Below are 72,089 nucleotides of genomic sequence, written 5' to 3'. Positions count from 1 at the left end.
TCCTAAATGGTCTAGAAACAACATAACTATTGGCTTTCTTCTTCTCTATAATAATTAAGCCATATTGGGAAATAAGCATTATTAAACACATATTGTGGAGTGGAATCTGGGTCGAGGCAGACTACAATTTCTTACAACGCTTAGTTAGGCCCTTCTAGGATCGCCAAAAATGTCTCTAGGCATCTCAGCTCATGAAACCAAGGAATGCTTGGAAACGCTCTAAAACGTCTTTTCTCAGTCAGAAAACACTAGTTCATGCAGTTTCATGAATAAAAAGCTGACCCATACTAAAATGTTTCACATGAATGAAAGGAATGTTATTTATAATGCAGAAAAGCACTTCTTGATGTGTTAGAAGTTGTATACATTTTATATTAAGGTACAGTATCAGTGCATATAATGCTTAGTTAGAGCCTTCTAGGAACGCCAATAGTGATTTTAGGCATCCTAGCTCATGAAACCAAGGCATGCTTGGAAACGCTCTAAAACGTCTTTTCTCAGTGAGAAAACGAATGTTCATGAAGTTTCATGAATAAAACTGACCCACATTAAAAATGTTTCACATGCATGAAAGAAATGTTATTTTCAATGCAGAAAGACACTTTTTGATGTGTCAGAAGTTTTATGCATATCATATCTATTTAGAGCCTCGGTTCATAAAACGCTTAGTTAGGACCTTCTAGGATCGCCAAAAATGATTTTAGGCATCTCAGCTCATGAAACCAAGGAATGCTTGGAAACGCTCTGAAACATTTTTTCTCAGTCAGAAAGCGCTAGTTCATGCAGTTTCATTAAAATAGCTGACCCACATTAAAAATGTTTCACATGTATGAAAGAAATGTTATTTATAATGCAGAAAAACACTTCTTGATGTGTTAGAAGTTTTATACATTTCATATTAAGGTAGAGTATCAGTGCATAGAACGCTTAGTTAGGGCCTTCTAGGATCACCAACATTTTTTTTAGGCAACTCAGCTCATGAAACCAAGGCATGCTTGGAAACGCTCTAAAACGTGTTTCCTCAGTCAGAAAACGCTAGTTTATACAATTTCATGAATAAAGCTGAGCCACATTAAAAATGTTTCATATGCATGAAAGGAATGTTATTTACAATGCACAAAGACACTTCTTGATGTGTTAGAAGTTTTATACATTTCATATTAAGTTAGAGTATCAGTGCATAGAACGCTTAGTTAGAGCCTTCTAGGAACGCCAATAGTGTTTTTAGGCATCTCAGCTCATGAAACCAAAGCATGTTTGGAATCGCTCTAAAACGTCTTTTCTCAGTCAGAAAACGCTAGTTCATGCAGTTTCATGAATAAAGCTGACCCACATTAAAATTGTTTTACATGCATGAAAGGAATGTTATTTACAATGCAGAAAGACACTTCTTGATGTTTTAGAAATTTTATGCAAATGAAATTTGTTTAGAGCCTCAGTGCATAAAACGCTTAGTTAGAGCCTTCTAGGAACTCCAATAGTGTTTTTAGGCATCTCAGCTCATGAAACCAAGGCATGTTTGGAAACGCTCTAAAACATATTTTCTCACTCAGAAAACACTAGTTTTGCAGTTTCATTAATAAAGTTGAGCCACATTAAAATTTTTTCACATGCATGAAAGGAATGTTATTTACAATGCAGAAAGACACTTCTTGATGTGTGAGTAGTTTTATGCATATCAAATTTAGTTAGAGCCTCAGTGCCTAAAACGCTTAGTTAGAGCCTTCTAGAAACGCCAGTAGTTTTTTTAGGCATCTCGGCTCATGAATCCAATGCATTCTCTAAAACGTCTTTTCTCAGTTAGAAAACGAGAGTTTATGCAGTTTAATGAATCAAGCAGACCCACATTAAAAATGCTTCACATGCGTGAAAGGAATGTCATTTGCAGTGCAGAAAGACACTTCTTGATGTGTTAGAATTTTTTTTGCATATCAAATTTAGTTAGAGTCTCAGTGCATGAAACAATTAGTTAGTGTGTCTATGCTTCTCGGCTCATGAAACGAAGTCTTGCTCAGAAATGCTCTCAAACGTCTTTTCTCAGTCAGAAAACGTTAGTTTATGCAGTTTCATGAATAAAGCTGACCCACATTAAAAATGTTTCACATGCATGAAAGGAATGTTATTTGCAATGCAGAAAGACACTTCTTGATGTGTTAGACGTTTTATGCATATCAAATTTAGTTATGACCTCAATGCATGAATCTAGGTTGCTGCTGGAAGAGGTGTTAGTGAGGCCAGCAGGAGGTGCTCACTCTGTGGTCTGTGTGGGCCCTAATGCCCCACTGTAGTGACTGAGACACTATACTGTCAAAAGAGTACCGTCATTCAGATGAGATGTTAAACCGAGGTCCTAACTCTCTCTGGTCATTAAAAATCCCAGGATGTCCTGTGAAAAGAGTAGGGGTGTAAGCCCGGCGTCCTGGCCAAATTCTGATTGACTTTATCATTTCTCTCCACCAATAAGCTGGTGTGTGGTGGGCATTCTGGCACAATATGGCTGCCGTTGCATCATCCAGGTGGATGCTGTGCACTGTTGGTGGTTGAGGAGATCCCCCCTTCTATGTAAAGCGCTTTAAGTGCTCAGAAAAGTGCTGTATAATTTTAAGGAATTATTATTACTGAAACACTACAGCAAAAGATAGAAATAACTGACTTAAAACCAATTTTTTTAGCTTGTGAAAATAATAGTCTTCTAATTATTTTGGACACCACTATATATGGACCCCACAGGAGTCAATAGAATATTGTGGATTGATATAAAACTTATGTGGAAAATACAAGTTACAAAGCTATCAGCAAACAGCACAAATTGTTCCTTTCTCCACCCATCTCAAATGTAAAATTATGACTGAGTAACTGATAAGATGGAAACACAATTTTTAGTCGTTCAGTTCCTCCTGGGGGCTCTGAAGAACTGTATATGAACAATTCATTGATAATGTAAATTTACAACAAAATTAAAAAATTGTTTTAGAATCAATCTTGTAGATATATTGGTTTTGTATTTCTTCAGTTTTAAAGGACTAGTTCAATTCCAGAATAAAAAAAACTCTAATAATTTACCCTCCCCCATATCACCCAAAATGTTCATGTCTTTGTTTTTTCTGTTGAAAAGAAATTAAGGTTTTTGAGGAAAACATTCCAGGCCTTTTCTTCATACAGTGGACTTCAGTGGGAGCTAACGGGTTGAAGGTCCAAATTTCAGTTTCAGTGCAGCTTCAAAAGGCTCTACACGATAGTTTTCATCCCCTCAATTATTGTTTCAAATCATAAGATTATTGTAATATATATTAAGAACATTTGATTTAATCACCGAAACACAACATTGTGTTAAACGTTTAATTTAGTACTTTTAACAAATAGTTCATTCAAGAGCAAACAATGCAAGATACATGTTTCAAATCACCTTTGTTGCTGAAATAATTACAGTAATACAGGCAACAACTGTCATGTTAGAAAATGTACTTGCATTACCTAGCTTGCATGACTCACATAAAATCCATAATTTTTGTAAAAGCATTTGTCCAGTGTGTTATGGTATCAGAAGATACAAAGAAGAAGGCATGACATGGCCATAAGATTTTGTGCTAGAAGAGTGTTTACTGTCAATGCAATATGAAATGACTGAATTAGGACTGGGCTCGATTAAAGATTTTTCTGGTCGACTAGTAGTCATTCATTTTAAGCATTAGTAGACTAATTGCACGTTTATTATAAACCATGTTAATCATAATAATGAGTTTTTAATTGCCTACATAGCCTAATGCAGTGGTTTTTTTTTTGCTTGGTACTAATGTGTTTTTCACAAGCAACTGTTACATTTTCTAAACTATTATTACTAATATTACAACAGATCATCAAAAGTTCACTTTTTCAAACATTTCAGCGTATTTTCAATTGTCTTAGTACAATACACACAATCACAAAGTATCCTTTCCACTAACAAAAATAATTGTTTCATCTATATAAATGTTTCATTTACAGTAACTGTCTAAAGCTCTTACTATGAAACATTTCATATGCATGTTTTCTCATTCAGTTTAATACATTTGTCTATTATTTAATCTAACTCATCTTTATGGTTAATAAGTGAATCATTTGGTGCATCTACATTTTAGCCAACGAGATTGCAACCCTATTAGAGAAAGAGGTGATTGTTCAGGTAAGCACCAGCGATCAGCCCACTGGATTCTATATGAAATATTTTGATTCAATTTAATTCAATTCAATTCAAGTTTATTTGTACAGCGCTTTTCACGATACAAATTGTTGCAAAGCAGCTTTGCAGAAAATTAAAGTGTTTACAATATAGTTAGTAGCAGCTTACTAGTGGTGACTATGTTAAGATGACATACATATGGCAGAGATGTATGGCAAAAATCAGTTAATGATGTAATCAAACACACAATGAACACTATGAATTATATGTTGAAATCAAAAGCTAAATTTGGTAGTGCTGTATATTGTTTCCAGGCTGGCATCATCTGAGGTCCTCTGAGGGGTTGGCATCATCTCTTTTTAGGTGTTCTGGATACAGCCTGAAGCTTTTGTAATTCCTAGTTATCACGAGATGACAAATTGGGACATAATTAGCATAGCTGCTGTTCAAGCTAAAGAATAATAAGGTGCATTTGATCATATATAACTGCATTACAACATAATGAGATGCACTATTTGAATGCTTGGCTAAAGAGATGTGTCTTTAATCTAGATTTAAACAGAGAGAGTGCGTCCGAACTCCGAATGTTATCAGCAAGGCTATTCCAGAGTTTGATAGCCAAATGCGAAAAAGCTCTACCTCCTTTAGAGGACTTTGCTTTCCTAGGTACTACTATGGACTATAGCTTGGTAGAAGACTAGTTAGGTACGCAGGAGCTAAACCATTAAGGGCCTTATAGGTAAGAAATAATATTTTGTAACTGATGCAGAACCTAACAGGCAGCCAGTGCAGAGACTGTAAAATTGGGGTAATATGTGACCCTGGACCACAAAACCAGTCTTAAGTTGCTGGGGTATATTTGTAGCAATACCCAAAAATACATTGCATGGGTCAAAATTATTGATTTTTCTTTTATGGCAAAAATCATTAGGATATTAAGTAAATATCATGTTCCATGAAGATATTTTGTAAAATTCTTACTGTAAATATATGAGAACTTAATTTTTGATTAGTAATATACATTGTTAAGAACTTTATTTGGACAACTTTAAAGGCAATTTTCTCAATATTTTGATTTGTTTACACCCTCAGATTCAAGGTTTTCAAATAGTTGTATCTCGACCAAATATTGTCCTATCCTAACAAACCATACATCAATGGAAAGTGTATGTATTCAGCTTTCAGATGATATTTTCAATTTTGAAAAATTGACCCTTATCTAAATTAATTAGGAGAAAATTATTGGTCATCCAATCTTTAACATTTTTAACACACTCTGTTAACTTCAATAATTTAGAAGTTTCATCTGGTCATGCTGAGATATATAGTTGAGTATCATCAGCATAACAATGGAAACTAATCCCGTATTTTCTAATAATATTACCAAAGGGCAGCATGTATACTGAAAATAGCAAAAGACCTAGGACAGATCCTTGTGGCACTCCATACTTTTCTGATGATAATTGAGACGACTCCCCATTTAAATAAACAAAGTGGTAGCGATCGGACAGGTAGGATCTAAACCATCTTAAAGCCTGCCCCTGAATGCCCGCATAGTTTTGTAGTCGATCTATGAGTATGTCATGATTTATAGTGTCGAACGCAGCACTAAGATCAAGTAAAACTAGCAATGAAATGCAACCTTGGTCTGATGCAAGAAGCAAGTCATTAGTGATTTTAACAAGTGTAGTTTCTGTGCTATGATGAAACCTGAAACCTGACTGAAATTATTCATAGAGATCTTTTTTTTTTTTTGCAAAAAGGAGCACAACTGAGCAGACACAACTTTTTCTAAAATTTTAGACATAAATGGAAAATTAGAAATGGGTCTGTAATTTGCCAGTTGACTAGGGTCTAGTTGTGGTTTCTTAAGAAGAGGCTTAATAACTGCCAGCTTGAATGGTTTTGGGACATGACCTAAAGATAACGATAATAATATTAAGAAGCCATTCTTCTGCTACAGGTAACAACTCTTTCAGTAATTTTGTGGGTACAGGATCTAATAGTCATGTTGTTGGTTTAGATGTAGTGATAAATTTATTTAGCTCTTCCTGTTTTATAGTTGTAAAGCACTGCAGTTTTTCTTTGGGTGTGGCGAAAGAAGCTGATGTATTAGACGCTGTAGAATCTACATTTGTTATTGTATTTCTGATGTTGTCTATTTTATCAGTGAAGAAATTCATAAAGTCAAAGAAGCTGTAAGGAGATTTTTCTGTTTTGAAGATTAAACTGTAAGGGAATATTTAGATCGGGTGATGTCTGATTATTTGTTAATCTAGCCACTGTGCTGAATAAGAACTTTGGATTTTTTTGGTTATTTTCTATGAGTGTGGATATGCTCCGCCCTGGCAGCTTTTTAGAGCCTGTCTATATCTAGACATACTGTTTTTCCACGCAATTCTAAAAACTTCCATGTTAGTGTTTCTCCATTTGCGCTCAAGATTACGGGTTTCTTTCTTAAGAGAATGGGTATTACTGCTGTACCATGGTGCAGTACGTTTTTCTTTATCCTTTTTCAACTGATGGGGGCAAAAGCTTCTAATGTATTAGAGAAGATAGTGCCCATGTTGCTATTCATTTTGTCTAGTTCATGTGTATTTATGGGTACACAGAGCAGTTGAGATAAATCAGGCAGATTATTGTGAATATATCTTTGGTGGCTGGAACAATAGTTCTGCCCAGACGATAACATCAGTAATACACAGCATGCACAATACAAGGAAATGGTCAGTAACGTTATCGTTTTGAGATATGATATCTATATCAGTAAGGTCAATTCCATGATATAATTAAATCGAAACTATAATTAAAACGATGAGTGGGCCTGGTGACATTTTGCTTGACGTCAAAAGTGTTTATTAGGTCAGTAAACGCCTAATGCATCATTTGTATTATCAACGTGAATGTTAAAATCTCTGACAACTAGCACTTTATCAAAATTAACCAACAGGTCTAAAGGAAATCTGCAAATTCTTTTAAGAAATCTGTATACAACCCTGGTGGTCTATACACAATAGCTAGAGCGAGAGATAGGAGAGAGTATTTCACATGTATTAAACCTGTATCCTGTTTTCTGAGTAACACTGAGAATATCACTATACATTGTTGCAACACCACCGCCATGACCAATCTGACAGGGCTCATGTTTATAACAGTAACTTGGTGGAGTAGACTCCTTTAGAACAAAATAATAATTTGGTTTTAGCCAGGTTTCAGTCAAGCAGAGTACATCAAAACTATTATCTGTGATCATTTCATTTACAATAAGTGCTTTGGGTGCGAATGATCTAATGTTTAGGAGTCCAAGCTTTAAAAATTGTTTTTGTTATTTTATTTTTTTCCGGTTTAATTACGATCAGATTTTTTCTAGATCCTGCATTAAATTTATGTTTTGACCTCACTATTTGAGGAACAGACACAGTCTTTATAGATTGGACAGTGCAAGTACTATCATTCAAGCGTTCAGAACAAAAGATCATAACGTAGCATCCTGGAGATCCTGTCTGACAGGAGTTCTGCTCCGACTCTGCTGGGGCGCAGGCCATCAGCACGGAAATGCCTAGGACATTGCCAGAAAAGATTCCAATTATTAACAAAGAGCAGTTTCTGTTCTTTACACCATGACAATAACCAATCATTCAGAGCAAAAGTCTACTGAACCTTTCATGCCCACGTCGATATATGTGGAAGGTGGTCCTGACACGATGATCCTCATCACGGACAATGTGCACAGACACTCTCGTCTTCCTTCAGTGGCTGGGTATGATTGCAGCAGGAGCAATTGTGATTCCCCTTGGACTCCTCAGAGACCGTCCACTACAACTGTGGGTAAACAGCTTCAAACTATATCCCAAATTAGACAGACACGTGAGGATGAGGGTTACACAGAGGTGTATCCAGATGTTACACCTTTGGAAAAACAAGAAGTTACTATCACAAGGGGTTCCTTTAGGGAACATCTCAGCGAGTTGGTTTGTGATAACAACGGATGCCTCTCTGACGGGATGGGGGGCAGTTTGGGAAGGCAGATCTATCAGAGGTCTCTGGGAGCCTCCCTTGGACCGTAGAACATATCAATGTGCTGGAGCTCAGGGCAGTTTACCTCTCCTTGAAAACTTTCCTCCTGTCATTGCAAAACAAACATGTTTTGATAAGGACGGACAATATGTCTGCAGTGTATCACATCAACCATCAGGGTGGCAACAGATCAGCACGTTGTCTCCAGGTGACAAGGAGGCTACCTTTTTGGTTATCTCAAAAACTCCTGTCTCTCAAAGCATTTACATTACACTTACATTTATTCATTTAGCAGATGCTTTTATCCAAAGCGACTTACAAGTGGGGAATACATCAAGCGATTTGTCCTAAAGAGACAAAACAACTTAGGAAGTGCTCATACCGGGGGTAACGAACAAAGCAGCAGAACTGCTGTCTCGAACTGGACCTCTTCCGGGCAAGTGACATCTCCATCCTGAAGTGGAAAAACTTATATGGGGACAGTTTGGTATGGTGAAAATCGATCTGTTTACAACGGCAAAGACAACTCATTGCAATCAGTGGTATTCCCTGAGCAACCAGGGAGATCCCCTGGGGATAGAAGAATGGGATCTCAAGAATGGCCGGGAGAGTTGTTATATGCTTTTCCTCCTCTACCTCTGATTCCCTTGGTGCTCAGGAGGGTAGCACAGGGTCGTCACAAAGTTTTGCTTGTGGCCCCAAGATGGCCAAAGAAACACTGATTCCTGACACTTGTACGTTTTGTCCAGGGTCAACTTTGGCAGCGACCTCCTGTTTCAAGCAGAAGGGCAAATTTGGCACCCGAGGCCAGAAATTCTACAATTGTGGGTGTGGCCTCTGCTTAGTCACTCCCTGAAGACTTAGATGAAGCTGTGCTGAAGACAATAAATAGTTTTAAGGCACCGTCTACTTGGAGTAACTATTCAAGCAAGTGGCGAATATTCTCTGCATGGTGTCAGGACCATCAGCTAGACGCTACCAATTGTGACATTAGTTTTGTTCTCCGGTTCCTTCAGTCACGGTTGGATTCAGGGAAATTGATTAATACTATAAAGCTCTATACTGCAGCCATCTCACATTTTCATTTGTTAGTGGATGGTGTTAGTGTTGGCAAACACTCTTTGGTGTCTCAGTTCCTTAAAGGGGTCATCGGATGCCCATTTTCCACAAGTTGATATGATTCTTTAGGGTCTTAATGAAAAGTCTCTTATATACTTTGATTAAAAATTCTCAATGGTTTTGTAAAACAACACCCTTTTTACCTTGTCAAAATGAGCTCTTCAAAAATCATCTCATTCTAAGGGGTTGTTCCTCTAAATGCAAATGAGCTCTGCTCACCCCGCCCCTCTCTTCTCTCTGTGGAATGACGATCTTGTTTACTTTAGCCATATTTAGCCGTGTTTAGCCGCTAAACTTCCTAACTACCATGTTATAAGTGATCGCAAAGATTCATAAAAAAACGATTATACACACTTCTGCTGTAAGTGAAGCTGGATCATGAATGATTCACGCAAACATAGACGGATATATGTAGATCGGGAGGCGCATTCCATTCACAAACAAACGTAATCTACTGCATCTTCAGCGGCTCAGATGTCGGGAGTAAATGAGGACCACTATGTTCATTATTACATCCAGCAACACAACACATCAATCGCTCAATCTGAGATATTCAGCTAGTGACAGCTAGTCTGAGGTAAGAGCTCATGTCAATCCACTATCATTGGAGCAGCTCGATTTGAAAAAGGAGATATTATTTTTACAGATTAATTAAAAACCACTGCATGGATTTTTATCATTATAGGGTAGATTTGTACATACACTGCCAACACACATTAATGTTCAAACAACATGTAAAAGTGAACTTAGCATCCGATGACCCCTTTAAGGGGGGAAACTGTTTATGCCCAGGAAAGGTTATGAGGTCACCCACTTGGGATCTTACTATTGTTTTGCAATCTTTGGTCAAAGCACCTTTTGAACCTTTGGATCAAGTCAAGTTCCTGACATGGAAGACCGTCTTCCTCCTGGCAATATGTTCAGCCAAGAGAGTTATTGAATTGCACTCCCTATCAGTCAGTGAAGACTGTTTGAGATGGAAGGCGGAAAATGCAGGGGTCTATCTTTGGCCAAATCTGTCATTCCTACCTAAGGTCCTTAGGCCTGGTACAATAAATCAGGTGATTGAGCTTGATGCTTTTCACCCAGAAGCCCCCTCGATTAGGTACTGGGTTGGATAGCTCTTCTCTATGTCCTGTTAGAGCACTGCATACTGTACACTGAGTGTACCTGTCCATTGCGACAGTCACATTCACAACTGTTTGTACGTTTTGACAAGAAGTGTGCAGGTAAACCTGTGTCTAAGCAATGTTTATCTCACTGGATAGTGGATACAATTTCACATGCATATTCCAGTCAAAATCGTCCTATTCCTGGTGAGCTAGTCGCCCACTCTACCAGGAATATGGGCACCTATGTCCATAACTATGGATCTATGAGAACGAATGATGACCGTCACCATCTCTTGTCATTCGGGATGAGCTGAGGCACTCCAGGCAGGAGGAAGTGGTTGGTCCATCCGGATGTTATATAACAGCCAACCCCTAAGGCCACCTGACATTGTTGTTATTAGGTCTCGAGGATAGGTGAAAGAATGGTATAATTCAAGATAAGTCCGTGGTGACGGTCATCGTTAGGTCTCATAGATCCATAGTTATGAACATAACTTGCGTTATGTATATATATATATAGAGAGAGAGATAGATATAGTTTCTAAAGAACTTGTTTGCAATTTTCATAAAGGAGTAGTGTAGGGGGATAGAAAATACAGTACAGTATATGAAAAGTTCAGATGCAAAAGTCTGAAATTTTCTTACAAAATTAGCATTTTTCTCAGGCTCCTACATTTATGTTCAGTTATTTCACTTAAGCCTACTCGTTGCCATTAGTTTTTTTTTTTTTTTTTTTTAATTTGTTACAGGCAGACAAAGAGCTGACCGGAACATCTGACGTGCTGAGAACGTTCCAGGTAAATGCATGGGACACGGACCGAGCATAATAAGGTCAGGTTGGGGTCATCTTCCTGGGAAGGAATTGCTTGCAGGGTCACCACCTGATCTCTGAAGGGAGTGGTGGTTACTGTGGGCATGTATTCAGGCCGGGTTCTCAGAACAACGTGAGAATTTACCGGCCCGAATTCCAGGGACGAATGTTGACAGAGAGGACTTGAAGATTTCCCACTCTTAACAAAGGTGAGTGCAATCGGGCTCAATGGATCTTGCTGTAGGCCAGAAAGACAACAGACAGATCAAGAGGGGATGTGGTGCAACCAGGGAGGGTTCAACTTCTGGGCACCTCTAAGGAATCTGATAATAAATCGTGCCCCACCGATCTGCCTTCTACCAAGTCACGGTAGCTGTACATGGACCTTGGTGTAGAAGCAGAAAGGTGCCTATCCAGGCCTCCTTGGAGGGGGGATAGCACGGATTTGATGCCGCAACTCCGTGGGTTCTACCCTTAGGAAGAACACCTGTGCCATTTCCAGGACATGCCACCGCCTGGTGGAGGGGGCTCAGTCCTGTATAAGGTGCTTACCACTGCGGGTGGAAGGTTTCTGGAGGCTTCCTGGTCGCATCCAGGGACCATAGAAGGAAGTTACAGAAATCTGGGCGTGGGTGCCAGATTGTGCCCTTCCCCTGAGGAATGAGGTTCCTTCTCAGGGGAATGTGTCAGGAAGGAAACAATGGTAGGAGCACAAGCTCCGAGAACCAAGTTCCGTTGGGCCGAACAGGGCTACCAAGAGAATCTGTTCTGAGACCTTCCGACATTGCACCGTGTCTGTGCAATAAGGCTCACTGGGGAATAAGCTGTACGGTCAGCTGAGTGCCAATGGATCTGAACCGAGGAGTCCTCGGTCAGGCCGTAACACCACTGGCAATGAGTGGATTCTGGTGAGGCAACAGATCTACCTGTGCCTGGCCGAATCGACTCCAAAACAGACAGACCATCTGAGGGTGGAGCCTCCACTCACCTCGGGGCGAAACTGTCGCCCGGAAAGTGAGTGGCGCACAGAAGCCTGAGTCTGTGCTGCCTCTAGGGCAGGAAATGGCGGGTGAGTTGTGACATGCGAAAGTAGTGTACACCGTTCTGGTGGTCAGTGTACGCCACAGTCGCTGTGTTGTCAGCGCAGACCAACACATGCTTACCCTAACAGAGGCCAAAACCCCTTCAGGGCCCAAAGCATTGTCAACAACTCCAGGCAATTGAATGCCCAAGCAGCCGAGGGCCCAACCGAATCCTGAGGCTGCATACCCGTTGCACATGGCGCCCCAGCTTGACTTGGACGCAACTGTTGAGACACAATGAGTCTAGACACTTGTCCCAGGGACATGCTTGCCCGCAAAACCAATGTGTCCCCAAGGGCTGAAGGTTTGCAACACAAAGTGTGATGTACACACGATGTGAGCCTGGGTGCCACGCCCATCTCGGGACTCTGTATGAAGTCAGTGCTACAGCGATTCCATATGCATCGGGTCCAGCAGCGTGATCACGGCTGAAGATGCCATATGTCCCAGAAGCCCTGGTACATGAAGGGGGCCGCTGTACTGAACCAGAGTGCACTCACACACTACAGCACTGACTATGCACAGTCTTAGGCAAGACGTGAAGAACAGTGACTGAGTCCATACAGAGAAAAGAGAAACCCCGTACTGAGGACAGTTTACTCTTTTCCCAAATGACCTGAAGTCCCAATCAAGCCAGGTGGTTGAGAACCACATCCCTGAGAGTCAAACCAAACCTTGTGAGTGTGCTAAGACAGCCAGTCACAGAGATAACTGAGAATGCATATGCTCACTACCCCTAGGGGGCAAGGGCAGCCTCCGTGACCTTCGTGAAGGTGCAGGGCGGTAGGGATAGGCCGCAGGGGGAACCTTGTACTGATCAGCCTGACCTCGAAGACAGAGTCTTGGAAGGATCAAGACATGACAGTACGCGTCCTTCAGGTCCAACGCCACAAACCAATCTTAAATCCTGACACACGAAGGATGTGTGTTCAAGGGTTAACATTTGAACAGGAGCTTGAAAAAGGATTTAAGATTGGTATGAGTCGACCACCCTTCCTGGTACAATGAAATAGGGGCTGACAAACCCCTTTCTTCATTTTGGCTGAGGGGATAGACTCTATCGCACACTTTCCCAGGAGGGCTGCGATTTCCGCTTAAAGAACCACGGCATTCTCGCCCTGAGCCGATTTGTAAGAGAATGCCATAGATTTTGGCGGATGCCTCACAACCTGAGTCGCGTAGCCAAGTCAGATAGTTCTGAGAAGCTTGAGGGGAGGGATGGGGCCCAACGTCTCGGGACTCTGCTAGCAGTCTCAGAGAAACTATACCCGACGTACCTAGAATAGGGATTTTGTGGCTGAATAGACCAAAGAGCGCCATGCTTGGAGATGAAGCCCCAAGAACACGGGGTGTCTTTGCCAACATGCAGAGAACCAGGTAAGTGCCCAACACACCCTGGTCTGCAGATTCAGCATCTAGCCGTCACATGGAGGGCTATTGCTGCAAGATGACCGAGAGGGGGGGCCTTCATACTGACCAGGCAGTGACTGTCTGCAGGAAGACAGACTGTCAGAAATGGGTTTGTGTCGAATCCATCTCTCATCCCGGGTCAAGAGTGGTCAGAGTTAGCCCGCCTCCTCTGGGTTGCTCGTCTGAGGAAAAACTAGAAGCCTAACGAGGGTTCTAGAAAGCCTACTGACAAGCTGATGTTGTCACCTTCCCGCAAGAACTTTGACCGTTGGGCCGATCTGGCTGGAGGCCCGGCTGTCGCAGGGCCTCAGGAGTTCTATAGGGGGCCATCCGTGGCGACAAACAGACAGGAGTAGTCGGGGGTACAGGGCCGGAGCCTGACCCACAGCTGAGGCTCGATACATGATGGTCTCTGTCTGCTCTTTAAACCACCGTGAAGAACTTGCGTGCAAACTCTATCACAGTGTCGCCAGAAGGACCGACCTGGGAAATGGGGGGTAAGAAGCGGACTTCAAATTTCCCACATTTCTGACAGGTGAAGCCACAGGTGCTGCTCCTGGACCAACAAAGTGGACATCGCCCTTCCCAGAGCGTGCGCCACAACTTCATAGCTCAGAGAGCATAACTGGTCACTGTACGCAGTTCCTGTAGCTCTAGGTTGGAACCACCCTTGTACAGAACTCACAACGCCACGGCCTGAATGCCCAGAGGATGACCGTGGCATGTAAGGCGGATGCAGCTTGTCCAGAAGCCGTGTAAGCCTTGCCCAGAAAGAACTTACAGGCCCTGGACGGGAGTCATGGGAGGAACCAGTCAAGCGGCGATGTTTTGCGTTGAGTACATCGCAATCGCCCCCTCCGCCTGGGGAACCTCTGAAACCCCCTCGCTGTACCCCCATCGAGGGTGGTGAAGGAGGACAAGTTGGTATATCGCGTTCCGACCGTTTTTTTTCCACGATTTCATCAACTTCTCCTGCACTTCCGGGATACAGGCACTGGAAACGAGCATACAGGTCATTACCCAGATGTCTATTAATCAGCCCCTCCTTGGCTGCCCGTTCACGTAAAAGCCCGCGGCTCATGAGCAAAGCGCGCACATGATCACGTTCTTGCAAGCAAAACCTGAATCAACAACAAACGCTGCATCAGCGTGAGCATAACTCAACACTGAACACAATGGTCGTGTCGATCATTTGGGGAGGTAAGCCGCAACCAGGATGACACGGAGGGAAAGGCATGTTTACAACACACAATCCCAACTGTGCCAGCTCTTTCAGAGAAATTACTTTTTTAGGAGGAAGATTGCTCTTCAAGATCGCCGCTGAAGCACCCAAACACTTATCTGTGTTTGAGAAGGGAGAGACCGCTGCTTGTGCAATGAATCCAGTGACGAAGAGGTGAATGGTGCAGCTTCTCACAGAGAGACGCTGTATTCGACTCTGAAGAAACAGAATGAGTGAGCAGAGCATGTGCTGCCCTATTTATACCCGGATGTCCGGGACGTGGCCAGCTATGCAAATCTGCACACCCAATTTCATTGGCCTTTTCTCAAACTATCAGAGGTGTTTGGGCTCCCAAGGGCGACCCCTAGTGTCATACACTTTACACAACTCGGAGTGTACGACAGATAGGGAATAAGTGTTTCATCTATAAATATATTTGTGACGAGTGGGGCGGGGCCGAGAGCCATGGGAACGGAACGAGGCCGGTGGAGTATAATGATAATGAGCCACTCACCGGTCTCGAGTCCCACGGAGGAGCTCCAGAAGGATAAAAGGAGGAGCGACGACAGTGGAAGACGAGAGAGGACCAGGCCTGGAATATATTTTGTGTTTTGTGTGTGGCAGTTGTCCGTGAGGGGCTGCCGCTTTACTTTTGTGTTTGTTTATTTTATTATTAAACTATTTGAATGGTTGCCGGTTCCCGCCTCCTTCTTCCCGTTCTACGAACTGTGTTACATTGGTGCCAAAACCTCGCTGCTGAGCGGAATCGCGGTGCTGAGGAGGTCAGGCAGCACGAAGGAGTGGATGAATGTGGCTGCCCGAGGCGGTGGTGCTGGAGTGATGGTACCATAGGTGGGACGGAAGGCTCGCTACCGTGGGGTCGAGGAGGGGTGGCTGCCGTCCGAGAGGGAGCGGAGGAGTCGGCACCGTTCACAAGAAGGCCGGAGCCTGCTGTCGTCTGCCATGTTGGGGAGGAGCAGGGAACGGGGGACTCGCTGCCGGCTGCCATCAAGCCAGACGAGCCATCGCCGTCCGCCTGGTGGCGGAGGAGCATTGAGCCGTCCACCAAAGGATGTCCAGTACCATCGCATGGCACCGCGAGTCAAGGATGCTCAGCTGGTTGAGGACCGAGCGGCAGTGTGTCCGGGAACCGGACCAAGAGTTTTTTTTTTTTTTTCTTTTCCTCTCTCCTTTCCTCTCGCCTCGTCTGTCCTTAACCCCAGGTACGCCGCGGTCGCCCTGACTGGAGGGGGGTGGGGGGGGGGGGAATAGAGCGCAGTCTCGAGGGTACCCCCCGGCCTGTGAGGGGCGATGGGGGTATGTGACGAGTGGGGCGGGGCCGAGAGCCGTGGGAACGGAACGAGGCCGGTGGAGCATAATGATAATGAGCGACACCTGCGCTGCCGCTTTACTTTTGTGTTCGTTTATTTTATTATTAAAGTGTTTAAATGCTCGCCGGGTTCCTGCCTCCTTCCCGTTCTACGAACGTGTTACAATAATAAAATACATCTATATAAATTACATCTATATATATTACAATAGTAACTGCCTTTCATAAAGCTCTTACTATCAAACTTTTCATTTCCATGTCTTCTCATTCAGTTTAATACATTGTCTGTTATTTAATCTAACTCATCTTAATGGTTAATCAGTAAATCTATAGATATAGATTCAAGACATAGTTTCTAAACAAGTTGATTGCAATCTAGGGAAGACCAAATGTAATTAATTATTTTTACACTAAAAGTGATTTTTCTATGATAACCAAAATTTTGTAAGTGTGTGTGTGTGGTTCAGGTACAGTACACTCTATTTAGTGGGGACATTTTGTCCCCACAGATGGCTCAGATGGCAATATCTGAAATCATTTTCTTTTTTTGAGCCCTATGAAAAATAAAATCATAAAGGTAGGTGTAGGAGTAGCGTTAGTGTACGGGGATACAGTATAAAACCTATTACTCCTCCACTGTAAAATCCAATAGTTTACCTTAATTAGATATAATTAGCAATCTTTACTTAGTTGCTATACTTACTAGGTTTTATTATGTTACAGCTACTTTCAAGGCAAGTAAAACAATTCACTTACTGCTCTGAGTGACGCTTACTTAAAATAAGCAGCCACAAAGGAACCAATGACATTAACCCTCTGGGGTCTGAGGGTGTTTAGGGCCCTGCAGAAGTTTTGACATGCCCTGACATTTGTGCTTTTTTTAGTATCTTAAAAACATTTTAATGGCTAAAGTCTGGTTTAGGGCTGGGCGATATGGGCAAAAAAATTATCACAATAATGTTTTTTATATCAGTCGGTATCGATAATTATCACGATAAATGTCAAATCTTTATTTCTTTCCAGTTTAAAGTCAGATTTTTGCTCCAAAGTGTTGTAGAAGCCAGACCATTAATTTTCCTTAACAAAATAAATATCTAAATATAAAAAGTTTGGGTTGTCTGATAATGATAATAACAATAATAATAATAATAATAATAATAATAATAATAGTAATATCACTTTTTTGTCTTTTAGAAATGCACATTAGCTTGAGGATATAGAGGTAAATTTTTGTTCATTATCAATCAGTAACATCTGTAAAAATTGTAGCAACCTCAATTTTATATGGTTAAATTTATTCTGACCGTTTTTTTTTTTTTTTCAATTAAGCATTGGTCTCCCATAGTAGCAAGCATACATTTTAAATCATGATAAACACAGTTAAAACCACACACATAATGGTACCTCAATACCATGGTAAAAATATAACTACATGTTTTTATAGGTAGCCTATTTGTATGAAAAATGACAACATTCAGTATAAATGCACACATGCTATAGCTTAATCACAAATACATACATACTATAATTATATACCATTACTCCTGTAATAAAATTCAACATTGCTGCCACAATACCATGGTGCAGTGAGTGTTACTACAGTAAATCCATGGTAAATGATGGCGATGTATAGATTGAAAAGTCTTCTGACTGTCTCGTTGCACACAGCTTTAAACTAGTTTGAATCACAGAGTCATTTGTGTTCATCGCTGAATTCAAGTGTTTCAGACTGGATCTCACAGCGCTGTTTAGTGCTCGCGTGACGGAGTTGTTCCCATATCGCGTCTTTTGTGCGTTCAAGTTCGTTATTTCAAATGTCGGCGCGCAGCAGCTGCGCTCATAACGGAAGGGATGCGCATGCGGTGCAACATGCTCGGGTCTTCCAGATGTGTCCGCGCCGCATCGAGATAATAAATGCATCTTCTCTAGTGAGCTTGCGAAGGGCGGCAGTTTGAACTTTGGTCCGGGCAGATAAACGGTCCGTGTGGCGCGATTCAAATGAGTCGCACTGTTTTGTTTCTGCTTTTGGCACATAAAAGTTATATCTAACATTTATCGAACTCCTCATATCGTTTTATCGAGGAAAATTATATCGAGAAAATTATCGTTATCGAATTATCGCCCAGCCCTAGTCTGGTTACACTGTAATCAGCACAAACTGGGCTACAATAATATGTAAGTGTAACAGGACTCCAGGGAAGCGTGTAAGATCCAGATGCGAGCTTTATTAAACACAGCGTAGTCAAGACAGGCAGGGTCGATCACCAAACAAACAGTAATATGAAGGCAAGACAAAAGCATAATCCAGTAAAACAGGCAATGAGTCCAAATACAGGTGAACAGTCCAAAGTAGCAAAATAAACAAGGTTATGAAACTAGGCAAAAACTATGGCAATGAAGCAAAACAAGACTATGGCAAAAAACAAGGCTAAACTATGACAAAGAAACCAAACCGTGGAAATAACAAAAACAAGGCAATGAAATCAGGGAAACCGCTTGGTAGAGTCCGCACAGGCAAAACAATACTTTGCGATAGCTGTTTGGTATAGGCCTCCTTAAATGGCCACCAAACTTGAAGTAACCAGAGAAGCAGCAGAGGGAGCGGTAACAGTCAGTCAATGGGTGAGGGCTCCCTCTGCTGGCGTGGCGTTACAGAATCCCCCCCTCTAGGAGCGACTTCTGGCGCTCAAAACAGCAACAGTCCAGGAGGGTGGGGGAACAGAGGCAAAACGGGGTGGGACAAGGCCAGGTCTGTGCAGAGGAGGTGGGCCTGGGCCATGGAGCAGTGGCAGACAGTGAAGCACTGGAGGACCTGGACTGTGGATCAGTGGCAGACAGTGGAACCCTGGAGGACCTGGACCGTGGAGCTGTGGCAGACAGTGGAACTTTGGAGGACCAAGGTCGTGGGACAGTGGTAGACAGTGAAACCTTGGAGGACCTGGGCCGTGGAGCAATGGCAGACAGTGGAGCAAAGATATCCACAATGGAACTAATGACATCCATAGCAGCGCATAGGGCTCATGATTGGCCTCCTTGGCCGTGACATGACAGGCAGAGAATTCATGATTGGCCTCCTTGGCCATGACACGATGGGCGGAGAGTTCATGATAGGCCTCCTTGACCGTGAAATGGCGGGCAGAGAGTTCATAGGAGGACGCCGCCCCCATAGGAGGTTCTGCAGCCGGAGCCGCCACCTCCGGGGGCACTGGCGCAGACTCGCAGTTAGACGTGGCAGTGAGTTCATGGGTCGACGCCGCCTCCTTTGGAGGATCTACAGCATGAGCTGACACCTCTGGAGGCATAGGCGCAAATTCTTGGACAGACAAGGCCTCTGGAGCAGACTCATGGACAGACGAGGCCTCTGGAGCAGACTCGTGGACAGACGAGGCCTCTGGAGCAGACTCGTGGACAGACGAGGCCTCTGGAGCACAGTGTGTAGCCCACATGCTTAAAATGGCGATAGCCATTACAGGCAGCACAGTAGATAGTGGGATGCCTGCTGGTCTTGAGGGTGTGGACGCTGTTGACATCTGGCTTGGGAGCGTGGGCTAGAGCTGAAGATCTTTGACCGAACCTGATGAAATCCGACGGGACCTGCTTAATTTATATCATTTTACACGGGCTCAGGCCGGGCTCGGGCTTGCGTGGTAAATGAGCAGTCATGTGATGCGTTTCGATTAGTGCGAGAAATATGCGAAAATGGATGCTGAGGAGGTGAAACAGAGGCTTGCCTCTGGTGATTACGTTTTGGCAAAATTAGCCAGATCAGTACTATGCATCCCGGCCAGTCGCAGCAGCAGTAAAAGGGTGTTCAGTGCTGCTGGACGCACCATCAGTGAGCGCAGGACTGCACTGAAACTATCTTAATTAAGTTATTGCCAAAAACCCATCTTAATTTAGAACTTATCTTTAATTTAATTTGTTAAGAAAGAGTCTTTTTTATTGGCGCATTGGCCTATTTATAGGCGAAGTGTACGCCTATTTAGAGTGCTAAGATGTTACTATGTTACAGGGGACTTATTATATTTCTTTGTTCCAACTTCCAAGTGGCCTATAGCCTACGTTAGTCATTAATAAATTATGTTAAAATATGTATAAATGGCTCATTCTTGACAAAAAGCAAAAGAGCTGTGTGCTTGCGCATATTTAAATAATGTCAGGCTGTAAACGGGTTCGGGCTTTTAAAAAGCTGTCAATCAAAATATACTTGTCGGGCTCGGGCCAAATTCTGTCGGGCCTAACTTTTAAGGCCCGATTACAGCTGTAGCGTGGGCTCTGCGTGGCTTGGGAGTGTGGGCTCTGACTTGACTCAGGGAGGTCTGCCGTGGCTTGACTTGACTCAGGGAGGTCTGTCATGACTTGACTTGGCTCGTGAAGACCAGCTGTGACTTGACTTGGCTCATGAAGGTCAGCTGTGACTTGACTTGGCTCATGAAGATCAACTGTGGCTTGACTTGACTCGGGAACAACAGCAGTAACTTGACTTGGCTCATGAAGATCTGCTGTAACTTGGCTTGGCTCATAAAGACCAACTGTGGCTTGGCTTGGCTCGGGGACAATAGCAGCAACTTGACTTGGCTCATGAAGATCTGCTGTAACTTGGCTTGGCTCATGGAGATCAGCTGTGGTTTGGCTTAACATAGACAACCCAGCTGTAACTTGACTTGATTCAGGAACAACAGCTGTAACGTGACTTGACTCAGGAACAACAGCTATAACTTGGGTTGACTCAGGAACAACAGCTGTAACATGACTTGACTCAGGAACAACAGCTGTAACATGGCTTGACTCATGGGGAACAGCTGTGACTTGGCTTGACTCATGGGGAACAGCTGTGACTGGCTTGACTCATGGAGAACAACAGCTGTGTCTTGGCTTGACTCTTGGAGAACAGCTGTATCTTGGCTTGACTCATGGAGAACAGCTGTGACTTGGCTTGACTCAAGGGGAACAACAGCTGTGTCTTGGCTTGACTCATGGAGAACAGCTGTATCTTGGCTTGACTCATGGAGAACAGCTGTGACTTGGCTTGACTCATGGAGAACAACAGCTGTGTCTTGATTTGACTCATGGAGAACAGCTGTATCTTGGCTTGACTCAAGAACTACAGCTGTAACTTGACTTGATTCCGAAGTAACAGCTGTCACTTGACTTGGCACTGAAAGTGCAGCCCTGACTTGACTTGACACCGTGGGTGCGGCAGATATGAGATGAGATTTAAATTAGATGATTTTGGACTGATGTGGCTCAGGCGTGGCAGCCATCTTGGCTGGGGACTCAGACGGGGCGGCCATCTTGTGAACAGGCTTGGGGATAGCGGCCATCTTTTTAAAAGGCTTGGGGATGGCGGCCATCTTGTGAACAGGCTCTGGGATGGCGGCCATCTTGTGGACTGGCTCTGGGATGGTGGCCATCTTGTGGATTGGCTCTTGGATGGCGGCCATCAAGGGTTCAGACTCTGGAAGGGCGGCCATGATGGGTGCAGACTCTGGAAGAGCGGCAGGCATGGCGTGAGCAGACCCTGGCGCGGCAGGCATGGCGTGGTGGACATGACTTGAGCAGACTTTGGCTTGGCAGGTATGACGTGAGCAGGCTTTGGCTTGGCGGACATGACATGAACTGGCTTTGGCTTGGTAGGCTTGGCATGAGAGGGCTCTGGTGTAGCAGACATGACATGAGCAGGTTGTGGTATGGGGGTTACTGCAGGATTGTGGGGTCCCTCATCTGCAATCCCAACAGTTAAAAGTTGAGCCACTTAAGCGGAGTACAAAGTCTATGTATTGTTCAAGTGTCCAGTGGATTTTACCTCCAGGTAGGCAGGAATGAATCGGATCATCTAATCCGTGGCGGAAAATGTCTTTAAGTGCCACGTCATTAAAAGGTACCAAATAGCACAGCTCACAGAAATCAGTGACATAATCCTCAATGGGCCGGTTACCTTGGCGGAGGTGGAAGAGGCGTGATGCTGTATCCATGGTGGTCTGTGTACTAAAAGCCGCTGGATCTTTGGTAGGCGAAGTATTCTGTAACAGGACTCCAGGGCAGAGTGTAATATCCAGATGCGAGCTTTATTAAACACAGCATAGTCAAGACAGGCAGGGTCGATCACCAAACAAACAGTAATATGAAGGCAAGACAAAAGCGTAATCCAGTAAAACAGGCAATGAGTCCAAATACCAGTGAGCAGTCCAAAGTAGCAAAATAAAAACAAGGCTAAACTATGACAAAGAAACCAAACCGTGGAAATAACAAAAACAAAACCACTTGGTACAGTACGCATAGGCAAAAGAATACTTCGCGATAGCTGTTTGGTATAGGCCTCCTTAAATGGCCACCAAACAGGAAGTAACCAGAGAAGCAGCAGAGGGAGCGGTAACAGTCAGTCAATGGGTGAGGGCTCCCTCTGCTGGCGTGGCGTTACAGTAAGCAACATGAATGTACATGTTCGTGTTTTTGAGAAAACAACATTTATGCGTGGTTAGTGAAAATCTAATTTTTTTAAGTCACTGAAATAAGACCAAGAAACACATGCAGAACATTTGTTAACAAGACTTTTGAGAACTGGATGTGGTAGGCTAGAGTTTTTTCTACAAAATGATGTGTAAATCATCTCGTTCAGTCGTTCACAAAAAACAATATATTTATTTAAAATTTCTAAGACATGTTTTGTGATCGAAAGGGAATATGCAAGGGAGTGACAATGGGGGATTCACATCTGAGAGACAAAAGGCCCTCCCCTAATGGCCCATCAATGACACTGTGACTGTCAGGTAAGAAACAATGTGAGAAGATTCAGAGATTAGGGTTTTAGATTATCTGTACTTTATTTATAACGCAGTATAATATAAACATACATTATGAAGGTCAAAGACACATTATTAAGCACACTGATCTAACCACAGAGATGTGAACAGACGTTGTGTTGTGTAATTCCTGAAAACTGTTTTCTGAATTCTGTTCAACACAAGAAAATCATACCTGATATTTAAGTGCTTGCAAAACTCATCATCAGTAGTCAAGGAACTTGTTTTACCAATAGAATATCAGTGTAGTTGAAGATCTGATGTTGGTACAGTGCTCTCAGAGGAAAAGTTTGCAGGATTCATCTGTTGTGCAGGTATCAGATCACAAACAACTAAGCAAAACAAAAAACACCTGTGAGCATGTTAATATCAGGAGCAATTTAAAGCATCCTTGCTAAATAAAAGCATTAGTTCTATAATTTCTATCCCAAAAAATATTCATATAGATATCTAGTCACTAAAATAAAAAAATGAATAAATCAGTGTGCATGTTGTTAGGCCTGGAGCAATATTGTTACATTAGCAATCACTAATATTGCCCATGTGATTTTTATAGCTATCATATGCACACATGCTTTGTATTTATTATTATATAGTATAAAAACAACATCTGAGCAACTAAATTATTATTAAGCACATTATGTTACACGTTTGAGCAGATATTTGCAGACAGAGTATTCAACAGTAAAGACTGGTCTAAGCATTCTTATACATTACTTTTATATTGTCTAAACATTAGCCCTACTTTAATGTCAATTTGTTTATGAAACATAAAACATTCCTGACGTCTTACAGATGCACTGAAAAGTTGCCTATGATATTTCAAAATGCTGCACTCGATTTCACACATTTTAGTCAGGAATTAAAGTTTTGGAAAAAGTCCAACTAGTAAATGCGTTCAAGTTTATGTCACAACAACACATTATCTAATGCCAATAAGAAACATTATTTACACTGTATACGAGATCCTCTCGTCAGCTGCCTGTAGCCGCGCTGGCGTTATGTTTGTGAGATAAACAAGCTTAGCCTGTTCCTCTCAGCACGTCCTCATCTGGAGTAAATACAAGGCTTATTCCTCTCAACGACTTCTTCCAAAAACGAAAGTATCCGACACAAACACGTTGCTGCTTTGTTTACGAGTTGACCTGTGCGGTCATTTAGCGCGTCTCTCACGTGGATGTTTATAATAACAATAGCACCGCACAGCGCGTGGGCGTGATCTAATTAACGGTAATAAGGTCAGATGGGAAAAACAGGACATGGTATTGGTTTCATACGGATTACTTACACACAGAATATGTGTTTTCGATTAAACTTACTTAATTTAAAAGTAGACATTTCAAGCTTTCTATAGACATATCTCTCCTGTTTGTGTGTCATGTATTCACTGAATTTTAGTTCATTTTAGTGATGCATTTCAACTGGATATTCACGGAGACTGAGAAGACTGAAATGACACCCTGTATATTCTCTTTATTTACAAAAACCACAAACATTTGTTGATATGTTGAGCGTACACAAAATAAAAGTAAACTTTCTACAGATTCAGGTGATGTATTACTTTTATGTGTCCAATTAAAATTGAGGGAGCAATTCAAGTTCTTTTTGCCGTCATCTGAGAAATATGGACGTTAATAAACCAATGAGAGGCAGCAGTGCACTAATATTGTAATAATGAGTCTGTTGAGTAAGGGTCCATGTGCAGTTTATTAATCACAGATACTGAGCAAGTAGTGAATAAACAGAATCAAAATCCAAATACCCTGGTGAAAAAAACAGCATATGCTGGTGCTGATGCTGATACTGGTATGTTTTGATGCTGGGATGCTGGTTAGGTATGTTTTGATGCTGGTTTAAGCTGGTCCTTTGCTGGTTTTTGCTGGTCATGTTGCTGGTCAAGGACCAGCATGAACCAGCAAAGGACCAGCATAAACCAGCTAAGGACCAGCATAAACCAGCAAAGGACCAGCTTAAACCAGCATCAAAACCTACCTAACCAGCATTCCAGCATCAAAACATACTTACCAGCATATGCTGTTTTTTTCACCAGGGTACTAGTCAGGGCAGGTGGCAGAGAATCACAGTCCAATACACAGATACAGATCAGGGCAGGTGGCAGAGAATCACAGTCCAGTAAACAAATCCAGGTCAGGGCAGGCGGCAGAGAGTCACAACAGTCTTGTAAACAAATCCAGGTCAGGGCAGGTGGCAGAGAATCACAATCCAATAAACAATCCATGCCACAAACAGAATAACAATACACAAAAGAAACGCTCAGAAATGATCACCAAGGCAAGTCAAAACTTCACAAGGGGTGGGAGAACATGGTGTGCTTATAAAGGGTGAGTGTAATGATTTGCAGGTGAGTGTGAGCAATCAGTCCCAGGTATGTTGGCTTATGGGAAATGTTCCAAATGAAAATAGTCAGTAATCTGGTGAAGGTTCCCTCTGGTGGTGCAGAGGAGACGTATGGGAGCCTCACTTATAACAGAGCCACTAATGATGTTCACATTAAGATGTTGGAAGAATGAAGACCAGACTCTGGAAGTGAACTGGGGGCCATGGTCGGATACTATGTCTTCTGGAAGACCATAGAAGCGAAAGACATAGTTGCACAGGATCTCGGCTGTCTCAAATGCTGTGGGAAGCTTAGGTAGGGGAATAAGCGATATGCTTTGAAGAAACTATCAATTACAGTTAATATAGTGATGTTACCTTGAGAATCGGGGAGATCTGTGACAAAATCGATTTGGGACCAGGGGCGTTGAGGAATGGGTAGTGGCTGAAGCAGACCTGCAGGTAGTTGTCGTGGGGACTTGGATGTATTGCAAGCGACACAGGCATTTACAAAGGTGATAGTGTCTGTGGACATAGCAGGCCACCAAAATCAGTTCTTTAGTAGCTGGATGGTGGCATTTATACCCGGGTGACCTGAGCTAGGAGAGGTGTGCATCTGATGCAAACGTTTCTCTCGGAGGGGTTCAGGAACGTAAGTGAGTTCAGGTGGACAATTTGGTGGAGGAGGATTCTGCCTGTTCACCTGATCAATTTCTGTCATTATATCCCACTGGATAGGCGCAATGAGCAACGCTTCAGGGATAATGTTTTCCTCAGTGTCGTGGTGATTCATTTCATCTGTCTGAATAGTGCATCAGCCTTGGTGTTCTTTGAGCCTGGTCGGTAAGTGACTGTAAAATTGAATCTGGTAAAGAACATTGCCCATCTGGCCTGTCGAGGGTTCAACCATTTGGCAGAGCGCAAATATTCAAATATAAGTTCTTGTGGTCGGTTAACACAGCGAAAGGATGTTGAGACCCCTCTAGCCAATGCCGCCATTCCTCCAGAGCTGCCCTAATGGCCAGAAGTTCGCGATTGCCTACATTGTAGTTCCCCTCTGCTGAGGACATTTTAGCTGGATCACCTTGACGTTGGGAAAGTACTGCTCCGATGCCTGTGCTAGAAGCATCAGCCTCCACGATGAATGGGATACTGGGATCTGGATGATGAAGAATAGGTGCTGATGTGAATCTTTCCTTGAGGTTTTGGAAAGCCTGTATCGCTTCAGAAGTCCAGGAGAGACAAGAGGCGGAGCGTTTTGTAATGGCAGTGAGGGGGCAGCAACTGTGCTGAAATTTCTAAGGATTTGTCTGTAGAAATTGGCAAACCCAGAAATCGCTTCAATTCCTTGACTGTGCGAGGTTGTGGCCACTCCAGTACTGCACTGACCTTACTTTCATCCATAGCCATGCCCTCCTGACCGATGATGTAGCCGAGGAATGAGATGGAAGTCTGATGGAACTCACATTTTTCAGCGTTGGCATACAGTTGGTACTGTATTAGTCGGCGTAGAACAGATCTCACATGTTGAATGTGTTTCTGTGTAGTGTTAGAATAGATCAAAATATCATCAGTGTAAATGATTACCCATTGGTCCAGCATGTCACAAAACACATTGTTGATGAATGACTGAAATACTGAAGGACTCTTGGAAAGGCCGAATGGCATAACCAAGTACTCATAATGGCCAGTGGATGTAGAGAATGTAATTTACTGCGTAAGTCAAGCTTAGTGAAGTATTTGGCCTGACGCAGCTGCTCAAGGGCGGCAGGAACTAAAGGTAAAGGGTACCTGAACTTGACAGTTATATCATAGAGTCCGCGGTAATCAATGCAGGGTCGAAGACCGACATCTTTCTTCTTCACAAAGAAGAATCTGTCTGAGGCGGGTAAGGTTGAAGGTCTGATGAAACCTTTATGTAACTCTTCATCTATGTAGGCTTTCATAGCTTCTGACTCAGGCTGAGATAATGGGAAAATCCTACTACTAGGGGGAGCGATACCTGGAAGTAGTTCAATTGAGCAGTCGCTAGAGCGGTGAGGTGGTAACTGAGAAGCTTTGGCTTTGCTGAATGCTTCAGAGAGGTCGGAGTATTCATCAGGTAAGCCTGGAATATCCGGGTTCTGTTCTGTGATGATGACGGATCGTAATGGTAGGGGACATGTGACATGTGTTGTCCCAATGAATAATTTGTCCCTCCCTCCAGGAGATGTGAGGGTTGTGATTGCGTAGCCAAGGTAGGCCAAGAATTACTGGATTATTGGGTGAATAGATGATGTAGAATCTGATTTTCTTGTGATGCAATGCTCCCATCTGCAGGTGGATCTCATCCATGATGTGGGCAATTTTACCCCTTCAGAGGGGTCGGCCATCAAATGCTTCCACCGCTAAACAAGAGTCACAAGGGGTTCATTTTAACTCATGTTGTTAAGCAAATTCAGCAGAGACTAAATTACTAATTACTGAATCTAACAAGGCAGTGGTGACAATCTTTTGATCTCTGATGGTTGTAGTTAGTTATAGGGATCTTGAAACTTGAGTTGGATAGGATGAAAGGAGGACAGGAACTCACCAATCTAGGATTCGGGTTGGGAGGACGAATGGGGCATGATGTCTTGAGATGGCCAGCTTTACCACAGTACATGCAAAGATGGTGTTGCCATCATCATTCTCGTTCTTCTGGAGTCACGTGAGTATATCCCAGCAGCATGGGTTCATAATTAGATGCAGACGATGAGGTATTGCTGGCTGGAACATGAACGGGTCGCTGTGATCATATGAGGTTATCTATCTGAATGGATAATTCAATGAATTCACTCAAAGTTCTTCCCTCATCGCGACATGCCTGTTTGGATTGAAGTTCCAGACTTAATCCATTCCTGAACATTAACTTCAATGCATCCTCAGTCCAGTCGGTCTGAGCGGCGAGGGTGCGGAAGGATAAAGCATACTCTGCTGCCGTCTTTTTTTCCCTGATTTAATGTGAGAAGTTGTTCACCAGCACTCTTACCTCCCACGGGGTGTTCGAAGACCTCTTTAAAATGTTGTAAAAACACACTGAAAGAATGAAATGCAGATCCGTCCTCTCTCCATACAGCGGTAGCCCACTCTAATTCTTTTCTAAGGAAGTCTTCCCTACGTCAGTAGGATATAACATGGGCTGTTGGTTCACAAAGAGCGAGCATTGAAATCCCTTACATTTTGATGGGTCTCCATCGAATTTTTCGTCATTGAGTAGGTTTGGGGAAGATGTTATGAAAAGGTGATTTACATTATAACTAAACAATCATTAAATATTAATCATTGGCTGAATTTATTACCTGAGCACATGGTAATGGAACGGACATCGACTGTAGCTAGGAAGAATATTAGGTCTTATTTTGTGGTCACCTTTTATCATTTTTTTTGGATTGGAGGAGTGATTATTAATGATTTTTGTTTGTTTGTTTTTGTTTTTTTCCTTCTCCCTTTTTGTGTGTGTGTGAAGATGATACTGGGTTTTTAGAAAAATTAGTTGAAGGTAGAATTTAATATCCTTTAATTTGTGTAAATCCGACTGGACTGAGGATGCATTGAAGTTAATGTTAAGGAATGGATTAAGTCTGGAACTTCAATCCAAACAAGCTGGTCCCGAGAGAAGTGGATAGCTCCACTGAGTCATGGTACATCCCTCACGATATGGTGCAGCACAACAATAAGAACCGGGTCGTGCTTCTTCCACTTTGAAGGCCACAGTCTTAATGAGTTCCTCCTACCAGGACCCACGCTAGGCCCATCACTGCTAGCGGTCCTGCTCTGCGTTAGAGAGCACCCTGTCGCCATAAGCAGCAACATTCGCAGTATGTTTCACCAGGTGAGGCTGCTCCCCGGTGACATGCCTTTGCTCTGATTCCTCTGGCGAGACTTGATGCCTGAGCGACCCCCAGACGCGTATCAGTGGCAGGTGCTCCCCTTTGGCACCACACGCAGTCCCTGCTGTGCCACGTATGCCCTGCAGAGACATGTCATGGATCACAGTCAGCTGGGAGACCAGCTCAGAGAGGTAATTGAGAGATCATTCTATGTTGACAATTGCCTGCACAGTCTTCACTCACCCCAAGAGGCTAAAGAACTAGTCAATCGACTTTGTGCACTTCTAGCAACTGGAGGCTTCGAGCTTCAGCAATGGGCCAGCAATTGTCCGTCGGCGATTACTCACCTCCCTGCTGAATTTACTAACTTTCAGGAGAACTCTACAGCTGCCAACAGAATGGTTTGCATACAAAATGCCTTTCGTGGTACTCACAAGACATGAGTTCTTCTTAGGTTCAGTCTCACTGGTGTTCACAGCTCGTTCGTTCAGGTCGTGCAATATAAGCAGGTGTTTCCTGTTGCAGGTCTTGCACAGAGCCTTCAGTGTGCATCTGGATGCATGATGGTTGCGGCCACATCGCCAACACCTGTTGTTCTTGCGGATACATGCCTCTTTCTTTTCTTTAGTCAGCTCTTTAAAATTAGGGCACCCATTGAGAAAGTGACTAGCATTGTCACAATAAGGGCAGCAGGCGCATGACTTCTCTCTGTACCTGGCTGAGGTGGGCCTGGACTCTGGACCGGACGTTCTGCATTCATGACACTTGGTGTCATGACGACCTTCTTTCTTCCTGGTAGTTAAGGGTGGAGCACACATAACTGATTTGGCTGTGTCATCTTGGACCTGAAGCTCGTACTCTAACCAGTTCGCAAAGTCGAGAAGTGTAGGAACTGTGATCCTAGAAGGGTGGATGAATCTCTTAAAGCTGATCTGGAGCTCATGGGGAAGCTTTCCTTGGAGTCTGGATACATGTGAACTGCATTCTAATTCAGCTACTCCTTCTAAACCCAACTGCTCCAACATACTCACTAATGAGCGCACTCGAAGGGCGAAGAGCTTGAATGCTTTCAAAACGGGATGTCATCTCTCTACTGTGATTCACTCACTCCGGCTCGAAGGACAACTTGAAATGGAGGGGTTCGTTGGTGTATTAAATTCGGGGGTGCGAAACACAGTAGGCAGTCTGTCAGAACTGAATAAGATGGTGTCTTAATTGAAGAAAAGCACTCAGCAGAGTTGGTTGACGACTGATTTACTGAAGACCTTTTGAGGTATACATATGTGTGGGTGTGGTTTCTGAAATGAATTAACAAAGAAATAAACTTAATGATATGAATGTACAATTGCAAATGTTCCACAACAAACATATATCAACACTGAACAGCACACAATATAAATATAACAGCACTATATTACTATGTAGCATGGGTGCTTATGCTCTAAATGTCCACAAGAGGGCGCTATCCCCACATGAATGCAGCATGACGGCAGCTCAACATGCCTGGACATGTGCTAAGCAAGTGATCGTTACGTGCAAACAAGAACCGTCGCATAACGCGCACACACAATAATAAAACGGATATTCAATAATAACACAATGTATACATATACATATGAGTATCCCACATCGAGGAATATCACAGAAATATTCGCGAATGCACTGAATCGAGCAGGTAAACATGTAGAGCTATGTTAATCGGCTACTCCTTAGTCAGCACGAGAAGAACAGCTAATTACTTAACAATAACAGAAAATATATAAACAGTGATTACTTACTTCACATGTACGCACACTGTAACCTAGTATAAACTCGAAGTCAACGTCTTTACAGTAATGCTGAATGAACTTAAATACAGCTGCGGAACTCTCCGTCTGCTCACATGCACTGCGTCTCTCTAACCTGCGATCTAGCTCCGCCTCCCGAAGTGACAACGCTGCAATGCTGAACACGCCGATTGGTCAGAATCATTCAGGACTTAGAGACAACCAGGCCTTTTGTACACAGGATCAATAAAGATTTGTACAGTTCTGATATGGATAATAAACAAATCAAAAGAGTACAACATTACACACAATCTTTATGAAGTTGCATCACGCTGGACTCAAACCCACAACATGATAGCGTTTCAATGCCAGCAGCTTAGCAGAGCGAGCCATTCGGTCAATGTATGTTCAAGTGGCTGCAGAAGAGAAGTCTAGGTGTGAGAATTAGCTCACAAAAGCATGAATCAGAATTTTAGAGAGATTAGCATTCTAAGCTACATTGATAATAAAGTAGCTTATGGTTAACCAGATAGCTGAAGAGCCACATTAGAACAAATGGCAACCGGTTGGCATGCTACCCAATTAGCATGTTAAGTTAACTACTATAAATCAACAAGCAGCAGTACGGTCAACTTCGGAGAAGTATTACTTGGGAACGGTAGCGAATATCAAAAATCTGTTCATTTATGTGCGGCTCACTCCAAAGATCATATGACCAGATTTTGGACAAATTTAGGGAAAATTAGGGAGTAGCGAAACAACTGTTTTTCATTTTCCTCAATATGGACGACAGACACACCGATGGAAAATGACAAATGAGATCGTCAGAATCGTCATAATCCATGGAATGAAATTATACAAAAATAATAATTTGGACAATGTTTCCAAAAATTATAAATGCTGGAAGCTGCACCATTCACCTCTTCGTCGTTGGATTCATGGCGCAAGCAGCGGTCTCTCCCTTCTCAAACACAGATAAGTGTTGTGAGAGTTCCCCTGTGTGCTTCGACGGCAATCTTGAAGAGCAATCTTCCTCCTAAAAGAGTAATTTCTCTGGAAGAGCTGGCGCGGTTGGGATTGTGTGTTGGTAAACATGCCTTTCCCTCCTTGTCATCCTGGTTGCGGCTTACCTCCCCAAACGATCGACACAACCGTTGTGTTCAGTGTTGAGTTATGCTCACGCTTGCGAGAACATCATGGGCGCGCTTTGCTTGTGAGCCGCGTGCTTTTACATGAAGCCATGGCTCACTTCGACTGCTTCCCGCTCCGGTCCTTCTACTTCTGGGTACGAGGCCGTTGCGATGTGCGTCGGTGGTGAGCATTAGGAAGCAGGGAAGGTTCCGCCGGTTGAAAACCCCGCAAACTTCTCACTCCTCGCGTCCCTCGATCGAGCTTCCGGATGAGTTTGTTAGTCTGTCTCAGTACGGAGCTCCTAAATGGGCGAAAATGGTTAGCGGCAGCATCGCTAGGAAGGGCGTAAGCTGTTTGAAGCTGAAGCTTCAGCTGAGCAAACCTCTGCGGGGGGCTGATTCTCAGTTTGAGGCCGACGCTAAAATGGCGGCCATGCCTGAAACAGGCAGCCAAAGAGGAGCTGATTAATAGACATCTGGGTAACGACCTGTACGCTTGTTTCCAGTACCTGTTTCCCAGAAGTCCACGAGAAGTTGATGAAATCGCGGAAAACACGTTTAAAAAAAAAAAAAACGGTCGGAACGCGATATACCAACTTCTCCTCCTTCACCACCCTCGATGGGGGTCCAGTGAGGGGGTTTCAGAGGTTCCCCAGGTGGAGGGGGCGATTGCGGTGTATTCCCCGCAAAATGCTGCTGCTTGACGGGTTCCTCCCATGACTCCCGTCCAGGGCCTGTAAGTTCTTTCCGGGCAAGGCTTACACGGCTTCTGGACAAGCTGCGTCCGCCTTACATGCCACGGCCATGGCGTTGTGAGTTCTGTACGAGGATTGTTCCAGCCTAGAGCTACAGGAATTGCATACAATGACCGATTACGCTCTCTGAGCTATGAAGTTGTGGCGCACGCTCTGGGAAGGGCGATGTCCACTTTCTTGGTCCAGGAGCGGCACCTGTGGCTTCACCTGTCAGAAATGCGGGAAATTTGAAGTCCGCTTTTTACCTCCCATTTCCCAGGTCGGTCCTTCTGGTGACACCGTGATAGAATTTGCATGCAAATTCTTCATGGTGGTAAAAAGAGCAGACAGAGGCCATCATGTATCGAGCCTCAGCCGCGGGCCGGTCTTCGGCCCTGTACCCTCGACTACTCCTGTCTGTTCGTCGCCACGGACGGCCCCCTATAGAACTCCTGAGGCCAGACCTGCCCAACGGTCAAAGTTCTTGCGGGAAGGTGGCAACATCAGCTTGTCAATAGGCTTTCTAGAACCCTCGTTAGGCTTCTAGTTTTTCCTCAGACGAGCAACCCAGAGGAGGCAGGCTAACTGACCCACCCAGATCCACTCTTGACCCGGAGATGAGAGATGGATTCGGCACTAACCCATTTCTGACTGTCTGTCTTCCCGCAGACCTTTTCCCTCCTGGGAAAGTGTGCGATAGAGCCTATCCCTTCAGCCAAAATGAAGAAAGGGGTTTGTCAGCCCCTATTCATTGTACCAGGAAGGGTGGTCGACTCACACCAATCTTAAAACTGAAGTTTTTTGAATCGGGCCCTTTTTCAAGCTCCCGTTCAAATGTTAACCCCTGAACCCACATCCTTCGTGTGTCAGAGTTTAAGACTGGTTTGTGGCATTGGACCTGAAGGACGCGTACTGTCATATCTTGATCCTTCCAAGACTCTGTCTTCGAGGTCAGGCTCATCAGTACAAGCTTCCCCCTGTGGCCTATCCCTACTGCCCCACACCTTCACGAAGGTCATGGAGGCTGCCCTTGCCCCCTCAGGGTAGTGGGCATATGCATTCTCAGTTATCTCTGTGACTGGCTGTCCTAGCACACTCACGAGGTTTGGTTTGCACTCTCAGAGATGTGGTTCTCAACCACCTGGCTTGATTGGGACTTGAGGTCATTTGGGAAAAGAATAAACTCTCCTCAGTACAGGGTTTCTCTTTTCTCTGTATGGACTCGGTCACTATTCTTCACGTCTTGCCTAAGACTGTGCATAGTCAGTGCTGTAGTGCGTGAGTGCACTCTGGTTCAGTACAGCAGCCCCCTTCATGTACCAGGGCTTCTGGGACATATGGCATCTTCAGCCGCAGTCACGCCACTGGACTCGATGCATATGGAACCGCTGTAGCAATGACTTCATACAGAGTCCCGAGATGGGTGTGGCACCCAGGCTCACATCGTGTGTACATCACACTTTGTGTTGCAAACCTTCAGCCCTTGGGGAGACATTGGTTCTACGGGCAAGCATGCCCCTGGGACAAGTGTCTAGATGCACTGTGTCTCAACAGTTGCTTCCAAGTCAAGCTGGGGTACCATGTGCAATGGGTATGCAGCCTCTGGATTCGGTTGGGCCCTCGGCTGCTTGGGCATTCAATTGCCTGGAGTTGTTGACAATGCTTTGGGCCCTGAAGGGGTTTCGGTCTCTGTTAGGGCAAGCATGTGTTGGTCTGCACTGACAACACAGCGACTGCTACTTTCGCATGTCACAACTCACCCGCCATCTCCTGCCCTAGAGGCAACACAGACTCAGGCTTCTGTGCGCCACTCACTTTCCGGGTGACAGGTTCGCCCTGAGGTGAGTGGAGGCTCTACCCTCAGACGGTCTGGCTGTTTTGGAGTAGATTCGGCCAGGCACAGGTAGATCTGTTGCCTCACCAGAATGAGGCAATGAGTGGCAATGAGTGGTGGTACGGCCTGACCGAGGACTCCTCGGTTCAGATCCACTGGCACTCAGTTGACCGTACGGCTTATTCCCCAGTGAGCCTTATTGCACAGACACGGTGCAATGTCAGGAAGGTCTCGGAACAGATTCTCTTGGTAGCCTTGTTCGGCCCAACGGAACTTGGTTCTCGGAGCTCATGCTCCTACCATCGTTTCCTTCCTGACACATCCCCCTGAGAAGGAACCTCCTTCCTCAGGGCAAGGGCACAATCTGGCACCCGCACCCAGATTTCTGGAACTTCCTTCTATGGTCCCTGGATGCGACCAGGAAGCCTCCAGAAACCTTCCACCCGCAGTGGTAAGCACCTTATACAGGACTGAGCTCCCTCCACCAGGCAGTGGCATGTCCTGGAAATGGTGCAGGTGTTCTTCCTAAGGGTAGAACCCACGGAGTTGCGGCATCAAATCCGTGCTATCCCCCCTCCAAGGAGGCCTGGATAGGCACCTTTCTGCTTCTACACCAAGGTTCATGTACAGCTACCGTGACTTGGTAGAAGGCAGATCAGTGGGGCACGATTTGTTATCAGATTCCTTAGAGGTGGATGCGATCCGTACAGCCTACCAGGCCAGAGGCTTACCCTGCCCACTGGGAGTGAGAACCCACTCGACCAGGGGCATCGCTGCCTCGGCAGCTCTTGCGAATGGGGCCTCGTTAACAGACATCTGCAGAGCTGCAGGTTGGGCTACACCTAATACACTTGCCAGATTTACAACCTGCGCATGGAACCAGTATCTGCTAGAGTCTTGAACGCAAGCCCTTTGACTCAGCACTCTGGCTTGCTTAAGCGCTTCCCCTCACGGTGATTACAGTTCTCCAGTTTCAGTAGGTTTCCTGGCGTGAACCCTGAACATCCTCTCCATCACTTGGCACTTCTGGTCATAGCTGGTTTTAGCGGAGGAACTCGCTACAAATATCCAACACAAGGTAAGATTACTTGCTATCTCTTGGTTGGATTTGTGCCCAATATGTAGTGGCTCCTTATGTGGCCCCATGTGTGTAATTTCCACCTATAACTCTCTGTGGTGCGGTGTTTCCCCTGAGACCTGCCTGTTTCTAGGTTCTGAGTTTGGTAGTCCCCCCTAGGGTGGGACCCACCTCAGGTCCCTTCACTAATGATATTCACTTTATACCCCCCCCTCTGGGCAGGTTGTGATCTCCGTAGTGCCTTTTTTTCCTATGGGAAACAGGCACTTTCCCAACGTTCTCAAGACACTCAGCCACTCCACTGAGGAAAGGCCCGGCTGAAGGTAACCCTGCCTTTGACAGGTCAGTTCTTGGACATTGGAAGGTCACAAAGAGGTGAACTGCACTTATGTTAACATTTTGGCTTGTTGCTATCTGCACCCGATCACTCGTGACGCGGCCAGACTTGTGGCGTGCTTATATAGGGATGCCTAGTGTCGTACACTTGACACAACTCGGAGTGTACGACAGATAGGGAACGTCTCGGTTACGTATGGTAACCCTCGTTATCATAACTCTGGACCGCCTCTGAGTGAGTTGAGACGCTTCGACTCCTCAGAACAGAATGAGTGAGCAGAGCATGCGCTGCCCTATTTATACCCGGATGTCCGGGGCGTGGCCAGCTATGCAAATCTGCACACCCAATTTCATTGGCCTTTTCTCAAACTATCAGAGGTGTTTGGGCTCCCAAGGGCGGCCCTTGTGTCGTACACTTGACACAACGTTTCCTTTCCCTCCATCAGGGAACGAGGGTTACCATACGTAACCGAGATGTTATTATCATTTCAATGTTGAATTTTTGTTGATCTGGTGTTGGCACTATAAAGTTGGTCCTAGGCACCCCAAAGTTGGTCAGATCACTTTGCATGGCCATCTCTACAAAACATCTCTCCAAATTTCATTATTTTCCTATGTTCCCTTTATAGGGCTCCCATTGGGGAAGAAGAAGAAAAATCATCAGTACACATACATAATAATACAAATTTTGATACACATTGCTCTTAATGATTGTCCCAAATCGGTACCCACAAGTGAGCAAAACCTGACAAAATAATCAAAAACAACAACAACAACAAAACTTCCCTTTGAGGACTTCATTGTGTGTTTATGAAAAACTGTGTTTTGCAGTTTGTTAAAATACAGCAGGATACAAGGGAAAGGAACTGATGAGAAATGTATCAGAAGAAGGGAGACAGATGGCATCAAATACAGCATTTCAAATTACATTATGCCATGTAATACTGTATATAGAGGCATTAATATGGTACATAAATACTGCATGTTATTATAACACACATTTCATCTGAGAAGTTCAGTTACAGTATAGATTTAGTCTAGGACTGCCACCTAATAGTTGACTATTAACTGATATTTAATGAGAAGAGGCTTTTATTAATTTTATTAGTCGCAAGAAAAAAAATCCACAGGAAGTGGCAAAGTCACGCAGTCCATGATGGACAAATCATTAACTGCTGTGGTAATACAGTATATTGGGCAGGACATCCAAAAGCTTGTCTATCATTCATCAACCTCAAATTTGGCTTATCATTTGAAATATGTAAGCATTAGCAACTTTACATGGCCATTCAATCTAATGTGCACTAAGCTGAATATCACACTCACTGCATGACAGAGCCGCTGGTGCAGTCACTTGCTCTGAAAGTAGTTTTGGTCATACAGGTAAGAGTAACACATCTTTCTAATCTGTAAAGACTCGTTTATTTGTGTGCACTCACAATAAAAACAAAACATTGCTGTTTTGTCAAATAATTAAAGTAAACAGAATGCTTTTTCTGTCATCTCGGTCTCTGAACTTGCACACAAAACTCTCAAACTCTGTGTATACTTGCCTTACTGTACAGACTCGTGGGAAGCGTGTGAGATCCACTTGCGAGCTTTATTAAACAGATCGTAGTCAAGACAGGCAGGGTCGATATCCAAACAAGCAGTACATCCAGGGCAAAACAATAGCGTAATCCACAAAACAGGCAGAATGTCAAAAAAACAGAGTGAGCAGTCCAAAGTGACAAAAGAACAAAGCTATGAAACAAGGCAAGACTATGATAATAAATCCAGACAAAACTGTGGCAAAAACAAAGACAAAACTATGACAAAGAAACCAAAACCGAGGCAATAACAATACAGGGCAATGAGAACAGGAAAATGCTTGGTAGAGTCCGCTATAGCAAAACAATACTTCATGCTTCCTGTTTGGTGTAGGCCTCCTTTTATGGCCACCAAACAGGAAAACAGGAAGTAACCAACGAGGCAGCAGAGGGAGCAGCAACAGTCAGTTCATGGGTAAGGGCTCCCTCTGCTGGCTTGGCGTTACTGGCTTGGCGTTCATTCTTGGCCTTCTTGATCGTGACATGGTGGGCAGAGTGTTCATGGGAGGCCTTCGTGGCTGTGACATGACAGGCAGAGAGTTCATGGGAGGACGCCGCCCCCATTGGAGGATCCACAGCATATGCTTGGGCGCAGATTCTTGGGCAGACGTGGCAGTGAGTTCATAAATGGACGCCACCTCTATAGGAGGTTCTACAGCGTGAGCTGACACCTTAGGAGGTATGGGCGCGAACTCGTGGACAGATGAAGCCTCAGGAGCAGACTTGTGGTCAGATGAGGCCTATGGGGCAGACTCGCAGTCAGGCGAGGCCTCTGGAGCAGACTCGTGGATAGACGAGGCCTCTGGAGCAGATTCGTGGACAGACAAGGCCTCTAGAGCAGACTCGTGGACAGACAAAGCCTCAGGAGCAGACTTGTGGTCAGATGAGACCTCTGGAGCACAGTGTGCAGCCCACACACTGAAAATGGCAACGGCCATTACAGGCAGCACAGTAGATAGTGGGATGTCTGTTGGCCTTGAGGGTGTGGATGTTGTGGACTTGTGGCTTGGGAATGTGAGTTCTGCGTGGCTTGGGAGCGTGGGCTCTGCGGGTTCAGCTGATACCTGATGAGGCTCTTGGTGGTCAGCTGAGACATGAGGTGGCTTAGGAAGGTCAGAGGGGACCTAGTTAGGTTCTGCCAGGACAGCAGTTTCTTGACTTGATTCAGGGAGGTCTGCCGTGACTTGATTCGACTCAGGGAGGTCTGCCGTGATTTGACTTGACTTAGGGAGGTCTGCCGTGTCTTGACTTGACTCAGGGAGGCCTGCCGTGACTTGACTTGACTCGTGAAGAACAGCGGTGACTTGACCTGGCTCGTGCAGTCCAGCTGTGACTTGACTTGGCTCGTGAAGGTCAGCTGTGACTTGACTTGGCTCAGGGAGATCAGCTGTGGCTTGACTTGGTTCATGAAGGTCAGCTGTGGCTTGACTTGGCTCATGAAGGTCAGCTGTGGCTTGACTTGGCTCGGGAATAACAGCAGCAACTTGACTTGGCTCATGAAGATCTGCTGTAACTTGGCTTGGCTCATGAAGATCAACTGTGGCTTGGCTTAACATAGACAACCCAGCTGTAACTTGACTTTATTCAGGAATTACAGCTGTAACGTGACTTGACTCAGGAACAACAACTGTAATGTGACTTGACTCAGGAGCAACAGCTGTAACTTGGCTTGACTCATGGGGAACAGCTGTAACTTGGCTTGACTCATGGGGAACAGCTGTGACTTGGCTTGACTCGTGGGGAACAGCTGTGACTTGGCTTGACTCGTGGGGCACAGCTGTGACTTGGCTTGACTTGTGGGGCACAGCTGTGACTTGGCTTGACTCGTGAAGAACAGCTGTATCTTGGCTTGATTCGTGAAGAACAGCTGTATCTTGGCTTGACTCATGGAGAACAACAGCTGTATCTTGGCTTGACTCATGGAGAACAACAGCTGTATCTTGGCTTGACTCATGGAGGACAGCTGTATCTTGGCTTGACTCATGGAGGACAGCTGTGTCTTGGCTTGACTCATGGAGAACAACAGCTGTGTCTTGGCTTGACTCATGGAGAACAGCTGTATCTTGGCTTGACTCATGGAGAACAGCTGTATCTTGATTTGACACTAAACGTGCAGCCCTGACTTGACTTGACACCGGAGGATCAGGCATCACTTGATTAGCTTTGTGTGTGACAGACATGGCGAGGTGGGATGTGGATGAGACGATTTTGGATTGATGTGGTTCAGGCGTGGCAGCCATCTTGGCCGGGGACTCAAATGGGGCAGCCATCTTGTGAACAGGCTTGGGGATGGTGGCCATCTTGTGAACAGGCTTGGGGATGGCGGCCATCTTGTGAACTGGCTCTGGGATGGTGTCCATCTTGTGGACTGGCTCTGGGATGGCGGCCATCTTGTGGACTGGCTCTCGGATGGCGACCATCTTGTGGACTGGCTTGGAGATAGCAGCCATCTTGTGAGCTGGTTGTAGGAGGGCGGCCATGACAGGTGCAGACTCTGGACAGGCAGGCATGGCGTGAGCAGGCCCTGGAGCGGCAGGCATGGCGTGAGCAGGCTGTGGTTTGGCAGACGTGACGTGAGCAGGCTTTGGCTTGGCAGACTTGACGTGAGCAGGCTGTGGCTTGGCAGACGTGACGCAAGAAGGCTCTGGCATGAAAGTGACAATACCAGACATAACAGTTGGGGTGTGAAAATGTTCTGATGTACTGGGTGCTGTAGGGTTGCAGGGCTCCTTATCCGCAACCCCCACAGTAAATGATGATGCTGCCAGCAATAAGGCATAATCTATATACTGCTCCAAAGACCAGTGGATTTTACCCCTAGGAAGGCCCGAACGGATGGGGTCATTAAGTCCCACTCTAAAAAGACAAAACTATGACAAAGAAACCAAAACCGAGGCAATAACAGTACAGGGCAATGAGAACAGGAAAACGCTTGGTAGAGTCCGCTATAGCAAAACAATACTTCGTGCTTCCTGTTTGGTGTAGGCCTCCTTTTATGGCCACCAAACAGCAAGTAACCAACAAGGCAGCAGAGGGAGCAGCAACACTCAGTTCATGGGTAAGGGCTCCCTCTGCTGGCTTGGCGTTACACTTACATACATGAAAAATATAGAGAGAGTGAAATGACTACTTTCAAAATAACCATTTCAAATGGAAAACAAATACTCACACTTGTAACACTGCTAATCTTTCTTTCAAAACCTGATCTCATGTTTTCATTACAATTACACATATTCACTCAATCACTTTTTCAAAACATAAGATTATTTGATTTAGGAACATTTGATTTAATTACTGAAACACAACATTGTGATCTTTCATTTTAGTACTTTTAACAATATTTTCATTCAAGAGCAAACAATGCAAGATACATGTTTCAAATGACCTTTGTTGTTAAAATAATTACAAAGGAAGTAATACAGGCAATTAATACAGTAATTACAATAATACAGGCAATAAGGAGAAAATACACTTACACTTACACAACCTAACTTGCATCACTTACATAAAATCCATAAGGTTTGTAAAAGTGTTTTAAATTTATCCAGTGGTTTGCTGTATCAAAAGGTATGATGAAGGTATAACATGGCCATAGGGTTTTGACCTAGAACAGGGTTTACTGTCAATTTAGTATGATTTTGTCAGGTTTTGCTCAGTTCTGGGTACCGAATTGTTCCAAAAATATGGTTAAGTTTGTATAAACACACACACACACACACACACACACGTTCTATACCCCTACACTACCCCTACTCCCAAACCTACCATTACAAAGATGTTTTTTTTTTTTTTTTAATCATTATTATTATTTTTTTTTCTTATAAAAAAGCCTCCCATAAGGACAAGGATTTCAGATATTGGCATTTTTGTGGGGAGATTTTACCTGAACCACACACACACACACACACACACTTACAAATTAGTGGTTAATATCTACAATAAATCACAGTTCAAAAATAATTAATTACATTTGGTTATCCCAAAATTACAAACAAGTTCTTTAGAAACTATATATATTGAATCTATATCTATAGAGATATCTATAGATGCACCAAATGATTCACTGATTAACCATTAAAATGAGTTAGATTCATTTATAGACAAATGATGATCTGTTGTGATATTAGTACTAAGAGTTTTGAAAATTTAAGTTGCTTGTGAAAACAGTACCAAAGCAAATAAAAAACTGTAAAACATACATTTTAAACACATTCTTCTGTGTATTATATACTTGTGCATTGTATATAATATACATTATATACAATGTACATTATAGGAATACTGTGCATTACATGTATATCATGCACTTAGTGTTTTGTGGAATCTAGTCTTTTCTCAGAACATAACTGCATCCAAGACTTTTACTCTGATACTTATGTATGCTGTAGTAACAATAAAGAATGTAAATGTTTTCAATTGTCAATGTAAATGTAATGTAAATTTTCAATTGCAATCATTCAACTGGTTTTTTAGAGTAGCAATTAAAGAAATATTCTCAGAAAACATGATACAGTATTTTCAGTATTATGCACAATGTACAATTATGCACAATGCCTCAACAGACCTTCATTTTCTTTAATTTTTGATCACACTCCGAAAACCTTATGTTGACTGAGTAGTAGCAGCAGTTAAATACAGATAAAATAAAATAAAATAAAATACTATTTAACTCCTAACTTTATATTACTAAAATAAAATAGGAAACTGCTAACAGATGCTCAATACGTCTTACACAAACACATTTTATATTTTTATACGTTTCTTGAAAAGTTCATTCAGTTTATTGGCACAAAAGTGGTTCCATAATTAATTTGTCTACAGCTATGCAGAATGATGTAACCAAGTGTAGTTTGATTCAAGCAACACTGATTTGTTTTAACACTTTAAACTTCTCACCAAGTTTGACATATTGCAGATTTATTTATGGTCTTAATTATGGTCTTTATGGTCTTCAGTGCCTGACTGCATGTTACACACATTTATTGCTCGATCAAGAACTATATTTAAATGGAATGTTTATATTATGTTTATTTGTATGTTTCAGTAACATTTAATTTTAATGTTTAACATTTAATTTAAACAATTAGCTTAAATTTGGGTTCTTTTGAAAATAGTTCTAAAAGTTTTACTTGAGAATATTGTAACCAAAAAAAAAAAAAAAAAAAAAAAAACACCTTAAACATGTTCCGTGTCAACACTAGATGGCGTAAAGAGAGGGTGTAAAGTGTGCAGAATCTTCATACATTTACATGACCTTAACTACAGCTTTCCAAACAGCCATGTTTAATTTGTCACTTTGTATAGTAAGCAGCTGGTTGGACAACAACAACAACAACAACAATAATAATAATAATAATAATAATAATAATAAACAAAAATAATACACCTTAAAACAAAACATTTTTGTGGTAAAACTAGCATAGATAAAACAACTTGGCAAACAAAATCTTTTTCATGGAATGAAACAAACAAAGTAAATACAATTTCAGAAATGTGCAGTCAAAACACAGTAACACATTATTCTATATTCACTTACTGTTTTTGTCCATCAGTGTGGTAAATACTTCAGTTACTGACACATGAAGCATGACATATTTATTAATACAGTACCCACAACATAGCACCCTAAATGCTTTATGTAATGAAAGTGATTCACATTTCTGTTCATATACCCCTTACACAAAAAAGCTATTTTAGATTTTCATAAAACTTCATTCTGTAAGATGTAGTCCCAACAAGGTCAAAATGTATTAGGATTACTACCTTTGTGGGGACATTTGGTCCACAATGTAGGGAGTACCAGGTACACACACACACACACACACACATTTTCTAAGTATTTCAAACTAAACAGCGTAGACACCACATTAATTTTATGTGAATGAAAATGAGGCTGTAAGGATAAACTAAGGATAGTCCATAGCACAATAGCATGTACGGTACGAAAGGTTCTAGATCATATAGATCAGAATTTTCAAACCTCACAACCTTCAAAACTGTTTTACAAAGTTTTTGTCTACTGAAAGTTTTGATTACACTTTACTATATTTACTGTGTTTACTATAATGATAACAGTAAATTTTGCATAATTACATGCAACTTACCATAAACCAAATCCTGATTTTAAATGCAACCCTATAGTAAGTACATTATTAAAATGTATCTGTTCTTAATTGTATAATTACACTGTAAGAGGGATACCAAAAAACAAAGTGTAGAGTTTCTCAGCTGAAAAAAGCATTAGTTACTAAAAGACACTACAGTTATTTTACAATTCTCCAAGCCTTGTTTTTATTCCTGTCAAAAAGTAAATATGACACTACCATGACTAAGGTCTGTATAGACACATAAGCTGTCTAATATGTCTTTCTCAACTGCCCATGACATACATTGGTAAATATGTACACACATACATAGGAAGGGGGCTGTGTTTGTGAGCGAACATGTCAGTGACATCAGCAGTGGGCCAGCTTGTAAGCATACATTTGTCACTGTTTTGTAATGTCAGATTTTCCAGCAATCTATCTATCATAATAAAGTGCATTGCCCTGGCTATTATATAAAACAAAACATATAAAAATAAGCAACTGACAGAGCATTATGAGGTCAATTTTAAAGTGACTGTTCAGTTAAAAAAAAAAAAAAAAAACTCTTATGGAAACCTACCCCCATAAATTAGATGCCAGAAGCTATATTCCTGAAATTAAGGTGCTGGTATTTTGTGCTGTCATTTTGTTAAGATTTACATACTCAGCATTCAAATTGTGAAATCGTGTTTAGCAATAAGTGCAAAAAGTGACGTGTTAAAGACACCATCATTATTGTGCCACCCAGCCTGTGAATGTAGACTTGCATACTTATATAAACATGAACCTTTACAGATAAAGCTTCAGCTGTAACCTTAAAATGGTTTTCTAGTGGTTAACAGGGTAAGGTTGAAGTGCAGTGGTTGGAGAGAACTGCATAGCTCTTGCTATTTTCCTTTCAACAAGAACAGCTGGTTATAGCACAGACAGCAATGTGCACCTGTTGTCCCTCATCAGAAGGTTATATTTCCTCTCTCTGGAGGAGTGCTCAGAGATACCGAAGACCCTGGCTTTCAGCAAGCCAAAGCTCTTAATGGAATGTAACAAGTCTGTCTTGTACAAGACCCTCTGAAACTCTTTAAGATATGTAATCCACATTTTACTGTAAAAATCTAGACTCAGTTTTTAAGTTGAGGCTTTTTTTGTTTTTGATAAATTATGAATTAACTATCCATACAGATTTCAGACATGAAAACTGTCCCAAGGTAGTAATTCAGAGGTAGACTGTCTAGGCTTTCAAAGTATGTTCTGGATTTCTTGCACACATTTTCTTATTTATTCAGAAACAGAAGTCAGTTCAATTCCATTAATTCTGACTCGGTCAATAACCTTCCTGGTTCAAAGGCTAAAGCATCTAAAAACCATGTTTTGTCACAGACAAAGGCAGCTTTAAAATTATGTAAAACGACTATAAATGTTAAGGTCTCAAATGTTGGATGTCACAGCTTTATTACACTGTTTTTGATACCTGCAGTCACACAGTCAGCACCCATTTCTGTTTCACAAGCTGGTGAAGGCTCCCGTTGTCTGGTGGTCTTCATGTGGACTTGCCAGTTGTGGCTGCTGTAGTTATATCCCTTGTTATTCTTTGTGGAAGGAAGTTGAGAAGTTCTCCAGCACAGGATCTCCTGAAAGGCACATCTGAACTCAGGACTCCTGCAGTAGATTAGGGGGTTAAAGGCGGAGTTGGCGTAGCCGATCCAGTTCAAGATCCTGAAGGGCAAAATGATGTTGTCCATCTTCCAGATGGCTGCCAACACATTAAGCACAAAAAACGGGAGCCAGCAGATGGTAAAGGTTCCCATGATGATTCCCAAGGTCTTCAAAGCTTTGTGGTCCTTCATGCAGAACTTGGTTCTCCGGTTCTTTACCTCGTTTCCCTCCAGGGTGCTGAAGCTCTGTGTGCGTATGTGCCCTTCGATGCTGTCGATTTTCTGAAGCTGTCTGCGGGCCTCCAGGAAGACCCGGCTGTACACAAATGCCATTATGACCAACGGGATGTAGAAGGAGATAATGGAGGAGGTCACTGCATAGGCGGTGTTAGTGTTGAAGTCACAACATGTTGGGTTCTCCAAGCAGCTCAATGCCTCAGGTTCATCTGACACCCACCACTCCATGTGGATGGGCAGGAAAGAGATAAGGGCGGCCACTGCCCACACCCCTAGGAGTACCCCACAGGCCTTCCGCTTCGTAAGCATCGACTGATAGCGCAGAGGCCACATGATTGCCACATACCGGTCCAGGGCAATTACACACAACGTCTCGATGCTAGCAGTCACACACAACACATCCGTAGCTGTCCAAAACTCGCAGAAGAATTTTCCGAAGTGCCACGTGTTCAGGAGGATGTAACATGCTCCAAATGGCACTACCATGAGGCCCATGACCAGATCTGCGCAGGCCAAGGAGCTGATGAAGTAGTTGGTGACTGTCTGCAAACGCTGGAATTTTACAATAGCACTGATGACCAGCACATTGCCGAAGACAATGCCTACAATCAGAAGCACCATTAAGATGCTAATTAAGAACACCTCTGCATCGCTGTACTCCAAGGCAGACAAGGACACCAGAGAGGAATCATTTAGCATGGCTGAAATGTTCATGTGCAGGGAGGTGTTCTCCATGGTCAGCGTATCCTGTCCCTCCATGAGTTTTATCCTGAGAAAGGAAAAATATCATAACCTTTGGTGAGAGCAATAATGGCCTCAAAAGGAGTGCTCTTATGTGAGTACAAGTGAATAGAAACACAATGTCAGAAAGCAAAGTATGATGACAATTATCATGATTATCATCATCAATGTTATTTATTATCATGAGAATGATCAAACAAAAAAAAAAAAAAAAATAAAAAATAAAATACATAGTCAATCCACTTACTAAAACCAGGAGAGTGTTTTAGAGTTGTTCACTTTAATTCCACTCTTCATGGACTCCCATAAGATATCCAAAAAAAAACATAAATAAATAAAAAATCCTTTTGAATTGTGTTTTAGTATTCTGGTCTCACATAGTGTTGATCTCTGATCAGTTTGTTTCACCTCTTAGTCATCTGGTCATTTTGTCTGAGCGGTGTTTCTTTTACATGCTTACAGCACTGTCAGCTAAACACACTGTAGACTAAATGTGCTATCAGTCGGGCTCTTGTAGCAGCCAGTGATGAGATCACAGTTCATCAGCAGCCAATCTGAGCACAGCTTCTTTAAACTGCAGTGCACTCTGCTGTTTCAAATGAAAATGCTACTCCTTTTAGCAAGCAATGAAGAAATTTGATGTTATCAAAATTCAATTTTAATTTAAATTCAGAGCAATATATAATGTTAAAAGGCATCATGAAATTAAAACCAATTAATTTAACACTAAATAAATGAGTGCCAGCAAATTTAAACAATCCTCTTATTCAAGTAGACCAGATTTTCAAATTGTTCACATCAAAGAAAAACATTGCACACTGTGAGTTCACTATGCTAAAATAATGCAATATAGCTGCTAATTTGCATGGACATTACACAGTAACTTAATTAGGAGAAATTGTAATGCAGGAAATCTATTGTTATAACACCGATATTAAGCATTGTGATGCTTTTAATCACAAAGGTGTTATATCTACCATTTAAAGCTTTATGATTTCTTCACTTATATTTACACTTCTATTGCTTCTGCCTTGTACCAGGGTGTCTGCGGGTCCTTAAAAAGTCTTAAAATGTCTTAAATAACATGTTCCTTTTAAAAGTCTTAAAATGTTTTAAATTCAGATTTGATGGGCCCTAAATATTTTTGTCACATTATCGCTAAAATATCTTAAGTCTGACGGACATAATAAATGTTTACAATCATTGGACATACCAAAGATTTTTTTCTCCCCTGCGGTAGACTGGGTCATCATCAGACAGAATCGCAGTAGCAGAATATAGGTTGTACAATTTTTCTGTATATAATGTTCTCAATAATAATAATAATAATAAATATAGCTGCAAGCAGCAATTGCGGGGCCAAGCACAAAAGAGGCAGAATGAGGAGCTAAGCACAGCAAAGAGCAACAGACCAACCTCAACAATGAGTAATTAAAGCCATTTTAGGTTTAAGTTTGGTGTCATTATGTCAAAGCTTTACAGAGATAGAGCCTCAGAGATTTTTTGGCATAATGCTACAAATGTGTAGTGGCGCTGTACAAAAACGGTTTTGTCTATCGACACGAAATCCATAACTGTCAGTCAGCACAGTTTGAAGATGATTTGAGTCAAATTTGGTGAAAATCGGACCAACGGTCTAGGAGGAGTTTGAAAAAGTAGGTTTTGTACATTAATCAAAATGGCGGAAAGGAAGTTTGGCCATCTGTGGTATAATTGGTATGTATGTTGTCGGCATGACCCAAGGAATATTTTGAAACCAGTTTTATTACAATAGGCTAATGCAATCAGAAATTATTATTTTTTAATGATTAATGTTTAATGAATGGTGTATTACTTCTGACCAATAGGTGGCGCCGTTACCAAATGGATGTGGCGTGGTTAGTGTGAGGTGACAATGGCACATATAAGATTTGGTGTCAATATATCAAAGCTTTGCAGAAATACAGCCGCAGATGTAGTTTGGCATCTTTCCAGCAAATTTGTTGATGCGCTAAACGAAAACCGTTTCATATATCGACATGAAATCCATTTCCTTTTTGTCGGCATGGTCTGAAGATGATCTGAAGATGATATTTAAGTGATTGCTGCTTCTTTCCATAGATTTAAGAAGCAAAACTCATCATCAGTAGTCCAGGTGGCAGTCTTCATGTGGCATTCATGTAGCATTCATCTGTGGTGCAGGTATTAGATCACTAGAAAAAACAACAACAACAACAAAAAACCATCTGTAAGCATGTTAATATCAGGAGCATCTGTAATATATACATATAGTATGATTTTGTAGTCACAGACTCACACATGCTTTATACTATCATAAAATATTGACAATTTATATCTGAGAAACTAATTTTTATTGTTTAGCACGTTAAACACCTACTCACAAACAGAGTATTAAAAATTAACTAATATTACTTTTATATCCTATTGTTATACAGTAAATAAATATGATTTTATAGTCATAAACACAAGCATGCTTTGTATGTATTATACAATACAAAACCATTTTATGTCTGGGAAACTAATTTACTATTGTTAAGCACGTCATAAACATCTATTCGTGAACAGAGTACATGACAGTAGTTTTGTCTAAACAATCTTAGACTCTATCATTCAGTGTTACAGTGTAAACACTATTACTTTTATATCGCGTCATTTCTATTTTATGGAACATTAAAAACAGCCTGGCGTCGTCAAACATTTCGATGCAATAAAAAGAAACATACTTCATAACGTTTCACTTGATTACACATAGTCAGGAATTATAGTTTGGAAAAAAATCTAACTACTATAATGTCTACAAGTTATATCACAGTAACACAACAACTAACGTAAGTAGGCTAATAAAAGAAAGACTTACTCTTTCGGTGGATCTGGCCGTGCGTCGCATCACGTTCTTCCTCTGAGGGAAATCTTTCTCCTCACAGCGCGTCTTCTTCCAGTAACAAGATGCAAGTAGCCGAGATGAACAGTGAAGACAGTCTCCCGCTTTGTTTACGTTGACGTGGACGGTACGCCGCTTGCGCCTCCACGTGGCTGATTATAATAACAAACCGAAAGTAGCTCGTGGGCGTGATCAAATTAAACATAATTAGGTCTGACGAGAAAGACTGGACATGGGGTTGGTTTCATGCAGATTACTTTAACACATGATATTTGTTTTCGGTAAGACTTATTTAAAAGTAGACATATCAGGCTTTCTATAGATATATCTCTCATGTCTCTGTGTGGAGTATTCGCTGAGTTTTAGTTCATTTTAGTGACGCATTTCTTAATGACGATCACAGAGAACAACGAAGCAGACTGCATACCCTTTTTGTTTGCTTTATTTCACAAAACCACAGAGTGTTGTTGTTACTATGAGTGTACACAAATAAAAGTGAATTCCTTACAGATTCGATTGATGTATTGCTCTTATCTGTACGATCAAAATTGACGGAGTAATTTAAGTTCTTTTTGGTGTTTTCAGAAAAACTGCCACAAACCGTGCCGGCGCATTTTTCGACCCCAGAGGGTCAAAGAGAGTTTTGTGATTTTTGGCCAAACCATTAAGAAGTTATAAGCAAATAAAAGCATTTTTCGTATCTCCTGACCAGTAGGTGGCACTGTGCCGAAACACTGCAGGTAGCCTCAGGCCATGCTTGTTATTACAAACACCAAGTTTGGAATACGCCAAACCATTGCGGACATATAGCCTCACGACCATTTTTGTGTGCTTTTCATAGAATTTATTAGCACGTTCAACTAACCAACTTAAATTCCATAACTTTTTGCCAGCATGGTCTGAAGATGATCTGAGCCAATTTTGGTGAAAATCAGACAAACCGTATAGGATGAGTTCGAAAAAGTAGGTTTTACGAATAAAAATATATAGAAAAAAAACTAAACTTTACGATTTTTGAATTTTGGACTTCATTCAATTCGGCATGACCCAAGGATTCAGAGGAAAAAAGATTTTTTTCTGTGCCTTACGGTTCAAAAGTTATAAGCATAAACATGAGTGAAAATTTGGACAAGTGGTGGCGCTAGAGAGTTTGAGTTAGAGACTCCAAATTTGCTGTGGTTAATGTTGGGACTGTCCTCTATCAGTATGCCAAAATTCACAACTTTCCCGCAAACGGTTCTATAGGCTGGATAGGATAATAAGAAGAAATCTAACGGATAAAATAGGTGCCATCGCACCTTGGGTGCTTGGCCCCTAATAATAAATACAGCTGCAAGCATCAATTGCGGGGCCATTTTAGGATGATATCAGTTCAAATGGCTGAAAAATCATAAATACAAGCAATAGTAATATAATTTAAAGACTTATCACTTTTGACCAATAGGTGGTGCTGTTTTCAAATTGATGTGGTGTGTTCTGTGTGAGGTGACAATGACACACACAAAGTTTGGTGTCATTATGTCAAAGCTTTATAGAGATACAGCCTCAGAGTCATTTTGGCATCATGCCTCAAATGTGTAGTGGCGCTGTACGAAAACGGTTTTGTCTATCAACATGAAATCCATAACTTTGTGTCAGCACAGTCTGAAGATGATTTGATCAAATTTGGTGAAAATCGGACCAGCAGTCTAGGAGGCTCTGCCAACTGGTTCTGCCAACTATGGTATCCACAAGTTTCCTACGCCCCATGAGGCCTTGCGTCAAAAGTGAGAGCATCTTCCGGTTCAAAGTAAACAAGCGGGACGTGACACTCATTCATTCAACAGTTGACAGGATTGACGGGAAATAAAGCCTTGTGAAGCACAGAGACTTTCTTCTGACTGTTTCGGGACAAGATTCAAAGCTTCGAGAGTGTCGAAAACAGCACAATCTGGTGGTTAGTAAAAAATAAAGCAGCTGAAAGACTAAGCTCCGTCGGAAAAAACACAATTTCCATAGATCAGTCCATGTTATATGCACAAAAAAAGCCTAACCGTGTGTGTAACGGGACTCCAGTGAAGTGTGTTAGATCCAGATGCGAGCTTTATTAAACACAGCGTAGTCAAGACAGGCAGGGTCGATATCCAAACAAACAGTAATACATAGGCAAGACAAAAGCAAAATCCAAATAAGCAGGCAGAAGGTCAAAATACCGGTCAGCAGTCTAAAGTAACAAATGAACAAGGCTATGAAACTAGACAAAAACTATGACAATGAAGCAAGACAAAACTATGGCAAAAAACAAGACAAAACTATGACAATGAAACAAAACCATGGAAGAGGCAAAAACAAGGCAATGAAACAGGATAAACGCTTGGTAGAGTCCACACAGGCAAAACAATACTTCGCAGGGTGCTGTTTGGCATGGCCCTGCTTATATGGCCACCAAACAGGAAGTAACCAGAGAAGCAGCAGAGGGAGCGGTAACAGTCAGTCAATGGGTGAGGGCTCCCTCTGCTGGCGTGGCGTTATAGTGTGTGTGTGTTTCTTTGTTGAATTTCCGACTCTGATAAATTAATTTACCCATTGAATAGTGCCATTAAATGCCAGTACTAATATCAATATGATGTAATATAAGAACAATGTTCACATATATTAATTGCATATGGCATATATTTAATTTTCCTGAAATAATTTGTATTCTTCATATTACTTGTATGACTGGGTATTTAAAAATGTAATTATTAAATAGGTCCCAATGAAAATGTACTCGCAAAGTAAGTTCTGGGGGTTGAACATTAGGACACGCAATGTGAATCGCGCACATGACTGGACAGAAAGTGAGGCTTCTACAAAAGTGATTTCTACGTTAACAAGCCTCGAATCCAGGGTTCTTTTGGCATGCCCTTTAACACAAGCTCTTAAGTCTCGGTTCAAATGTCATTTCACTAGTTGACAGTCATTCAAGATTTAGCAATCCAAACTTGCTAATAACAGAAATTCGAAAAGCATATGTTGTCCATAAGAACGTAATGGCATCTTTCATAAAGGTGTGCATCTGTACAAAGTAAACAATGGTTTAAAAAACACTTAGTCTCTTTGCTAATTAGCACACAAAATGCCATTGGTATACTACATCCGCCACCTCACCGGAAGTTGTACCCATGTTCTTTTTTACAGTAGCGCCCCTCTGAAACTTGTGGATAATTGGTATGTACGTTGTCGGCAGGAACCAATATTTTGAGACCAGTTTATTACAATAGGCTAATGCAATCAGAAGTTATTAGCATTTTTTGAAATTAAGGTAACACTTTACAATAAGGTTGTATTAATTAACATTAGTTAATGCATTAGTTAACATTAGTTAATGTTAACTTACACATATATTAATGCATTTATTCATGTTAAAAACTTAATTAGTTAACGTTAAGTTAATGCATTCGTTAACACAACTAACCATGAACAACACCCCTGTTCAGCATTAGTTAATCTTTGTTCACGTTAACTTATGCGTATATTAATGCATCTATTCACACTTAACGGCTTAATTAGTTAACGTTAGTGCATTAGTTACCATGAACTTACCATGAACAAACACCTCTGTTCAGCATTAGTTAATCCTAGTTTACGTTAATTTACATGTATATTAATGCATCTATTTATGTTAACAGCTTAATTCATTAACATTAGTTATTGCATTAGTTAACATGAACTTACCATGAACAACAGCTCTGATCACCATTAGTTAATCCTAGGTAACACTGACTTACACGTATATTAATAGATATATTCACGTTAGATATATTCACGTATAATAGATATATTCACGTATAACAGCTTAATTTGTTAACATTAGTTAACATGAACTAATCATGAACAATAATGGTAAACAGCTTTATTTAATTTTTGATAATGTAGACTTGCTGCACATATTTACATTAATGTGCATATCAGCTGATACACAATAAAGATCAACAATTTTAACTCACCATCTTAAAGGTACAAAAGCTTGTGTGTACCTTATCAACTTTATGTAATAATAAGGCATCAACTTGGGCTACTGGTAAACAATTCTAAGGAGGAAACCATCAACTGATATGTTATTCATGTTCATAGACCCTTTATTATTATTACTTATATTGAACAAAGCACTTACTAATGGAATTTGTGAACCTTATTGTAAAGTGTACCCTACTTCAACATTAACTGATGTTTTACTAACATTTGTAGACTCTTTATTAGCATAACTGGTTGTTCCTGTTTCTTGTCCTCGTTTAATCATCATTAGGTTTCCTTGTATCACCTGTGCCTTAATTAAGTTCATTGTTATCACCTGTCTTTATAAGTTGCATTCTGTTCAGTGTTTGGTGTCCGGTCTCGTCAATGTATGCATGTTTTTACCTTCCTACTGTGGATTATATTAAAGACTTTATCTTTGACCCTCATCTTCGTTCGCCCCTTCCTTGCACAATACGTGACAGAAGACCGGACCGTTAAAGATAACAGAAGCTGAGGACGCGCTTTTGGGTCTGCGGCAAGGTGGTCGGAGGTTGGAGCGGTATGTGGAGGAATTCCTCGAGCTCGCTAACCAGCTGAACTGGCATGACACTGCTCTAGGTGCGTGTTTTCAGCTGGGGCTGGACAACGAGACTATCTGTTGCGATTTTTTGGGGTTCGGGGCTGAGAACACAGATGGAGCTTTGGAGAATGTGGGGGTGCTTGGGACTGGGCAGGCGGTCCGAGCCGTTGGTGTGCCTGCTCCGCCATGGCTTCCCGGGCTGTCTGCTCCGCGATGGCTCCTCGAGCTCCCTGATCCGCCATGGCTTCCTGGACTGTCTGCCCCACCATGGCTTCCTGGACTGTCTGCTCCGCCATGGCTCCCCGAGCTCCCTGATCCGCCATGGCTTCCCGGACTGTCTGCTTCGCCATGGTCTCCCGGACTGTGTGCTCCGCCATGGCTCCCCGAGACAGAAAAAAGACAGAAAAAAGATTTTTTAAAACAGGATAAAATATAAAACATTTGTGCAATTGCTAGCTTTCTAGTGATCACATTTTAAGAAGCCATGTACGTGTCAGGGAGTATTTAATTGTAAACAACATAGATACCAATTTTCACATTCTTTAAATGAGTCATACTGTATGATGCGATTCATGGTTTCCTTTGTCTTTGGAGTGTTACAAGCTGTCTGTGCGTAAATAATATCCATAAAGTTGGAAAGATTAAAGTCTTAAACTTTTATAATCTTTATAAAAGTTAAGACTCAGCCACGCCTTCCTAAAATGACTTCTTCAAACACGCCCCACATGTCTACGTTTTAAGATTTGCATAACACCGCCCAAATGTATACCTAAAGAAAGAAGCATAACATTTCCATCATACGCTTAAGGTATTTGGGCAATCGGCCAAACACACTGGCTAATCAGAGCACAGCATGCTTTTCAGAACGATGAGCTTTGTAAAAATGAACATGTTTCAGAAAGGTGGGGCAGAGAGGAGCAACTATAATGTACGGTATGTGAAAAATAATGTGTTATTTGAACCGTAAACCACGTAAACACATTGCATTACACCAAATACACAAAAAAATTACACAAATACACAAAATATACAACTTTACCTTCTGACAGCTGTTCTCGTAGGTAGTCTCTTTCAAATGGCATCAAATCGTCAAATCTTCTATTTTCTCCTTGAGATACTGAGCTTTCTCCTTCCATGTTTCTATCTCTGCTTTGGTTTTAGCCAAAGTTATGGAGAAGGTGGGTGCTTCAGTGGGATTATCTAGAAAATAAACAGATCTAAGTATTAATGCAAAGGGTCTGCTTAACTTGTTTCATTCAAGTATACATACACACACACAAGCATATACACACATATATAAATATATATATATATATGTATATATACAGTAGTCAACATTTGAAGTGGATCAAAAAAGTTTATCAAAGTTATCCTAAGACAAGAAATAGTATTGTTTTGGTTTAAGGACAACTTTGATGAAAGATTCATCAAAGATTCTTCAAATGTTGACTACTGTATATAGAGAAGAAGCAGAAGCAGCAGCTGCAGCAAGATGAGCTCCTGATTATTTTACTTTTAATGTTATTTTTAAATAAGACAGACATTCAGTTCTGACAAATTTAAAACAAGAAAACTTCCTACAACCCATATTATCCACAAGAAATCAACCAAGAATAAACAGCTGAAGACAACAAGCTGAGAGCAAACCAAAGGGCTACACAACTGCCACAGAGAGAAGAAGACCTCTCAAACTGAGACCATGCCAGATCAAGGCCTGTATGAAGTTATCCACAAACTAAATCCTCAGAGAAACAACAGAGGATATCGGATATCAAACATCAAGCATTAACAAATAAGGAAGAGATAAATAAAAAGAAGAGATCCGAGTCACGTGAGTACCTCAAGCGAGATGGCGGCTCACTAGATAAGCTCTTACCCATTCGCTAATTGTCATTTAATTAATGACGAAGTAGTTGACATTTTGTTGGAAAAATACTTTGAAAACGTCCACGATCTGGATTCTAGGGACTTAATCAGGTTTTTCGATGGTATAACGATGGCAACAACATCCAAATATGTCAAGGAAGCAAACCGCATGGCGACGAGACAGACCCCGCCACTCACGGAGGCTAAAGCAACTTCGAGTCCGCCCGAAAAACAGACTGACGCTAAAGTGAGCCTGGAGAAAGTTTTTGCTTAAGTTACTAAAATGAGCAAGACCCTTCAGTTAGTGGCAGCGGACACAAACGCCATTAAAGAGACAATGACAGAGTTAAAAGATACTGTGAACGGGCTGCAAGGCCGAATGGAAGAGGCGGAGGGCCGTATCTCACACCTGGAGGATGTGACAGAGGGGATGGCGACAGACAAAGATGCTAAAGAAAAGAAGATAAAAGCTTTGTAGGATCGTGTTCAAATGTTTGAGAACCATAGTAAGAGGAACAATGTAAGGCTCGTGGGTCTGAAAGAGAAGTATGGGACGAACGGCACCTTGGAGAGATGTGTGAAGCTAGTTTTGAGTGAAGGGCTGGGGATCGACATGGAGGGGGAATTCGAAATCAAGAGAGCTCATCGAATGCTGGCCCCAATGCTGCATAATGATCAACCACCGAGACTGCTGATCAGATTTCTGAGGCAGTCAGCACGGGGAGAAAGTACTGCGAGCCACGCGTGAACACCATGGAATTGAGTGGGAGGATCTTAGACTATCCGTGTTTCCCGATATGACGAGGGAGCTGGCTGAAAAAAGGAAGATGTTTCTGCCTGCCAAGAAAGCGCTTCAACAGTTAAATGTGAGATACACGGTTGCTTTCCCCGCTACGCTGAGATTTACCTGGAAAGGTAGAAATCGTAGCTTTACCAGTATTGAGGAAGCGGAACGCTTCATCGGCACATTGCACAATGATGAGTCATAAACAGATATGCATAAGATAGTAATGTTTACGAACGTTGAGGAGCATATAAAAGTCAACCATGGGTGGAAATTAAACATGAGTGGGTTCTGAGCTTTAGAGGATGTGCTGCCCGAGCAGCGTGCAGCTGGACAGTGACATAACCAGCTGCATGAGGGGTGCTCCACGGACCAATAGGAGTTATTTTTTGTTGTTGCGTGTTCTATTTGCAACTGTTTTTTTTTGTTTACATGTGGCGGTTTAAAGACCAGAGATTGGTCAGAGCTCCCAGTTTGTGTTTTGGGGGAGCATTTTATGTTACCTAATTGTGTTTGTTTTTATAAATCTTTCACAAAAAAAGATTCAGTCATGACAAAGTTTACTACTGAGAATTCGTTATTGTACCTCATAGGTTACAATGTCAATATAGGTCTATATACACAACAGTGGCTTTTGTATCCCTTTTATTATTATTATTATTATTTATGTATTTATTTTTACATTTATGTATTTTTTTGATATTACGTAGGGCACTATGGTGTGGAATAATATAACATGTACTGTATGTCTTGGAACATAAAAGGCTGTGGGAATCCTATGAAAAGAGGCAAAGTTATGACCTATTTGAAACATAATAAAGTAGATATAGCATTTATCCAGAAAACACACTTTAAAGGGGAAGAGGCTCTAAAATTGAAGTACGGGTGGGTTGGACATGTATTTCATAGTTCTTTTTCCAGCAAGCAGAATGGCGTTGCTATATTAGTAAACAAAAATCTAAATTTTATACTGACTGGTGAGGTCAAAGATGGTGAGGGTAGAATGATGTGTCTACAGGCCACGATAAATGTAACTGCAGTGGTATTATGTAACATCTATGCACCAAATATAGAGGATCCTAATTTTTTCTATAAATTAAACAAGACTTTAGGGGAACTGGATGGCCAAATAATACTAGCTGGAGATTTTAACCAAGTGTGGGATGCTTTCACAGATAAAAGTAAATCTACTGACCAAACATATCCTAAAGACAGAGCAGCAATTCATATGATGAGTGAAGATAATGGATTAGTGGATATTTGGCATCTAGTGAATCCATGTGAAAGGGAATACACCTTCTATTCACATTGTCATAAGTCTTACTCCAGAATTGATATGATTTTGATCTCAAACACCATGACAAAGCATGTCACACACTGCAAAATAAATGCTATCGCTTTATCAGATCATGCTGCCGTGAAGTTAGGAATTGATATTAGCTGTGACAAAGAGAGAAAAGGTAGATGGCGATTAAACACCTCACTGCTGTCCCATGAGGCCTTTAGTTTATCGTTAAAAGAAGATTTACAGTCTTTATTAATACTGTAAGTACAGATAAAAGATCAATGAAATGGGAAGCATCTAAGGCTTATGTCAGAGGGAAAATAATAGGGTATGCATCTAAAAGGAAAAGGGAGGATCATGACAGAATACAGGAATTAGATAATAAAATTAGAAATTAAAAAAAGAATTATCTCAGTGCTTCTCAAACCAGCTATATCAAGATATTTGTAAACTTAAATTCGAACTACAGGAAATTTGTAATAAAAAGGTGGAATACGCCTTATTACTTATACTTTTTATGAGGAAGGGGAGAAAACTGGTAAACTGCTTGCTAGACAGTTGAAACAAAAAAATACATGTAATTTAATAACAACTATTAAGAAAAGAAACACAATAGTAACATCAACAAAGGAGATAAACGATGTATTACAGAAATTTTACAAAGATTTATATACTGCTGATATTAGTCCTAAACAAGAAGAATTGCTTAGTTTTTTCTCCAAGCTCAAAATGCCTAAATTGTCCCCAGAGGAGATGAATATGTTAGAAGGCCCAATAACAGAACTTGAAGTCAGAAAAGCCGTATCTGTTATGCAGAATGGAAAGTCAGAAGGGTTAGATGGGCTTCCCATTGAATATTATAAACAGTATATAGATTTACTTGCACCCATTTTAACAGAAGTATATAATGAGGCATATGCGAAGAGAAGAGAAGAGAAGAGAAGAGAAGAGAAGAGAAGAGAAGGTGTTATCCAACATTATAAACCCTGATCAAGTAGGATTTATGATGAAGAGGTCATCAACAGATAACATGAGAAGGTTACTTCACTGATTCTGGCTAAACAGAGAAAAATCTGACTCCGTCTTTTGACCTCACCAGGGGGACACGACAGGGATGCCCGCTGTCGCCATTATTATTCAGTATTACACTGGAACCACTGGCCATTGCCATTAGGGCTAGTACAAACATTCCAGGCATACAGGGGGGCAACAAAGAACGTAAGTTGTTTCTATATGCCGACGACATTTTGGCCTTGGTAAAAGATCCAGATAAATCATTACCTTACTTAATGGAGACAGTCCAATCCTATTCTAAAGTGTCTGGATATAAAATCAACTGGACAAAGTCGGAGGCTGCGCCTATATCCGGAATATGTAATGCAAATATGGTAACTAAATTTGGCTTTCGATGGATCCCAAGAGAGATAAAATATTTGGGTATCAAGATAAGCACGGAGTTATAAGAGATTCCCATGCTATATCTGGCACCACTTTTACAAAACATAAGAAATAATTTTGACAAATGGGAAAAAATTCAGTTAACTTGATGGGGGAAGGTGAATATAATTAAAATGGTGGTCTCGCCTCAGTTTAACTATGTGCTTATGATGCTACCACTTACAATACCACAGTCGATCTTTAATCAATATGATATAATGGTTAAACGTTTTCTATGGAGCGGAAAAAGGCCCAGGATAAAGTTTAATAAATTATGTGCGCCTTGTGATAAGGGAGGGTTGGGATTACCAGATCCTCGGCTCTATCAGATATCCTTTGAAATGACCAAATTAGCCATGCATTGGCACAATAATACCCAATTAGACTGGGTTACTATTGAAAAAACCTTGTCATGGCCATACAGCCCTACTGAGCACCTGTCTCAGTGTTTAGACACAACCACAAATCCTGTTATGAAGCACTCAAGAGAGGTATGGGCAAAGATTTACAAGATGCATAAATTATCACAATGTAGACAACCATAATCTTGTACAGAAGTATAATTTAAAGGGAAAAGATCATTTTTGGAAATATCTTCAAATCAGAAATTGTGTTTTCACAAAAATTCAGCGCACGGACGGAAATCATATCTTGGACTTCCTAACACTGCCTCATCCTCAACAAAAAGCCTCTGTATTCTACAAGACGGCCAACCATGTGCTCAGCAATGACTGCATTAATTTAAAGACAATATGGGAGAAGGACATTGGGTTTGTAATCAGGGACGAAGACTGGAAAAGAATTTTGTCAAATACTGGCAAATATGTAAGAGAAGCTAAAGGACAATTTACACAGTATACAATCATACACAGGTTTTATTTGACACCTTATAGACTCAGTAGAATGGGTCTGACTAATAATAATGTTTGCTGGAAATGTCAAAAGGATATAGGTACTTTTATACATTGTATCTGGGACTGTCCACTTATTCAGCCTTTATGGCACCAAACTTTAAACATTTTGAGCAAATGGCTTGGAACAACAATACCATTCTCACCAAGGTTGTGTCTATGGGTGACAGGGAGCAGATGCCAAATATTACAAAGGGAGAGTTCTCTGTGATCATGGTGGGGGTCTCTGTGACGGCTAGAGTCATTTTGAGACACTGGAAAACTCCCAAAACCCCAGAGTTAAAATAATGGGTCAATATAATGACTAAGAAAGCTTTGTACGAACATTTGTTGTACAAACTACATAATAAGAACAAAGCAGGGGTTCCTGTGGGTATTCCGGTTTGGGAAGACTTTTGGTCTTTTGTGATGCTGTCTTTACAGGCGACACAATAATTTTACCTTTTGATATTTTTATTTTTGGTAATATTATTTACTTATTTTCTCTCTCCTTAATTAGTATTCCATCTGTCTCTGTTAATTACAGCCACTGTGTAAATTCTGCATTTGAAGATGCTGAGGGGAACGAGGAATCAAGAATTTTATCTCTGAACTTATACCACTATGGCACTGTCATGATCCAAGGCTTGGAGCCTGCCCTCCAAGCATTTACAGTTTACTTTATACAAATTAAACAGCAGACACAGCTTAATACAAGTCTCATACAGGATCATACAGATATAAATACAAACTCATCTCCCGTAAAAGACATCAAAAAGAAGACAATATCTGCAACAACCTTAATTCAATCTCCCATGTCAAAAATGAAAGAGAAATTTTAACTTCTGGAAATAGACATGGTGGAATTAAAAGAATTAATAATGTCCCATTTGAAGACAACAGCAACTTGGAGCAGCTTACAAAGGACATGATGAATTTAAAACAAGAGACTGAATACCTGCTGAAAAACATAGAACAGATGTCAAAGGAACTTCAGGAAGCCAGAGAAGAGCTGAAAGAGACGACATTCAGAAGACAAATCACAGAAATTAAAACAGAAATGCAGGAAGAATTATCTGTCTTGAAATCAGAACTTCAAAAGAAAGTGTCACACGCACCGGATCACGTGAGGTCACGAGGCACCGGAAGTAATCTCCGCGGGTATATAAACAGGAAATAAGGTTTGGTTGGCACCAGACATTGAGTTCATGTTGAACTGCTGTGTAGGTCGCTCTCTACTCTCCTCTCAAACTCACGTGAGTACCGCTCTTCGGAGCTATTTATATACCTGTCTGTGTGCGTGTGAGAACGCGGATTTCCTGGTGGGAATCTCTACTCCGTAAACGGAGCGTTCTCAGATTAACCGCGTGGTTAACCTGCTCATTCGTGTGTTTCCCCGTTTGAGTCCTCCATCATGCTACACAGGGACCTTCCTCGATCATTCATTTCCTGTCTTGCCTCCGTGAATGGTCCCGGCAGATTTGGAACAACTGTGGGGAGTAATACAGCAGCAGGCCGTGGAAATCGTGAATCTGCAGCAGGAGTTGGTGAATTTCCGGACGGAGATCACCGCGCTGCGTTCCGAAACCGCTGGTCTTCGGGCGGAGTGCGCGATCCTCCGTTCGGATCTCACCGCCCTGCAAGCGGATCACGATGACCTGGCCGCTGCTCGAACTCCCCCCGCCGAACCAATCCGTCAAATTCCTCCTCCCAATCAACCCAAAATCTCACTTCCGGACAAATGGGATGGGTCCGGTACCAGGTGTGATGTGTTTCTCACTAACCTCTCTCTTGTGTTTGAGTTTCAGCCATCACGATACCCCACAGACCGCAGCCGGATCGCTCTTCTCACATCACTCCTCACGGGGCAGGCAGCAGAGTGGGCTACGGCGGTTCTGAGAGCCGACGGTGACTCCGCCCACTCTTACCCCGCGTTCACAGCCGAACTCAGAACCGCCTTCCAACATCCTGAGAGCGAAGTGGAGGTTGACTCTCGCCTGTACCATCTGAAACAAGGAGGGCGCAGCGTCAGCAAATACACCACTGAGTTTCGCACCCTTGCCGTTCAAACCACCTGGAGCGATGCTGCTCTCCGCACAGCCTATTATGAAGGACTCTCCAGGTGTCAATCCTCTTGGGCCACCAACGGATCGTGACCAGCGCATTCGTTGACTCGGGTGCGGCTGGGAATTTCATCGATCAAGCTTATGCTGCCCAACTGGGGATTGTAACCGAGGTGTTATCCCAACCTCTGAACATCACAGCCATTAACGGTCGCCCCCTAAATTTCAGCCCCATCACTCACTGCACCAAGGATCTAACTCTGATTATCAGCACGCACTCTGAGACCATTAAATTCTACATCACCAAGATCTCCTCACCTCCCATCATCCTCGGACACCCGTGGCTGGTCACTCACGACCCCTTCATCTCCTGGACATCTAATCGGATTGTACACTGGGGTGCAACTTGTCAGGAGCTCTGTCTCCGGGCTAAGGTTGGGACGTGTTCAGGGGAGTCCGAGGCCTCCGATGTCGACCACGAGGCCATTCCCGTCCAGTACCGTGACCTGGCTGAAGTCTTTAGCAAGCGCAGCGCAGCCCGGCTGCCTCCTCATCGCCCCTACGACCTCGCCATCGATCTCGTGCCAGGCGCGGTACCACCCCGCGGCCACCTGTACTCTCTGTCGGCGAAAGAACAACTTGCTATGGAGGATTATGTGGCTGAACGACTCCGTGCCGGTACCATCCGTCCATCCAGCTCTCCCGCGGCTGCGGGGTTCTTATTTGTCAAGAAGAAGGACGGGGGTCTCCGCCCTTGTGTCGACTACCGGGGGCTCAACCAGATCACCATCAAGAACCGTCATCCACTTCCTCTTACCAACACCGCCCTGGACGCCCTCTCTGGTGCCCACTTCTTTACGAAGTTGGATTTACGGAGCGCTTACAACCTGGTACGCATCAGGGAGAGTGATGAGTGGAAGACGGCCTTCATAACCCCCACCGGTCACTACGAGACCCTCGTTATGCTGTTCGGTTTATGCAACAGTCCAGCGGTCTTTCAACTCTTCATCAATGACGTTCTCCGGGACATGCTGGGTAGATGGTGCTATGCCTACCTTGATGACATCCTGATCTACTCAAAGACTCTGGAAGAGCATACCCAGCATGTCTGAGCAGTTCTACAGAGGTTGCTGGCCCACCAGTTGTTCTGTAAGTTGGAAAAATATGCTTTCCACCAGCACACCACCACATTCCTTGGTTTCGTCATATCTGCTCAGGGTGTGGCCATGGATCCCCAGAAGTTGGAAGCTGTGCGCTCGTGGCCCCTACCCACATCGCTCAAGCAGCTACAACGTTTTCTGGGGTTTGCCAACTTCTATAGGCGTTTCATCCGGGGCTTCAGTTCAACTGCAGCACCTCTCACTGCTCTCACTAAACCATCTCGCGGAGAATTTCACCTCACCCCGGAAGCCATTCAAGCCTTCAGAACACTCTGCCACCAATTCACCTCTGCTCCTGTCCTCATTCACCCCGATCCAGCCAAACCCTTCATTGTGGAGGTGGACGCCTCCGATGTGGGCGTAGGAGCCGTTCTCTCACAGAGCGGTCTAGATGAGAAACTACATCCATGTAGTTTCTTCCCCAGAAAGTTCAATCCCACACAACAGCGCTACGGAGTAGGGGACCGTGAACTGTTGGCCATCAAGTGGGCTCTGGAGGAATGGCATCACTGGCTCCAGGGTGGCGGTGACCCATTCACCGTCTGGACCGATCACCAGAACCTCACGGTCATCCGACAAACCAAACAGCTCAACCCCAGGCAGGCGCGGTGGGCATTATTCTTCGAACACTTCAACTTCCACCTCTCCTATCCTCCAGGTTCAAAAAATACCAAAGCTGATGCACTCTCCCGTCAACACCAAAAAGACACCACCACCTCGGAGCCCGCGCCTGTCCTGCCTCTTCATATCATCCTGGCTCCCATCCAGTGGGGGTTAGAAGAGAGAGTCCGCCAAGGTCACAGCCAGGAACCCCCTCCATCGGACACACTCACTGGACGCCTCTTCGTCCCGAGCGCCCTGCGCCAGGAGGTGCTTCAGTGGGGACACGATTCCACCCTGGCGGGCCATCCGGGAGTCCAGAGGACAGTCAACTTCATCACTCGAGCGTTTTGGTGGAGGACACTGAGGAGGGACGTACAGGAGTACGTCCAGGCTTGTAACATCTGTGCCCGCTCCAAGACCATCAACGCGCCCTCCACCGGGGAGTTACAGCCCCTCCCCGTACCCAAACGTCCCTGGACTCACATCTCCCTCGACTTTGTCACTGGACTCCCTGATTCCCAAGGAAAGAACACCATCCTTACCATCGTGGATTGTTTCTCCAAAGCTGTGCACCTGGTGGCTCTCCCCAGACTCCCCTCTGCCAAAACCACCGCAGAGTTAATTCTTGAACACGTAGTCCGCCTGCATGGGTTCCCCAAGGACATCGTCTCGGACAGAGGGCCCCAGTTCACGGCCAAGTTCTGGCAGGCCTTCTGCTGTCTGGTCGGTACCACCTCCAGTCTGTCATCCGGGTTCCATCCTCAGACTAACGGCCAGACGGAGCGGGCCAACCAACAACTGGAGCGCTACCTCCGATGCTTTGCCAGCAAGCATCAGCGCTCTTGGGCTAGATACCTCGTTTGGGCTGAACTATCCAACAACCTCCACACCTCCTCCACCACTGGCCTAAGTCCCTTCGAGGTGTGCTACGGATTTCAACCTCCCATATTCGAACATCAGGAGCCGGAGGTTGAAGTTCCGTCCGCCCAACAGTTGGTCCGCCGGTGTCGGCGGCTCTGGAACCACGCTCGTGCTGCCATTCAGAAGACCAACCAACGTTACATCATTCAGCACCGCCGCCGAAACTCTCCAGGACGATTGTTTCATGTGGGTGACAGGGTTTATCTATCCACCCGGAACATCAATCTCAAGACGGACTCCAAAAAACTCACCTCTCGTTACATTGGCCCCTTCAAGATCACTCACCGATTAAACCCTGTCACCTTCCGGCTCCAGCTGCCTGCTTCCCACCGGATCCATCCCGTCTTCCACCAATCCCAACTAAAACCTGTTTTCTTTTCTCCTCTGTCTCCCCAGATTCCCGCTCCCCCCCCACCCACCCCGGATCATTGACGGTGGTCCTGCCTACACCGTCCGGAGAATCCTCGACTTGCGTCGCCGTGGCCGTGGCATCCAGTATTTAGTCGACTGGGAGGGCTACGGTCCGGAGGAGCGGTTGTGGGTTCCCGGGCGGTTCATCCTGGACCCCACTCTCATCCAGGACTACCGTCGTCAGGTATCCGCCTCTCCGGGTCCGTCTGGTGCCGGCCCTGGAGGGGGGGGGGTACTGTCACACGCACCGGATCACGTGAGGTCACGAGGCACCGGAAGTAATCTCCGCAGGTATATAAACAGGAAATAAGGTTTGGTTGGCACCAGACATTGAGTTCATGTTGAACTGCTGTGTAGGTCGCTCTCTCAGACTCACGTGAGTACCGCTCTACGGAGCTATTTATATACCTGTCTGTGTACGTGTGAGAACGTGGATTTCCTGGTGGGAATCTCTACTCCGTAAACGGAGCGTTCTCAGATTAACCGCGTGGTTAACCTGCTCATTCGTGTGTTTCCGCGTTTGAGTCCTCCATCACGCTACACAGGGACCTTCCTCGATCATTCATTTCCTGTCTTGCCTCCGTGACTGAAAGATTAACTTATAAATAACATGAAGGAACAACTGCTTCATGATTCATCTTCCAAAGGATCTCACGTGAAACACTTGACCTGTCTAGAGATCCCAACTGTCAATCACCTGCAGTTGATGAGCCTCACTCTTCATCAGATCCACAGACCAAAGACAACAGCACCGCTCCAGACAACCCCACCAAAACAGAAGCTCTTATTCTCATCGACTTCAATGAAGAATATGTAAACGAAAAAATGTTATTTCCAAAAATGAAAGCACAGAAAATGCGGTGCCCAAATACAAGTAAAGCTCTTAAGATCTTATCCAATAAAAATCTGAATGAAACATACAAACATATCATAATCCACACAGGAACAAATGACTTGCGTGTAATGGTCACATATTTGGGCACATGGTATATCAGACAACACCAGTCATTACTCCAAGAACCAGCTGTGACAATGTAATCAGCATAAATGGGAAGCAGATGTTAAAGCTTTGTAAAGGTCTAGGGCTGTATATCATAAATGGCAGAACCAGGGGAGATTCCTTCGGTAGATTTACTTACTGCTCCAAATTAGGAGCCAGTGTTGTTGATTATTCAATTACAGACATTGACCCAAATGTTATTAATGCCTTTACAGTTAGACCTCAACTTCCCATTTCTGACCACTGCCAAACGGTACTTTACCTGAAACAGTCATGTGACAAGGTCAGAACTCCTCTGCAGCATCCAATCTTAACTGTATGTTTCCAACTTTGGCAGCTATATCTAACATTAAACAACAAAACAAACACAGAACAAACAAACAAATTTAAAAAGAATACATGGTTTGATAATGAATGTAAATGTCTCAGAAAAGACCTTCGACGGCTTGCTAACAAAAAGCATAAAGAACCAGCCAATCAGACCCTACGGCTTGCCTACTTAAACTGTTTGAAACATTATAAAAAGCTCATTTGCAATAAAATAGATCAATATTATAAAGCTAAAATTGATGAAATCAATGAATCAATAGACCAAAACAATTTCTGGAATCTCTTTAAAAATTTTGAAAGCCCCAAATCAGAAACATTACTCCAGTGTGGCACAGTCCCATTGGATATGTTTATAACAACATCAGAAATTACAGAGCACATTAAAAACCTAAAATTAAAGAAGGCATGTGGACAAGACAACATTAGTAATGAAATGCTCAAACTCAGCAGCCCTTACATAATTCAAGCCCTAACAAAATTATTCAATTTGATTTTAGTGTCTGGTGACTTTCCTGAGACCTGGATTGAAGGACTGATAGTATGTAATTTAACAGATATATGCTGCTAAATTACAGTTGTATACTGTAGATGACAAAACGGCATTTTGCTGTTAATTTCAAAAACAGCAGCACACTGTATTTTTATAGTAAGATGCTGGCAACCACAGCTGCCAGTAGATTACCGTTTTTTTACGGGGAAATTTTTTACAGTGTACCTATATATAAAAAAGGAGACAAATTTGATCCCAATAATTACTGTGGCATTTGTGTGGGAAGTAACTTAGCAAAGCTTGTCTTCAATATAATAAACAGCCGCATAGTGACATTCCTTACAAGACACAACATTCTAAATAAATCACAAATTGGCTTCTTACCAAAACAACGTACATCCGACCACATCTAATCTCTCCACACTCTAATTAACAAAAATCTAAAGGGAAAACAAAGGAAAATATTTACATGTTTTGTTGATTTCAAAAAAGCTTTCGACTCTGTATGGCATGATGGCTTACTATACAAATTATTACAAACTGGCATTGGTGGAAAAACATTCAATGTTATACAATCCATGTATAAAAACAGCAAATGTGCGGTCAAAAATGGGAATCTCAGAACTGCGTTCTTCCAGCAGGGTCGTGGAGTGAGGCAGGGATGTAGTCTGAGCCCAACCCTGTTTAACATCTACATCAACAAGCTGGCAGAAGCTCTAGACCGTTCTGACGGCATCCCAAGCCTTGCTCTGCACGACTCTGAAGTAAAATGCCTTCTGTATGCAGATGACCTGGTTCTGCTGTCCCCTACAGCTGAGGGTCTCCAACACAGTCTGGCCCTGCTGGAACAGTATTGTGAGGAATGGGCACTAACAGTAAACCTGGACAAAACCAGAGTCATGGTGTTCCAGAAGAAGGCCAGGTCTCAGGGAAACAGATACCAGTTCAGTTACGGAGGAGAAGTCCTAGAGCACAGCACCAGTGTTACGAATCTGGTCGGTGTTCTGCGGACCGCTCACCACCAGATGTCACCCTCACTCTACTTACACACACACACAGTCTGTTGCATTCCACCCCGGACTTCATTACCCATCAGCCACCACTCGTGTCACCCGCGTCCAATCAGAGACTGTATAAAAGCCCCGGACCTTCCCAGTGCACTTCACGGATTGTTGTGATTGTATTGTTGTATTTGTTTCGTTAGCGTTTCCTAGTTTCCCAGTGTTTAGTTCTCTTGCCTGGCCCATCCCGTTTTCGACCGTACGCCGCCTGCCTTTTCGGACTCTCGCTCTTGCTTATTGGATTATTCTCTACGATTGCCTGTTATATTCCTGTCTGCTCCTGTCTCGACCCTGCCTGTAAGACCATGTCTTTGTCACGTCCTACAAATAAAAGCTCGCACATGGATCCGCTCGCCTCTCGCCTCTCACTCGTTGTTACAGAACAATCCGTCACTACAGGATCCAGCAGCTTCACCCCCGGACAATCAGCCGATACGGACACAGACAGAACTCTATGCCGGATCAAGCAAGGACCAAACACACTCGAACAATATACCCGTGAGTTTCTGGCCATAGCCAACTATTCCACCCTCCCGGACAGTATAATAATAGAAATATTTTGCGATGGGGTAAATCAGCCTTTGAGGGCGAGGCTGAGACGCGAGGGTCCGCGTTCATCGCTCGCTGCATTTTTGAACTTTGCTTTGTTGTGTGTGGGTTCGCCGTGCACCGTAGAGGTCGCGGAGAGGGAATGCGACAACGGGGCAAGGGCGACCGTGCGTCCCGCTTGCAGATGGACGGTCATGCTGGAGCACGATCCCACAAACACGTTTGCCGCCTGGATCGCTCGTGAAATGGCGGCCGTGTCGGAGCACGCTGGAGCAATGGCGACGGCTATGAATAGCGCTGCTCTAATGGCGGCGACGGCGGAGCCCGTTCACAAAATGGCGGCGAGAACAGAACTCCCTCACGTCACAGCTGCCATACCAGAGTCAAGTCAAGTTACAGCTGCATTTCCTGAGTCAAGTCAAGTTTCCAAGTCAAGTCAAGTTGCAGCTGTATTTCCTGAGTCATGTCAAGTTTTCAAGTCAGGTCAAGCTACAGCTGTGTTTCCTGAGTCGAGTAAAGTCACAGCTGCCACCCCTGAGTCAAGTCAAGCTACAACTGCTGTTCCTGCGTCAAGTCAAGTCAGAACCGCTCTTAAGGCAATTCAAGTTAAAACTGTGTTTCCTGTGTCAAATCAAGCCAGAACTGTTGTTCCTGTGTCAGGTCAAATTACAGCTGTTGCCTCTGTCTCAAGTCAAATTACAGCCATCTTTCCTGAGCCACTGCACAAGATGGCTGCCACGCCAGAGCCATTGCACAAGATGGCTGCCACGCCAGAGCCACTGCGCAAGATGGCCGCCATTTCCAAGCAACTGCATAAGATGGCCGCCGTCTCCAAGCCACTCCACAATATGGACGCCATTCCAGAACCTGTGGTCAGCACCCGGACGCCACCTGTGGTCATGATGGCCCACGTGCTGGACACACCCCTAATGACGGTATGGGCAGCTAAAGTGGCGCTCCTTCATGTCGCGGCGGCTACCCCTGAGTCAAGTCAAGACACAGAGTCAGGTCAAGACACAGAGTCAAGTCAAGCCAAAGTTGTCGTTCTCCATGAGTCAAGCCAAGTCACAGCTGTTCCCAACGAGTCAAGTCACGTTACAGCTGTTGTTCCTGAGTCAAGCCATGTTGTTCTTGAGTCCAGTCACGTTACAGCTGTTGTTCCTGAGTCAAGCCATGTTGTTCCTGAGTCAAGTCACGCTACAGCTGTTGTTCCTGAGTCAAGCCATGATGTTCCTGAGTCAAGTCCCATTACAGCAGATCTCCATGAGCCAAGCCAGGTTACCGCAGATCCTTATGAGCCAAGTCAAGCTGCTGCTGTTATTCCAGAGCCAAGTCAAGCCTCAGCCGCTGCTCCAGAGTCAAGTCAGGCTACAGCTAAAGCCTCCAGGTCCAGTCAAGCTTCCAGGTCCAGTCAAGCTTCCAAGTCCAGCAACATCAGGGCTGTCGTTCCTGCGCCAAGCAACGTCCAGACTGTCGTACCTGCATTAAGCAACGTCAAGGCGGTTATTCCTGAGTCAAGCAAAGTCGATGTCGTGGTCCCTGAGTCAAGTAAAGTCATTGATCTTCACAAGCCAGTTCAAGTCACCGCTGGTCTTCACATGTCAAATCAAGTCACTGCTGATCTCCATGAGCCAAGTCAAGTCACCGTTGATCTCCATGAGTCAAATCAGGTCATGTCCCGCCTGACGGTCCAAGTCACGTCCTCTCCGATGGCCCAGAGCCAAGTCACGTCCCGTCTGATCACCCAGAGCCTTACCATGCCCCGTCCGACGGCCCAGAGCCTTACCGTGCCCCGTCCAACGGCCCTGAGTCAGGTCATGCCCCGTCCGACGACCCTAAGTCAAGTCACATCTCGTCAGACATCCCAAGATCACGGCCTATCATGATAGCCAGCGTACTGGACCCACCACAACCTCCCGCTGCTGCTCTTCCTTTAATGGCGGTTGCCATTTGGTGTGTGTGGGCTGCACACTGTGCCCCTGAGGCCACGTCTGTTCACAAGTCAGCTTCTGAGGCCACGTCTGTTCCCAAGTCAATCCCTGAGGCCACGTCTGGTCACAAGTCGGCTCCAGAGCTCCCCTCACTTGGAGAAGCCATGCCAATGCCTCCTGAGGTGTCAGCCTTGGCTGTAGATCCTCCCATGTAGGCAGCATCCCCCTATAACCTCTCTGCTTCTCCCCTTGTTCTGTCAGCCTCCTCTGTCCCTGTTCTCCCCAGGTCCCAGACCATGACGCAGGTTCCAGTTCCGCCCCGGAGGGCTGCAGGGCCCCCTGTTCCGCCCCGGAGGGCTGCAGGGCCCCCTGTTCCGCCCCGGAGGGCCTGTTTCGCCCCAGAGGGCTGCGGCACCTCCTGCTCCGCCTCCTGTTCCGCCCTGGAGGGCTGCTGCGCCTTCTCCCCCTGTTCTGTCTGCCTCCTCTGTCCCTGCTTTCCCCAGATCCCAGACCGTGACACAGATTCCTGTTTCACCCGGGAGGGCTGCTCCGCCTCCTGCTCCGCCTCCTGTCCCGCCCTGGAGGGCCGCTCCGCCTCCTGTCCCGCCTCGGAGGGCTCCTGCGCCTCCTGCTCCACCCTGGAGGGCATACGCACCTCACGATCTGCCTCCGGCTCCGCCCTGGAGGGCTCTTGCGTCGCCTGCTCCGCCTCCGGCTCCGCCCTGGAGGGTTCCTGCTCTGCCGGTCCTGCCTCAATCACCGGGTCCTCCGCAGGGACCTGGTCCTCCAGCCCTCGCCCTGTCTCGCTCCCGCCCCACCGCTCCCCTGGACTGTTATTCTGTTGGAGCGCTTGGAAGCCCCTCCTTGGGGGGGGGGCTATGTTACGAATCTGGTCGGTGTTCTGCGAACCGCTCACCACCAGATGTCACCCTCACTCTACTTACACACACACACACACAGTCTGTTGCATTCCACCCCGAACTTCATTACCCATCAACCACCACTCGTGTCACCCGCGTCCAATCAGAGACTGTATAAAAGCCCCGGACCTTCCCAGTGCACTTCACGGATTGTTGTGATTGTATTGTTGTATTTGTTTCATTAGCGTTTCCTAGTTTCCCAGTGTTTAGTTCTCTTGCCAGGCCCATCCCGTTTTCGACCGTACGCCGCCTGCCTTTTCGGACTCTCGCTCTTGCTTATTGGATTATTCTCTACGATTGCCTGTTATATTCCTGTCTGCTCCTGTCTCGACCCTGCCTGTATGACCTTGTCTTTGTCACGTCCTACAAATAAAAGCTTGCGCATGGATCCGCTCGCCTCTCGCCTCTTACTCGTTGTTACAACCAGCTACACTTACCTGGGCATTGAGATCTCGGCATCAGGGGGCTTCAGTCTGGCTGTGAAGGCCTTGAATGAGAAGGCCTGGAGGGCAT

The 72,089-nt window shown here is 43.4% G+C and overlaps 1 protein-coding gene across 1 annotated transcript; it reads right to left on the bottom strand.

The window, feature by feature from the left end:
- Positions 1-43,112: 43,112 nt before the first annotated feature.
- adrb2b (adrenoceptor beta 2, surface b) lies at positions 43,113-46,892 on the bottom strand. Its single transcript, XM_051093496.1, has 2 exons — positions 46,684-46,892; positions 43,113-46,464 (listed from the first exon to the last, which is right to left on the bottom strand). Exon 2 carries the CDS (start codon positions 46,452-46,454, stop codon positions 45,246-45,248), a length of 1,209 nt encoding a protein of 402 aa, XP_050949453.1. The 5' UTR covers positions 46,455-46,464; positions 46,684-46,892; the 3' UTR covers positions 43,113-45,245.
- Positions 46,893-72,089: the final 25,197 nt, after the last annotated feature.

Source organism: Labeo rohita, chromosome 21 (genome assembly GCF_022985175.1).
Source record: "Labeo rohita strain BAU-BD-2019 chromosome 21, IGBB_LRoh.1.0, whole genome shotgun sequence".
NCBI lineage: Eukaryota > Metazoa > Chordata > Actinopteri > Cypriniformes > Cyprinidae > Labeo > Labeo rohita.
Note: the sequence above shows the minus strand (reverse complement) of the source record. Positions and strands in the feature narration are given on the sequence as shown.

Bases quoted from the DNA above. Each gene is read 5' to 3' on its own strand.
- adrb2b (XM_051093496.1), bottom strand. From the start codon at position 46,454: ATGGAGGGACAGGATACGCTGACCATGGAGAACACCTCCCTGCACATG.